Source organism: Electrophorus electricus, chromosome 18 (assembly GCF_041902795.1).
Source record: "Electrophorus electricus isolate QZ-2024a chromosome 18, ASM4190279v1, whole genome shotgun sequence".
In the NCBI taxonomy this organism is placed as follows: domain Eukaryota; kingdom Metazoa; phylum Chordata; class Actinopteri; order Gymnotiformes; family Gymnotidae; genus Electrophorus; species Electrophorus electricus.
The window spans coordinates 19,404,303-19,476,391 of NC_137514.1; the positions used below are offsets into that span (position 1 = coordinate 19,404,303).

The following is a 72,089-nucleotide window of genomic DNA, read 5'->3' on the forward strand; positions in this document are numbered from 1 at the left end:
TTCCTTATGTTATTGCTAAACGTATGCATGTTTATTGTGCTTGTTTCTTGTTAACCGTTTTATGTTCATGTTAATGTTTGTAACGCTTGTGAGTACCAATATCGTTTTGTGTTTATGTAAATAAATGTACGTCCCAGTCGCTGGATTCTGTGCGTCCTGCCCCTCGCCCTGCGGCACTCGGGCCACCACGCGTTATAAATGTATATGTCTCTGCATGTATTTCCAAATAATATGTCTCTCACTAAGATGTTAATGTAAAATTAGCTGCTTTCAGCTAGGTAGCTAATTAGCTAACTTGTTTATAAATGCAAAACAATTAGCTACAGTGGTGTGAAAAAGTGTCTGAAAAAAAAACACTTTTCACACCACTCTAGGTGGCTACCTAGCAAGATAACTTATCCAAATTAATGTGCGTTTCAAATAGATTTCTTACTAATATAATAATAATTTATTCTCTTTGTAAATTACTTTATTTTTCCTAAAAATAATTTAAAAGGAATCTAAGATACACATTTACACACCCATTCTCCTGCCACCGTCGCGAATTAACTCGTGTTCTTGTCTGGCTTTTTTTTCCCAGACCTGAGTAGCTCCCTTTCTGTTTCGCATTGCATTGTGGGTTGTTGTTGTCCATCCAAACCATACTCAAAAACCAACCAGTTCTATGTATGCTTTGTGGATTTTTGAGTTTACCCCACATTGACACTATTAACTCTACTGCATACTACATATTCAAATACTAGTTATCATCGGTAATTAGTACACAATTGGGATGCATCCTAACTTAAAAGCAGGGTAATGGAATGGCACAGAAAAACAAGCAAATCAGTTATATAGATAATATGCAGCAGTGTGTGTGTGTGTGTGTGTGTGTGTGTGTGTGTGTGTGTGTGTGTGTGTGTGTGTTTGTGTGTGTATGAAGGGGCCCCTTCATCCCTTTACACTGTGTGCTCAGGAGAGGGTGCCTGAACACAGTTGTTGAGCTGCATGGCTGCAGCTGCTCAATGCCTCTCTCTGCCCCAGTCCAAGGGCCTGCAAGCTGAACAGAGCCCCCAGTGCCACTGTGCCAGTGGGAGGCTGGGAACTCCTAGGTGACCCCACCCTGCTTCACCCACCATGTCCCCATCAGCACAGAATAGAAGCAGGAGGAGCATTTTGGATTTCCAGCAGGAGTGGGTGGGGTTTGTGTAGGACAGAGTGTGCTTTATTCATATTCATTTGTAAATCAAGGCCTCTGAGTTTAAAGTGTGAATATAGATTCAGTGGCGTTACTCTGAGTGTAAGTAGTAAATATGATTTGAGCATTACTGTTTATGTGGTTAAACAGATAATATGTTAATTCTCTCTGGGTTTTTTCATTAGTTCTTCAGCCAGTTTGTTGTGATTCATGTTCTTCAGGATGGCCGGTGTGATCTCCACTACAATATCTGGGCTGTAGTGCACCACCATCTTATACACAATATAATTTCTGCCTGCTTTCTTCAGCTGAGCATTTGAAATGCATTTGTAATCTTCCACACTGTTAATCAGATTCCACTGGAACTTCTACAGGACACTCCTCCACTGATCTTCTAGAGTTTCACCAGCTGTTCTGGAATGTTTATCAACCTGCATCACTGATCATGAAGAAAAACATTGATTTCAGTTTAATGCAAATCATACAACCATGTTTTATCTTTTATTGCCTGCAGGCTTCAAGGACTGTGAAGTTTTTGATGATCTGCAAATGTCTATCATATTTTACTTTAGACAACCAAACAAAAAATCCAATTTTTTGTCCCCATTCAATGGCTTACATTTTTTGGGGCTTACAGGTATCATTTGGAGATGTCATAAGTTTTTTTTTTTCCCCCCAACTTAAGTTCCGTTTGAATTGTGCAGCACTTTATTAACATTCAAAGCACAGCTTGGGTGCAGTGTTTGAGTGTTTACCACAGACCAGTCTCTTACTGCAGGAGGTGGGGTAGTGAGGAAGTGCTCTTTATTTTCCATAAGGGAATCACCAATAGAAGCACTGATGCAACGAAACAAAGTAATCCTCTCTGTGAGTGGTAGCACTGGAGCAGGTAGACTCTCAGTCTATGGTCGGCTAATGTGCAGAGCTATCATCTGAAGCCTGAGGGTTTATATAAGTGAAAGACAAGAAGGAACAGGTGAAACTAATCAGTAGTCAGGGGATTGGGAGCAGTGTGAGTGTTTGGTAAGATCCCTAGGAGGAGTGAGCATGTCCCTCCTGCTGGATGGTCAGCTAACCGTGACACTTACATGTCTGGCAGATTTAATACGTTTTGTTTCCTGAACATCTGCTGACATGACATTGTTTCCTTTTTGCAGGTGAGTAAGGGGTTTCTGGTAAAAGTCGCTTATGCACCTTGGCTGCTCTTGTTATTGCACTTTTCATTGCCTGAGATAGAGGTTATGCATGTTTTTCACTTCTAGGTATAAGCATTGATCCCTGTATTTCAACAGTATTTCAATGATATCTTGAACTCTAACCTACTGTACTGGCTAGGATACATTCTATTAGTAAATGACAAAGAACTTTTGTAAGTCATAAATACATAATACTAATTTACAATTGTATAAAATGGAAAGGAACAAAAGAAGACTTTCCAATTTGCACATCAACAAAAATCAAGCACTTTTACTTTAAATCATTAATTCTATGTAGGGCCTGTGCTTTGACAGATCATCCACGCTGAGCTGTAGTGGTCTGTGCTGGGTCACTCTGAGCTGTAGTGGTCTGTCCTGGGTCTCTGAATTACTGTCCTGAGTCACTCTGAATTATGGTGGTCTGTCCTAGGTCACTCTGAGCTGTGGTGGTGTGTCCTGGGTCACCCTGAACTGTGGTGGTGTGTCCTGGGTCACCCTGAACTGTGGTGGTGTGTTCTGGGTCACTCTGAACTGTGGTGATCTGTCCTGGGTCACTCTGATTTATGGTGGTCTGTCCTGGGTAACTGAGCTGTAGTGGTCTGTCCTGGGTCGCTCTGAGCTGTGGTCGTCTGTCCTGAGTCACTCTGAATTATGGTGGTCTGTCCTGGGTCACTCTGAGCTGTGATAGTGTGTCCTGGGTCACTCTGAACTGTGGTGGTCTGTCCAGAGTCACTCTGATTTATGGTGGTCTCTCCTGGGTCACTCTGAGCTGTGGTGGTCTTTCCCAGAACAGTCTGAGTTATGGTGGTCTGTGCTGGGTCACTGAGCTGTGGTGGTCAGAGCTACTCCAGACTGATCTATGTTTACATGAAAATTAAAAATTGTTAGCTTAGGCAGAAAGAAAAAGAACACGATCATTTGTTCAGTCAAACAAATAATAGAACCTCAGAAGCCTCAAAATATTTATTACAATTTTACATAAATATGTATAACATATGAATAGCTTATGATAAGAATTACAGAAAATAAATGCTACAATATTTCAAATGTATTTTGTTTTGGCTAATTAATATGGATTTGCTAACTCCAGTTACAAAACAAATGATGCAATTAAAAACAAAATTCTCAACATTAAAAAAAAGCTACCAGACAAAAGGAAGGGAAAAGCCTTGGACCTCTGCTATGAAGGAGATGAAAAGAAACAAGGATTCTTTGAGAGAGCGAAGGTCTGGAAAATGTACTTTAAACAAAAGGACGTTTTGACATAGCAGTTGTAAGCTGAAATGTCCGTGGACTTCAGTCTACTGCAAAAAGGAAATATTTTGATGGCCAAATTTGACATTTTATGCTTACAAGAAACAAGACTGTCTAGGGATGATCAAAATAGTTGCTTCTTTGTTTTTGATAGATGAAAATAAATTGGACCACATATTCATTTTATTCAGCCAAAGTTTTTTTAATCCTGTCAGATTCATTTTTGCAGTTGTTTTTATATTTGGTAAAGTAATTTGAATTACTTATTTAAAAATATAGGCCTTAATCCCATTGGCCATACTGCCATCTATTTATGTTTTTTTTTAAGTTTCTTGTCAGTACAACACTCTAACCCCTCATTTCGATCAATTTCTGTTATTAGCTTTAATTAGAGTTTACAACATAGCATTTGGAAAACCGACATGCTTCAATAACAGATAACCCATGGTTCTTTGATGCTATGAAGTCCCAAGCAGCCTAGTAAAAAATACATTAGCAGTGTGTATGTCATTTCCCTATTTTAAAACGGGAGTCCTCGATTTTTGGGGTTTTCAGCAACAGTTCTTCAACACCAGTTCTGAGGACTCATTAACCTGCAGTTTTAAACTTTGCTTGCATGATCAAATTTAAGAAGAGTTTCATAATTAGCTGATGAGCTGGAATTCTTGCTATTAGAATGACTGTGAAACAAACTAGTGGGCCCTGGTAATGAGTTAAAAAAAAAAAAAGCAATAGTTATAAAATAACCATAGTTTCAAGAAGAATAAGGACTGGAGGAGTATGGTATTTACCCGCGCCACCACCTGGTTGTCTCCAACCAGCTCCTTTAGAGGAAAATAATACAGGCATGTTGGAATTGCAGCTCCAGTGTTTCACTTTTATTCGACTAGCTATGTCAGGTAAAAGAAATCGCAGCAAAGGCGGAACTAAGCACAAGGTTCGCTGTGACGACATGCAGGTCATGTCTAATGCCATTATTCGCCATCTGGTCCGTCGTGGCGGCGTCAAGCGTAACTCCGGTCTGATCTACGAGGAGACCCGTGCTGTGCTGAAAGTGTTCCTAGAGAACGTTATCAGGGATGCAGTTACCTACTTCGAGCACGAGAAGAGGAACACCGTCACCTATTTGGATGTGATTTTTGCTCTGAAATGCCAGGCACCACTCTTTTGGGTTAAACTTCGATATCAAACAACACGAAACCACCGGCACTTATTAGAGCCAACCATATCATAAGTAAGAGTGTATCTCTTAGAAGAGGGCCATGGAGGGTTCCATGGAGAATCCTTATCATTTCAGTAGTGGAGCTGGCACTGACCTGAGGTAAAACACGAACACAAACATGTCTGCTATGGATAGTAGGTCCTCAGTTTTGAAATCATTAGTATTAAACAAACAATTGTTCAGGACATGCCTACAAGGCTTAAGGGCATTCCACTGGGGTGATGTCTTAGCCATTCAAAAACCTAGGTAGGTTTTCATAAACAGGAAATTAAATATAGTCACATGAATTTGTGTATGTGTACTGAATCAGTATGAGGAAGATTCCTGGGGAGGCTGACGTGTAGATGAACACTAGCTTAATCAGAGTTATTTTTATTACCTAACCAAACAGATAGTAATGTATATATCACAACAGGCTCATCCAGTAACTCTAATATGGTGTAATATGCTTAATGTGGTTGGCTATCATTATGGATGGAGTACTTATAATAGCAGTAGCATTTTTAGCAGCTTGTTGGACTTTTTAAGAGCTGAATGGTGCTCCAGAACTAACATTTTGTAAAATTAGGCTGTGAAAGTAAAGATTTAAAACAATCCTCCCAAAGACTTTGAATATCTATGTGAAATTATAGGAAAATACATGATTATTTTGGAAATGCTTGATGTCCCTGGATTAGGGAAACATTTTCTAAAATTAGATTTTAGAAAGTGTGCTGAATCTGCAAGGAAGGATGGATTCAGGGGACAGGAAAGGCTTGTCTTCATGAACATTTAAAACAAACAAATAAATAAATTTAAAAAATAAAATAAGAAAAAAACAGCCACGAAACAGACAGTCTTTAAATAAGTTCCTTATTTCAGCGGTTCTCAGCAGTACAGTTCTGTTTGTGAAGTCTCTTGCTCTGAGTATACTGAAACAAAAGTACCCGTTTAAGTAGGCTACTGTTAATGACATGCAGTGTAACATGTATGCTGTCTTTAAGAGGTCGCTAGTTCGTCTTTATGATCACGTGTATTTTGGGCGATCTCTTGTGAGAGAGGGGAGAGAGCTCATTTGGGAAAGAGAGCTGGACGCTGTCACTGTATTGTTTCTCTAGCCTTCTCAGCATTTTCAGTAATGCCGTTATGGTGCTTCATACTGTTTCCTTTATGTATATATAGAACATTAGTTGCCATGTGAGCTGGCTTGGTATGGTCAGTCTATAAAATAAACGAGCCTTTCATTGTACCCACACTAATGTCCTCGTTACTACATATGTGCTCCCTCTTAACTCCGTGCATCACTCTGAAGCAATTGTTCCTCACTCCGGGTAAGAACTGTTACAGCATTTTCGACCCATTTTAATCATTCGCTGGTTCATTGGTTGTGTTTCCGCACAGTAGACAATACTTGACCACACCACACTCCTACATAGGCATGATAACACATGACGGATTGGATTGATTATTTAAACCAGACATTTGACCGGGCACATCCTCCCTTGCCTCCTCTGATGAACCGCCTAATGTGTGTATTATTATCAAGTGTATTATTTTCAGTCCTCATGCTGCACTTCATCTGAATTATTTTCCATCTAATATCACCAGATGGGGGAACCAGAGAGCAGAATCTCCAGATCCCAGCTATATGTCTATGAAAAGTGACAGCTCCAAGCTTTTCCCTCTGAGGTTATAAAAAGCGTGTTTACAGGAAAAAAAGATTTAAACATTGAATTAGTCATGTTAATAACATAAAACATAAAGGAGTATAGAGATTCTGTGTCCTTTAAAAAAAAAAAAGTCTATTCTGATTAGTAGTCATTCATATCCCAGAGCATAAACGCTGATCCTGAGTGAGCAGTAGATATGCTGCCTGTAGAACTGGACATGTTATTAAGTGCTGTGTCCTGTGCGGTATATACTAAAACAGACACACCCACACACACACACACACACACACACACACACACACACACATGCAATGTCAGAGTGTATCACAATGTATATATGAAATAATGAATAAAATGCCTTGTGTTTCAGTCTGATTCATGTATTTATTTTATCCTCTCTCTTTCATCCTGACTCTTCCTCTTTGTTTCTATTAACAGGAGGGAAGATGATGAACTACAAGATCAGTCCAGGTGTGGAGTGTGTGAGCAGCTTCTGACAGATCCAGTCTCCATCAGCTGTGGACACAGGTTCTGCAGACAGTGTATCAGCAGCTACTGGGACCAGTCTTCTTCATCAGGAGGGTTTGGCTGTCCACAGTGCAGAAAGAGATCTAGAACCCGTCCTCTTCTACACCCACACAAAGACATGGAAGAGGCCATGCAGCACGACTGTCACACTCCAGTGCATGATGTACTGCATAGAGTCTTACACACCCACAAAACCAGCATGAAGAACAAGTATGAGAGCTTATTTGAGGGAATCAATACACAAGAGAATAAAACCCTCTTGAACCAGATTTACACACAGCTCTACATCATAGAGGGAGAGAGTGAAAGTGTGGATGAAGAACATGAGGTTTTACAGATGGAGAAAACACTCAGGAAACAACTGTTACAAGACATTCCAATCAACTGCTCTGACATCTTTAAAGCTGTACAAGATCCTAAAAAAGAAATGGAAGAAGAGAACATTAGAGCTGTGATGGCTGAAGGTGTCAGACACACAGAAGAAAAAGAAGATAAAGGACCAGAAATGCCAAAGCTCAGAACGGTTCTGACTAAAGGAATTGCAGGAATTGGGAAAACTGTCTCTGTGCAGAAATTCATTCTTGACTGGGCTGAGGGAAAATCCAATCAGGATGTAGATTTCATGTTTGTGCTTCCATTCAGGGAGCTGAACTTGATTAAAGATGAGCAGTACAGTCTTCATACACTTCTGTGTAACTTCCATCCTGAGATCAAAGATCTTGCCTTAAGGACATATGATACACACAAATGTGTGTTCGTTTTTGATGGTTTAAACGAAAGCACAATTCCACTGAACTTTCTATGGTGTGAAAATGTATTTGACATTACCACGATATCATCAGTGAATGTGTTGATCACAAACCTCTTCAAAGGAGAGTTGCTTTCCTCTGCTCTCATCTGGATAACCTCCCGACCAGCAGGAACCAGTCAAATCCCTCCTCAGTACATAAACTGTTTGACAGAAATTCAGGGATTCACTGATGCACAGAAGGAGGAGTACTTCAGGAAAATAATCGGTGATCAAGACCAAGCCAAGAAAATCATCTCACACATTAAGACAGTAAAGAGCCTCCACATCATGTGCCACATACCGGTCTTCTGTTGGATCTCAGCCACGGTGCTTCAGAAAATCATTAAGAAAAATAATGATACAGAAATCCCTAAAACTCTGACTGAGATGTGTATAAACTTTATGTGGACTCAGTTACACACGAAGAATGCAAAGTACAAAGAGAAAAATGAGAGAGATCTAAAAACCCTTCTGGAATCCAGCAGAACTTTGATTCTGAAACTAGCGGAACTGGCTTTTAAGCAGTTGATGAAGGGCAATGTACTATTCTATGAAGAAGACCTAAGAGAGTGTGGCATTGATGTCACTGAGGCCTCTGTGTACTCTGGGATTTGCACTGAGATATTTAGAGAGGAATCTGTGCTCTACCAGACAAAGGTCTACTGCTTTGTGCATCTGAGCTTTCAGGAGTTCCTGGCTACTTTCTATGTGTTTCAATGCTGTGTGAACAAGGACATTGAGGCACTGCAGTTTTTTATGCCTCAGCATTGGGGCTGGTACAGAAACCGGTCTGAGAATGTTCTACTGGAGGACCTGCTGGAAGGAGCAGTGGACAAAGCCTTGAAGAGTCAAAATGGACACCTGGATCTTTTCCTCCGGTTCCTGCTGGGCATAACACTGGAGACCAATCAGAGACTCCTACAAGGCCTACTGATACAATCACAGAACTGTTCAAAGAGCATCAACAAGGCAGTCCAGTACATCAAAAAACATAAAAACAGAAAGCATTCTTACTGAGAAATCCAACAATCTCTTCCTCTGTCTGACTGAAATACATCACCAGTCCCTCTCCAGGGAGATTCAGCAATATCTACAATCAGATAAAGAATCCCAAAGCAAGCTCTCTCCTGGACTGTGTTCAGCTATAGCTTTCTTAATGCAGATGTCAGAGGAAGTGCTGGATGAGGTGGACCTGAAGAAATTCAATACATCAGAGGAGGGTTACAGGAGACTGATACCAGCTGTGTACAACTGCAGAAAAGCTCTGTGAGTGTTATGTGAATGAGTATAATGTCATGAATATTTTTTAAAAATAGGATAAATGTGAACACTGGCCACATTTAAGTTAATTCATCATGCCTTGTGATGGTCTGGCACACTGCCCAGGGTTAGTTCCCATCTTGTGCTATCAGAATAGGCTCCACCCCCCATGACCCAGAATTAGATTGGTTTGGAATATGACTGGATGAATGTATGCTGTATACAATACTTAAAATATGTCTGTGGACCAAATGCAAATTTCATACTAAAATTAAATGTTTTTCCTTTACATACAATAAAGTAAATGTTTCAAAGGGTCTAAATGAAAAACAAGTGTATTGTTATACATGACATTAGTTATTATCATGTTTTATAATAACCAGTATATAATATATATATAATTCTATAGTCAATATGCAGTTGGACACACTCTTGGGGGAAAAAAAATGAAAGAAAGAAAAAAAAAACTATTCATACTAATGTTTCCCATTTAGTTTCTTGTTTCACATTGGGAAATGTTAAAGAATGTAGTCCAAAACCAGAAAGAAGTAGAGGACAGAGCTATAGCTATAGGAGAAACCATATTTTTATAATATGCAGTGTTGACAGTACAGCATTATTATGGGTAAATAATAGGTGAGGAGGAAGAAATTTGACTTTTCTTATACACTGTCATCCTTTTACCACCCCCTGGGGGGTCAATCATATCATTGGTTTTAAGTGCTTAACAGTTTTGTGATTTATCAAAATTTCTACTGCTTGTTTGTTTATACATAATTATGTGGTTTCCTCTTCAGCTTATCCAAGCAATTTCTGTGTTACCTGTTTCCATCAGCCTGTTTTAACTGTACTCTGCACTTAATTCTCACTGCCTTTGCAGACTAGATGGCTATAATCTCACCACAGACTGCATTGAAACTCTCTCCTACACTTTGATGTCTCCAAACTACCCCCTGCGAGAACTGCAACTGAGTAACAATAACCTAAAAAATTCAGAATTGGAGCTGCTCTGTTCTGGACTTAAGAGTTGCCACTGTAAACTGGAGATACTCAGGTAAGCCTTCTATCATTTAATACCTGAATTAAAACAAGTTCATTGTAATGTGTGAAGGCAAGGCCGTGATATTTTTATGAATATCCCTGGGTCTCAATATAGAAATTAAGCATTGACTTTGGGGCAAATTCTGCTCTTGAAGTTGCTGTTAAAGTAATGGAGTGGCCTTAAGATGGTTATGATTTTCCCCAAGGGAAATAATGATAGCAAGGGCATGATAAAGACATTTGTTTTCACAAGCAGATTTGCTATTATTAGATAAATATGTCATCCTTCTTGGATTCTGGCACTGATTGTGTTTCTTCAAACCATAATTTAACACCTGAAATGAATGGTCATTATAAAATAGGTGAGCAGGAGACAATAAAACCCGCAATGCAGGGCTACTCTAGAAGGATTAAAATATCTAACCAAACTTTAAGATAAGCAATAGATATCAGTAGAACCTACTAGGAATGGGATGAAGCTATGAGCTGAAATTATTTTACAGTTTTACTTAGTGTAATTTAACACAACTTTAAACTTGCTTGTTTACACTGATAGAGCTTATGGGTTATAAAAATTAACTAAAGTTAAATTGTCGCACCACAAGTGTCTTAGCACATTACTTAGTTTGAGATTTATAAATGCATTAATTCCCCACTGATGGGGATTGTGTTTATAAAATGTATGATTAAAGTGTGTTAACAATAAATATAAACCTAATCATGGACATGACTACATGCAGTAGAAGCTAATAATATCAAAGTGGCTGCTCACTCAATATCTGAACTGTCATCCTTTCTGTTCTCATTATTTTTGGAAGCATTAGCAGCAGTTATATAACAAACTACAAATGTCAAGGGTGTTTAGACCCATAATGCAGAACATATAATCAGTTTATATGCAGATGATATATTACTGTTCCTGCAAAATCATCTCTCATCAAACTATCCAAACTATAGAAATACATTCCAAAATCTCCAAATATATTAACTGGACCAAATCACTCAACATGAGCTCATGCCTCTAAGCACTCAGCACATCACATATTTGAGTATAAAAATCTCCAGATATCTTTCATAGTTGCCTAATCTTAATTTTAATCCATACTCACATCTAAAAATGATAACTGCCAACCCTCATTGACAGAATATCTTCTATCAAAATGATAGTATTACCAAAAGTAAACAATCAATCAATCAAAATGCATTTATATAGTGCTTTTTACAACAGGCACAAGCAGCTTTACAGATGTTTAGGTCCAAGCCTGCCAGTAAGCACCTTCTCACCTCTGATTGCCCCTGTTTTCTTGAAAAAAACCTTGTCTGCTTGACCATCACTTTTCTCCTGTGATTATTTATGATCCTGATTATGAGTTGTTGTTGTTTTTTATTATTTTATTTTAAAGTTAAATTTAGGCCCATGTCTAGACAGTAGACCTACTGCTTAAATTAGGCCCCAGCTCTAATAGTCCTGTTACGGAACGAGGCTTAAGCAGGATGTAGGGATGAGGCACGTTGAGACAAATGTTTTATTTAACACAAAACACCTACACTCACCACACATACTATATTACATCAAATACCAACAAACATATGACGACACAAGAGACACACACTCGACAATTACACACAAGGATCAGATCAGGTGGGTGACAAGAGACAGCGTGACACTACAGACTAACAAACACACACACAGATGTTTGAGGAGGAGGGAGGGGCTGTATTGTAACAGTCCTCCAGGCTTTGGACCTCTTTTTGTATTGTGTTTTAATGTATGTTCAGTCTGGGGCATTAAAATAGTGTAAACAAGCTATACCGTTCAAGGCTGCGTAAAATGTGTCCCATGAAAAGAAAAAAAAAAAAGTTATGTGATAGAATGGCTGGGTGGTTGTTCTCTGAAACATCCACAAGATGGAGACATTTGTTTGGTCTCCAAATGCATTTTTAAATGGGAAATGTTGGTCATTCATTTCTCTGTCATCCTGGGGTTAAATATACACAGATGAATGTGTTGAAAAGCTGGAGAGGGGTAGTATTTTATTTTTAAAGCTCCAGATGCCTGGATGGTTCCATGTCTGGACAGTGAATGATCAGATTTGGGGTGGTGTGTTTCTTTCTTACTGTTACCATACAAACACTCCCATCAATTCCATACTGTTGAACACTCCATTCCCATACTATCAGAAAGTAAAATAAATGACCATTATAAGCAAATCATAAATTTGTAGTTTTTGTAGTCACTCTGTTTTTTGTTTTTTTAAAATGTATTTTGTTCTCTTTAGGCAACAGTGCATTCCCTCTTTACTTTAATTGTACAGTCAGTTAAGTAGCTTGTACAAGGAGAAATAAAAGGCACCACTAGCATTTAGTAGTGATACACAAACACCGACTCTTGACCTTTTGACTTTAGTTTTCAGCCTAATACATTAAATAGATGTTTTTCCTATTGTACTAAGCAGATTACGTGTTACATACTTACACCTTCTTAATAAGCCTTCCTCATTTGTATGTTTTTTTATTACTTACTGGCTTTGTTTTGTTCTTTGATATGTTGTCTTATTTCATATATTTCAAGTGTTCACCTGGCATACGAGTGTTCTGTTTGGAATGTTATTTTTATGGCTGCACAGAAAAAGTCTGATATTTGCTTATTTATTAATGAATTGGTAATAAAGCTTTCACATATCACTCTTTCATACCAATTTTGGTCAACAGTTACTGTACAAATCACTTTGGACTAAAAATAAATATGCAGTCCTTAAGGTCATTTTACCACCTTTGTTTACCATCTGGCAAAATTATAATTCTGAGTCATTAAATATATTGTAAAATCTGTCATATTGATCTGCCTTTGTAGGCTACCTATCTGTAATCTTGGGGAAAAGACTTGTGAAAATTTGGGATCAGCTTTGCAACTGACAAACTCAATCTTGAGAGCACTGGACCTTACTAACAATGATCTGCATGATTCAGGAGTGACACTGCTCTCTGCTGGACTGAAGAGTTCACATTGTAAACTGGAGATACTCAGGTGAGCTAAAAATGTAAATATTAAGTATAAATATAAAATATAAGTATAAATATAGAATTATATTTTTTTTTTCCCCCTCACACCACATAAAAGTAACTACAGTGGTGTGAAAGTGTTTGCCCCCTTCCTGATATCTTATTTTATTTGTGCATGTTTGTCACAGTTAAATGTTTCAGATCATCAAACAAATTTAAATATTAGGCAAAGATAACACAAGTAAACACAAAATGGAGTTTTTAAATGAAGGTTTTTATTATTAAGGGGAAAAAAAAATCCAAACCTACATGGCCCTGTGTGAAAAAGTGATTGCCCCCTAAACCTAATAACTGGTTGGGACACCCTTAGCAGCAACAACTGCAATCAAGCGTTTGCGATAATTAGCAATGAGTCTTTTACAGCACTATGGAGGAATTTTGGCCCACTCATCTTTGCAGAATTGTTGTAATTCAGCCACATTGGAGGGTTTTCAAGCATGAACTGCCTTTTTAAGGTCATGCCACAGCATCTCAATCAGATTCAAGTCAGGACTTTGTCTAGGCCACTGCAAAGTCTTCATTTTGTTTTTCTTAAGCCATTCAGAGGTGGACTTGCTGGTGTGTTTTGGATCATTGTCTTGCTTCAGAACCCAAGTGCGCTTCAGCTTGAGGTGACGAAGAGATGGCCAGACATTTTCCTTCAGGATTTTTTGGTAGGCAGCAGAATTCATGGTTCCATTCACCACAGCAAGTCTTCCAGCTCCTGAAGTAGAAAAACAGCTCCAGACCATCACACTACCAGCACCATATTTGACTGTTGGTATGATGTTCCTTTTCTGAAACGCTGTGTTACTTTTACGCCAGATGTAATAGGACATGCACTTTCCAAAAAGTTCAACTTTTGTCTTGTCAGTCTACAAAGTGTTTTCCCAAAAGTCTTGGGGATCATCAAGATATTTTCTGGCAAAACTGAGATGGGCCTTTATGTTCTTTTTGCTCATCAGTGTTTTTTGTCTTGGAACTCTGCTATGCAGGCCATTTTTGCCCAGTCTCTTTCATTTTTGCCCAGTCTCTTTTTCATGGAGTCATGAACACTGACCTTAACTGAAGCAGGTGAGGCCTGGATTTCTTTGGATGTTGTTGTGGGGTCTTTTGTGACCTCTTGGATGTGTCATCACTGTGCTCTTGGGGTAATTTTGGTCGACCAGCCACTCCTGGGAAGGTTCACCACTGTTACATGTTTTTGCCATTTGTGGATAATGGCTCTCACTGTGGTTCGCTGGAGTCCCAAAGCTTTAGAAATGGTTTTATAACCTTTTCCAAACTGATACATCTCAATTACTTTGTATCTCATTTGTTCCTGAATTTCTTTGGATCACAGCATGCAGTCTAGCTTTTTAGGATCTTTTGGTCTATTTCTCCTTGTCAGCCAAATGCTATTTAAGTGATTTCTTGATTGAGAACAGGTGTGATAGTAATCAGGCCTGGGTGTGTCATTCACAAAGTGCCATGTAGGTTTGGATTTTTTTTCCATTTAATAATAAAAACCTTCATTTAAAAACTGCATTATGTGTTTACTTGTGTTATCTTTGTCTAATATTTAAATTTGTTTGATGTTCTGAAACATTTAAGTGTGATAAACATGCAAAAAAATAAGATATCAGGAAGGGGGAAAATACTTTTTCACACCACTGTATGTCTCATAATTATTAATCTCATTAATAAATCAGTCTTAATTTGTCAGTCAAATCATATTGATCACAATCCTTAATTTTTAACTAAAGAAAGTAACATACATTATTTCATTTCTGAAGGATTAAATAAGTGTGCTTTACTTTTGGCCACATTCACACAGCAGGTAAATATGGGACAAATCTGATCTTTTACTCTATATGTGATGCACAATTGTAATTTGGACAGCAGCACGAACAGCAAAAGCCACAGTTATTCTGTTATGTTCATTTCCAATTAGGGCCACTTTCATATGTGGTCATAAAATCGGATCAATATCTCAAATGTGGCAAAATTAATCAATTTGCATTAATCCAACTTGACATTCATCATATTTCTTGCAGCCAGGAAAAAAAGACAAATGAACAGTGAGGGAGTATTTCAGTGAAAGGCTAGCCAGACAACATTTTACAGTGTTTTCCATTTTTAACACTGTTGACTACAAAAATCTATATAATAATAACTATAGGAACAATAAGCTTGTTGCATTAGTGGACAACTTGGTGGAAATAAATTATACATTTAATAACACACAAGCTACTCAAAGTCAAAACCAATAGAATCAACAATCTGTTTATTTATAGTGTAAATTAGCTTGTGTGTGTGTTGTGAGAAAGAGGAAAACAAGGTTTGTGCATACTCATGTAAATGTACATGCATGATGTTAAAGGAGGTGGAGATTTGCTACTTTTGGTTCTCCATACAAGAACCAACAAAATAAAATGGCACCACGTGTAAATGGCAGAATGACATGGCTGTAGGTTATGTTCAGCTGGTTTTGTTCTATCTGATATATTCTAGGTTATTACTTATTTTTATTTATTTTTTTAAATTTCTGTTCATTCTCTGTCTCTGCTCTGCACTTAAGTTCTAACTCTTGAGCGAAGCTTGATTTGTAAAACATAGGGTAACCTGCACACCAGTGATGAGGTGCCCATACATTTCTGGAAGAGTTCGCCAAGTGCTCCACTTAGTACAGTAGCATTCAAAAAAGACTTAGTGATAATATGATGGCTGTAGTCCAAATCATAAAGTTTAACTGATTCTATGGGAAGACTGGAAGTATCAACTAAGCATACAGTGTGTTATGATGACACATGATATATGTTCAACCTCATAAGTCTTTTTTTCTCAGAACATGGTGTCCTACAAAACTATATAAATACATTATGCCTTTTAAAATACATAACATGGAAATAACAACAAAAATACCCATATTTGGTTAGACTTGGTTTTTAAGGTTACACACAAATAAGTGTTGAAAAAAAAAGTTTATTAATTTTAACATTTTATTTAATTTCATAACAAAAAATGTTTGCAGTTAGACAGTACAGCCTGAGAAGCATGTGAATTATGTCACTGAATTTGTCTCTATTTGTTTTCCTCTCCTTTTTTGCAGATTGTCTGGTTGTTTGGTCACAGGGGAAGGCTGTTCTTCTCTGGCTTCAGCCCTGAGTTTAAACCCCTCACATCTAAAAGAACTGGTTCTGACCTATAACCACCCAGGAGACTCAGGAATGAAGCTGCTCTCTGCTAGACTGGAAGATCCACTCTGCAAACTGGACACACTTAAGTATGTGAAACTATAGTGGTGTCCGTATAAATGTATAAGGGGGTATATTCAAATTGATACTAGTCTATTTAGGTTACTTTATGTAGTGTCAATGATATGCTTAAATTTGGGTTTGGCTTTTGGCTGGTCAGTGAATTGTCTGATTTATTGTACAATAATAGATACAAGATAACACAGTCTGAGTGAGCATCAGTGTAGCTGTGCTGTTAGATGAGATTGTCTTTGCATCCTGCCAAGCCTCCCAGCATTACAAGGATGAGGGTGGTGCACTGAACACTCTTAAAATAATTAATTGCCAGTTTATTGAAGTGTTCATGCTGCTACAAATGTTAAATTATTGTAAAATGAATACTTTAGCACAGTTCTTCTCAGGAGCTTCGTACTGAAGCTTATGCCAGCATTAATGACCAAAATCTAAAGTGTAATGGGAGTGAGGTGGGGGGCGAATACACATGCAAAGTACCAGCGACTTGGACTTGAGAATGAGCAGAATCCAAAACAGGGGAAGACATGTCGAGAATGATAAACAGGTCAATGTAAAGAAATGGACTAGTTTAATAACAGAAACACGAGGAACAAACCAAAAAGATAAGAGGCCAATTCAGGGTGAGGGTGAGCACTGGATAAATAAAGAGACTAAATATTGAAGGGGAACCTACGGGATAACAAGGAAGCATAAACAAACAGGGTAAACAAAAAGGAAGGGGAAAGAAACCTAAAGGGAGCAAAGCGACAAGGAAAGAGACTAGACTACAGCGTGGGATTATAGATCAGGAAAGAAACTTAGGAGAGTACACAGAAATAATTTATAGCGGACAGGAGATCAGAATCAACTTAATGAACATTAACCGGCAAGGCAATATCGACAAAGAAGGCAACATAAACTAGAATACCAAGAGAAAGCATGTAGGAACCAAACAAAAGATAACACTAACAGGAGAATAACAATAGTAAACAGAGAGAGTAACTTAACTTGAAACACCAAGAACGATTACAGCGTAACCATAAGCGAAGAAGAGTCAGAACATCAAAAATACTTAGAAATGAAATTATAAATGACCAACAACCCTAAGATTCAGTGACACAGTTTAAATATACAAAGATAAAAAGAATATAAACAAGGAGCAGGTGAAAGCAATGACGGGTGTTGAAAACAAACGAGGAGGTGGAGAAAACGAAACTAAGGACTGGAACACACGGAAGAGATCATGAAGCCAGGGAAACAGGAGAAGCTCCGGTCCGCAAACATGATATAAAGTCTGGTAAATGTGTAGGTTTATTTTTTATTTTTTCAATTTTCTTTCCACAAAATATTAGTTAGTTACATCTTGTTTATATAGGCTATTACTTAACATTATTATTGCTATGACCATGACAAAAATGAAATAAAAAAAGATTTATGTAAGACAGGATTATGATAAATCTTAACTATAAAGTACAGAAGTTCTTAATTTTATTAATTTAGCACAAAACAACACCAAACCTTTTGTTAATGCGAAACAATATTACAAACTTGGAGATAAGCAACAGAACGTGCAGGGGAGCAGGAGAGTGGGGATGCTGAAAAGCTCCACCATGCCTGCTGTATGTTTTATATAAGTTAAATAATGTAACAGTATTGACAAATTAATTTCCTCTGCAAACATGCAGTTTTACACAAACATATCAGCTGATTGATAATGACATGTTCCCACAAAGGAAAAAGAAAAAGAAAAAATAACACTGAAATAATAATTTAGAAATTACTGGCATGTGTTTAAATTATCATGGTAAATTATAATATTATTATACTATACTATTATAGTATTATAGTATACTGCTATTATAGACTAAAATGGTTGGAATGAAGGACATGTGTGTATGCCTCTACAATGTAACCTGAGTACTGAGGACTCTGTGGTTCTAATTCATACGTCCAACCCTATCTGTAATTAAACAGTTTCCCAGTGGAAAAGCTGAATTAATGTAGCCCTGTGTGTTTGTGTTAACCACAGTCTGAATGTAGACCTATACTGAATGAGTGCAGTAATAAATAGTTGAACTACACTGGGAGAAATGACAGATGGGTGAGAAGATCAATAAAAACTTGCTGTCAATGAAAATACTTTTCAAGAGATTAATCATTCTTACATATTATTATTAAACTGTATGTGTGTGTGTGTGTGTGTGTGTGTGTGTGTGTGTGTGTGTGTGTGTGTGTGTGTTTCTGTGTGTCTTTAGAATGGAACATGCAGGGATGATCAGAATCAAAGAAGGCTTTAAAAAATGTAGGTTCACTGTATGCACACACACACACACACACACACACACACACACACACACACACACACACACACACACACACACACACACACACACACTCAATTTGTGTCCTTGCCTTTAACCTTTCTTCTTGTGCACAGACGCATGTGTGCTCACACTGGATCCAAACACAGCACACCCCCATCACCATCTGTCTGAGGGAAACCGTAAGGTGACATGGATGGAGGAGCAGCAGTCATATCCTGATCATTCAGAGAGATTTGATGGCTGTGAGCAGGTGCTGTGTAGAGAGACTGTGTCTGGACGCTGTTACTGGGAAGCAGAGTGGAGGGGGAGTGGAGAGTCTGTTGTAGCAGTGGCATATAAAGGAATCAACTCAAAAGGAGGCAGTACTGACTGTGCATTTGGATACAATGACAAGTCCTGGTGTCTCATCTGCTCTAATGAGCGTTACATTGCCAGGCATAATAAGAATCACACTTTCTTACCTGTCCTTACCTCCAGGTCCAACAGAGTAGGAGTGTATCTGGACTGGCCGTCAGGCACTCTGTCCTTTTACAATGTCTCCTTGGACACACATACATTGACCCATTTATATACATTCCACTCCACATTCACTGAGCCCCTCTATGCAGGGTTTGGGTTTTGGGCTGTGTCTTCTGGTACCTCAGTGCGAGTGAGATAGAATATCTTGTGTTGTGCAGGGAAATATCAGACAAACCTTACTTTATATTGTGGACATCTTGTATCAGCAGGATTCAAAATTCAATATTTTTCAAGACTCAATTTTTCAGACTACTTAGTAGATATGTCAGACCATATTTCACACGCGCACACACACACACACACACACACACACCCTTTTGGTTTTCACAAAGTTTACTGCCTCAGTTGTTTTGTCCGATATTTATATGATATAGATAAGTTTTTTTATAAAAAAATTTTTATTGACAAATACATCTAGTTTAAGCAAAGACTTAATATTTACAGTGTTGACCCTTCTTTTTTTAAGACTTCTGCAATTCACCTTGGCATGCTGGATATCAGCTTCTGGGTAAAATCTTTACTGATGGCAACTAATTCTTTCCTAATCATTGCTTGGAGTTGATAGCAGTTTCTGTGTTTTTGTTTGCCCACCCTCTTTTTGAGGATTTACCACAGGTTCTCAATGGGATTGAGATCTGGGGATTGAGATCTGAGACATGGTGCTCCGTCATACTGGAAAAAAAATAAAAAATAAAAAATTGTTCATCACCAAATTGCTCCTGGATCGTTGGGAGAAGTTGCTCTTGGAGGATGTTTTGATACCATTCCTTGTTCATGGCAGTGTTCTTAAGCAAACATTTGAGCAAGCATTCAGCAAAAGGGCTGAAATGCAGTGGCTGGAATGGAGTAATTTTTGTGATGAAGTTGATTTTCATGGCCAAGAATGACTGACTTTTCAGTTAATTGCAATTCATCTGATCACTCTTCACACTCTAGAGATAATGCAAATTGCCACCATTGAAACTGAGCCAGCAAACTTTGTGAAAAGCTAAATTTGTGCTAGTCTCAACTTTTGGACATGACTGTACATCGTTAGCAAAATCTTGACTGCATACTTGATATTTCAAAACAGTAACAGGCCACCATCACAATTCAGTATGAGCACACAGATATACACAAAAAGTCAGTTATACATGAGTCATTTGTTGGTTTAAAGGGCAGCAAAAGACAATTGACAAGTTAAATGATCTGCAACAGGAAACTCTGGTCCAAATTAGAGTGTTTATGACAATGCCATTGCTAGTTGCATCTTTTCACAGATCATTCAGGAAGCTAAAATGTATCAAAACACACCTTCAGTCAAATGTGAACAATGACAGTTTGGACCAATTGGCAGTGATCCGAGCTGAACACAAATTGGCCTGGTCAACTGATGAAACAGATGCCTAAATTTATTGTATTGTTGCTAAATACTAGTGCATAGCCACAAAATGTAACTTAATCATTAAAATAGTTATTAATCTGAACTTCAAATAAGCTATTCTTGGCCTTTTGTACATATATAGCAATCCCTGTGATTCTCTTGAAATACTGAAATTTAGATAATCTTGATTTTGCATACCCCTCAACAAATGAGTGTTGGCAAACCTTTTTAGAAATAAACACAATGAAACTTTGGAGTAATGAACAAGTTACACATGGTTGTAATGTCCCCTTATTGAAATAAAGTGGTCCAAAATGTAAATTGAAATCCAAATGTTAAATAAGGTAAGATATAAATGTAATCATAATGTATGGGAGCTATATGAATGCATTATTTTCTGAATACAAGAACAACAACAGACCTCTGAAATGTACTCTGTTACAATCTAATGTATTGAAGAAACTGCATGAAATTATTGTCTGGCTTTGGATACATAAGGAATTTTTGCTGATGTAACAATTTTGCTAATACATGCAGGAGACAGCAATGACTACACAAAAGCCTTTGAAAAAAAATGTGTAATATATATTCAAATTCGGGGAGCAGCCTTCTAAGGTTGGAGTATCTACTTGTGGCATTAAGAAAGTTGATAATAAAGTGTAAAAGGACAGTCAAATAACATTTACAATATAGGCCATATATAAATGTTGGTAACACAATTATACATATTTTTTTTTTATTCTAGACATTTACATATATTTATGACATAGGCAATGCCACAGAAAAAAAAAAGAAACACTAAAATGAATATCATATCAATCTGTAATTTCCATCAAACCAGATGCCTGTAGAGTCTTATCAATGTTTGGTATGAGTTCTGAGGCAAAGTCCCACACCCTTTTATCAACAACCAGTTGATCTTTGGTAAGAGTCCCTTGTCGTGGTGATCTTACATGAACAATTCGACATACATCAAAAGGCACAAAAAAGACATCTCCATATTTTTGGGGTACGTAGTGCACTGATGTTTGCACTACAGTCCTTGGATTGATAATCATTTTCTGGGGTTGTCTAAGTCTTTTCTATCTGGTTCTCTATAAATATGTTCCATAATATTAACACCGGGTATATTTCTCCATTCTGGCCGACTGAATCGATCACTCTCTTCAAATTGTGTCTTGGGGAAAAAGTGACTCTCAATGAAAAACACACCCATGTGTTTGTGCTGCTGTTGAAGATCCTCCATCAGTAATGGAAGGTTAGCATGCTTATAAGGCATAATGATTTCATCAATGTCATTCAGAAGAACATATTTGGACTGATACATGTTTCTATAAATACACTCATTGAGGGTTACCAACTGACCATAATAGTGAAGGTCTCCACCATGCTCCACAAAGTTCCATCCTTTAGATGGGTTAAGGAAATGGTCAATAGGCCATGGAACAATCTCTAAAATTCCTTCCCTCTTATAATGCTGTAAGAGTTTCTCCAGGTCAGGTCCACAGCTCGTATTGTAGATAACTATATGTTGAACACCTAGAAGTTTGTATATCTCCACTGTTTGGGCAAATTGCAAAACATTATTGTAGCTATCAAAAAGGCTGGAGATACAGACAGTGAAATTGAACATAAATGATTCATGGGTCTTTTCATTCTTGATGGGCAAGAAATCTTCATTATGAATCTCTGAGATGTTTGCAGTGGTTGAAATGGCTACACGTGTTGCACTCTGAGTGTGTGCGCCATGACACAGGACATCTGAGGCTCCAAATGGAAAGCCAAAATGGTCAACGTGTATCTGGACTTCAGCCTCAGCAGTCTGGCAGTTATGGTCATTGTTACAGTAGATGCAGTAAAGAGGCTGCAGACTGTCCCTTCTGATTATGCTGATAACTCGAATGGCCTTATTGATTCTGTGATCGATGAATGCAGACACCATTAAATGTTTTGAGTGTTTAATGGGGGTTATGGAAAACAAATTGAATTTGTTTGTTTCAGAACCATTGAATCTAGATGGCAATATGTCCATAAATGTATATCCAGTAAACATTTGAGTAAGGATGACCCCTAATAACACAGAAACTACAATCAAAACAAAAAGAGGGACTTGCTTTTTTTCCATCTTAATCCACTATCCAGAAAAAAACACCTGCAGATTGAAACAAAATAATTGCATTAATACAACCACTACAAGCAGTTTCTGTTTATTTTCGGAATACACGTGTATACACATGTTCCACTATAATGGGAAAATTAGTGACCAAAAAAATTAAAGAATTAAAAAATAACAAGGACTAAAAAATGTTCTGCGATGTGAGCAGGCTTGTTATTGTCCTAGAATTAGAAGCTCAGCATGAACTAACCACTAAAATCTAAACAGGTTGTACTTGTAACAAACGTTCTACTATAAATGACATTATACTTACCCATTTATGGGTAAAGTATGTGCACTGAGTTGCCATTTCATAGATACACGTACTCAATAGCTGTACCAAAGTGTCTATCAGTGCTGGGTTGGGACCAGATATACAAGATATGCAATGCACACTCAACCTGTTTTTGATTGGCATGTGGAATCCAAGTAGTGTTGAAATGGATTTACAAGCTTGGGGGGTGGGGGTGGGGGGTGGGGGAGCGGATTTTGACTCTGTGATATACAGTGTTATGGAATACGTTTGTATTATAGTCATACCTATCATCTAATCGGTCTGGCGTTGTGGAGGGGACTGCTACCTACTTACCGAATTTCATGTCTGTTGGACCTTTGTTCTCGTCTGGGCGATTGGTTTTAGTAATGGATCTGAATAAGAATTCTTAAACAAATCTCTAACATATAATAGGGTTACAGCACTGGACCCCTAATAATAATGGCAATGATGCTGTTTACAGCGTCTCCCTTATTTCTTATTTTCTGTGCGTTTTGTAACGTGCATGCAATTAAGGTTTCTCGGTACTCTTTTTCAAGCCAGGCATTTGTAATGGTAGATCACGCGCGCAAGCAATATTTTTAATATTTATGAATTATGAATTAGCAGGAATTACTCATGAAGAATATTAAGTAATTATTAGAAGGAAATAATCTCTAGTTTATTAAAAGTAGAGATGCAAACTGGCAGAAAATTGTCGACAGACTAAATGCGTAAGCACGCTTTTTACCACATTTATGGGCGCTTTAAAATTTAAAATTGTTATTGGAAAGTATAATATAACATAATACAACTTAAACGGGCCAACACACTACGGTTTAGAGTAGGCAGTTCTGTTTTAAAAATGCGCCTCAAAGCCATACAGGACATTTGGTCTTTAGTAAGCGCTTTACTGCACCGAGTGATTTCGATGTAGGGTCCTAATACTTTGCCCAGATACTATGCATTCTGAGTATGTAGCGCTGGTAAAAGTCGTCATCCGAAAAATCAAGTGGATCTGTCCTGTCTTGAAACGACCTTGGTGGCCTGAACTTTCTGCGCGCTAAACGCGCTCCGTCATCCAATTCAATGGCTACGAATAGATACGCCATGTTCGATCATGCAACAGCCTTCACTGTAAGCTACTGTAGCCTACATTTTAGCGAATCTGTATCGCAGGCAGTTGTAGCCATTCACTTATGAACTAATGATAATCGACAATTTTCAGCTTTTATATTTAAAATGAATAAATATGAATTGCAATGTGCTGTTTACGTAAATACGTGTATTATTGTAATTTTGTACTCTGAAGGCCTAAATGAAAATGTACGCAATCACTTTTTAGCATGATTACCTATTCAGCATTAATAATGCCTGAGTAAACTGCAAATTGCCCAAAATTATATTTAAATACAGTACCTAAATACAGCCATACAGCTATTGTCCACCTTTGCAAAAATACATTATAGAAACGGGATATGCAAAAGGCACTGCAGTTAATCGGATAGTACTGCCGCGGAGAGTAGCTCCTGAGGAGAGTGTTTCAAGCCAGCGAAAATCTGTGAAATGGATTAGTTTTCGTCTAGTTGCTCGTTCGCATCTGGTCCACGGGTGCAGTAAACTAAGAAGTACTTTATACCCATTTATTAAATTTCGGACTACGAAGACCAGTGAGAAACTTGCAGAACTCGTTCGTTTTCTCACGCCATTCGTTAGTTTATTCTTTTCTCATTTGGTTAGTGGGGATTAGTGACAAATATAAAGGTATGTTGAAGTATAAGGGTAGTCTGAATGCAACGAGTCTTGGTTTGAACTTGGTCAAGACCAGATTATTAATGAAGACTAATACACAATACAAACAGTTTACAGGACTCTGGTACAGTCAGATGAGTTTAGAGTATAATAGCGGCACCAGCTGTGTTTCAAGCTACAGAAAAAAAAAAAAAAATCTAATTAAAAATCTAATTAGTTGCCTTGAAATAACTTACTATTCACTGTAAAATGTAAGGCAGCTCATTATGTACAGTTATAGTCTGTGCATAACAAATAAACTGAAGTCATTGTGTTGTTTGAGTGTACATATTGTACCTTATTATTTTGTAATAATAATAATAATAATAATAATAATAATAATAATAATAATAATAATAATAATAATAATGGAACTACCTTTAAGTTTTTACTTACTTATCACTGACGCGTATGTCTTTTTGCATGTATTCTTTACTCCCGTACAGACTAGTCTATTTACAAGAACCTGGTTTTTCCGCGAATTTAATGCACAGGTGAAACCGCAGGGTGTGGGTCTGTGTTGAAAAACAGTTCTTATTAGCCAAACGCAAATGATTCATAGATCTGCATATCTGAATAGTCTGTGAACTAAGGATAAGGGACCTCTCAAAAACAAGACAAAAGACAACCTATTCCTCTGTTATTATCTTAGATACAGGGTCTGTTTAAACGTGGGAAGTGTGTTCGTGTTTAACGTTGATATTGAATGAATGCCACCATTGTCTTTTATGCTAATTGTTAATAAATGTTTCATCAAGTCGAGGGAGTCTGTGCGTCCTGCCCTTGCGGCACTCGGGCAGCCGTTACAATGATCTGTAGGCAAATTGAACCATTACTAAATTATTTATAACAACTAAAAAGATAAAAACAGTATAAATATAAACATATAAATAAAATATAAAATTTATTTATTATTTCAAATAAATTTTAATACACACAGGGATATAAGAGAAAATAAATATAATTATACATGCTTCAAGAATAAACTTTCCAGTGAATATATAGTGTTATGCATTGCCCAACTTCACACCTGACCCCCACACCTGTCTCATACACTATCATACAATGTATCAAAGTAAGAGCAGTACTCATTGGGAGAGCATCGTTTTCTAGCACGAAATAGGTAATAGGCGGGGTGGTCATATTCCTATAAAAGGCTCATGTCAGGACCCCAGTTTCTTTCTCTGCTGAAACCAAGAGCACATGATACAATGGCCAACAGGACCTTGACCTGCTGACCTAATAAGATGTACAGGAGGAACAAAGTCATAATGGATGAGATAAAGAAGTGATATCTGATGATGATGATGATGATGATGATGATGATGAATATAACTGATCATGATGATTCAGCTTCATGTGAGGAAGAACTCCCTGAAGACCATCAAGCTGGGAGAAACATTTTTGTCAAAGAACAGGCTTTGCTGTGGTCCACATCACTCTTTGTTGATCAGCGCAGGCTGGCAGCACACAATCTAATGCAGATGACTCAAGGGCTTACAAGATTAGCTATGTCCAATGCCAAGGACTTTGCCTCAACCTTCTGCCTCTTTACTACACCAGACATTGAAAATATCATCCTTGAAATGACAAATATGTAGGGTTTCCGCAAGTATGGAGAAAACTGGAAGAAGATGGATGCCTACATAGGTGTACTATTCTTGGGTGGTGTATACAAATCCTGAGGGGAGGCCACATCCCGTCTTTAGGATGCTGAGAGTGGAAGGGCAATTTTCTGCATTTTTTGTGACCCTGATATTGAAATCTGTCTCTCTTTGTCAAAAGGTCATTGTCCTTTCAGACAGTACATGCCTAGCAAGCCAGCAAAGTATGGAATCAAGATCTGGGCTTCCCTGTGATACTCAATGCCGCTTTGCTTAGAAAATGCAAGTGTACACAGGGAAGCCAAGGGGTGGAGCCCCCGAGATGAATCAAGGGATTTGTGTTGTTCTTGATAAGACTGAAGGTCTGACATCTGTTACGTGTGACATTTTTTTTTTACATCATATGAACTTGACAAGTACTTAATGAAGAAGAAGATAAGCATGGTAGGCACAGTTAGAAAGAACAAGCCTGAACTCCCTGCTGCACTCCTTACAACAAAGCAGAGAGACATATTTTCTTCCAAGTTTGCCTTCACCCCAATACCATGCTTGTTTCTTATTGCCCAAAGACAAACAAAAACATCATCCTCATGAGTACATTGCACAAGGATGCTAAGATCCGACATTGTGAAGACAGGAAGCTGGTTATGATCCTGGACTACAGCAAAAACAAAAGTGTAGACAACCTGGACAAAGTGATTGGAGCATATAGTTGTCATCATCATCATTGCTTTTCTGTGCACTCCAGCCGTGTGTTAGATTACCCCCAGCACCCCTTAGCCTCTGTTTGTTTTACCATTCATGTTTCCTCATTTAATAAACCACCTCCTGCATTTTGCATTCTACCTCTTGCCTTGTTCCTGTCGGAAGCGTAACATAAGCCAATTGTGATAGACCTAGAAGATTTAAAGAAATAAAAGCACCTTTATTGCGCACTTATTAAACTAGTAGACTAGCTGTCCCATACTAATGCTAAAAAAATTGATCTGAAGATAAATAAATAAACATTGAGAATCTGAGGATCAGTAGTCACCTGACTATTCTCTGCTAAATGTAATACATTTACACCCCACCCCACCACCACAATACACTTCTGCACAGAAACAGTATACAATTTAGGTACCATACACACACAGAAAACCATAGATACCACCTATAACACTATAGGCAACAATCATACACTGAGTACCACAAATGCACACACACACAGACTGTCCTCACCATAAGCAACACCTAGTTGTTAGCAGCAGATCAGGAGGAATGACTGTAGTTTTATTTGTTTTAGAACCACTTTAGAACACATGAGTGACCTGAGGAAATATGAATATGAATGAAGCACACTCTGTCCTACACAAACCCCACCCACTCCTGCTGGAAATCCAACATGCTCCTCCTGCTTCTATTCTGTGCTGATGGGGACATGGTGGGTGAAGCAGGGTGGGGTCACCTAGGAGTTCCCAGCCTCCCACTGGCACAGAGGCACTGGGGGCTCTGTTCAGCTTGCAGGCCCTTGGACCGGCGCAGAGAGAAGCATTGAGCAGCTGCAGCCATGCAGCTCAACAACTGTGTTCAGGCGCCCCTCTCCTGAGCACACAGTGTAAAGGGATGAAGGGGCCCCTTCACACACACACACACACACACACACACACACACACACACACACACACACACACACACACACACACACACACACACACACACACACTGCTGCATATTATCTATATAACTGATTTGCTTGTTTTTCTGTGCCATTCCATTACCCTGCTTTTAAGTTAGGATGCATCCCAATTGTGTACTAATTACCGATGATAACTAGTATTTGAATATGTAGTATGCAGTAGAGTTAATAGTGTCAATGTGGGATAAACTCAAAAATCCACAAAGCATACATAGAACTGGTTGGTTTTTGAGTATGGTTTTGATGGACAACAACAACCCACAATGCAATGCGAAACAGAAAGGGAGCTACTCAGGTCTGGGAAAAAAAAGCCAGACAAGAACACGAGTTAAGTCACGATGGTGGCAGGAGAATGGGTGTGTAAATGTGTATCTTAGATTCCTTTTAAATTCTTTTTAGGAAAAATAAAGTAATTTACAAAGAGAATAAATTATTAATATATTAGTAAGAAATCTATTTGAAACGCACGTTAATTTGGATAAGTTATCTTGCTAGCTAGCCACCTAGAGTGGTTTGAAAAGTGTTTTTTTTTCAGACACTTTTTCCCACCACTGTAGCTAATTGTTTTGCATTTATAAACAAGTTAGCTAATTAGCTACCTAGCTGAAAGCAGCTAATTTTAAATTAACATCTTATTGAGAGACATATTATTTGGAAATACATGCAGAGACATATACATTTATAACGCGTGGTGGACCGAGTGCCGCAGGGCGAGGGGCAGGACGCACAGAATCCAGCGACTGGGAAGTACATTTATTTACATAAACACAAAACGATATTGCTACTCACAAGCGTTACAAACATTAACATGAACATGAAATGGTTTACAAGAAACAAGCACAATAAACATGCATACGTTTAGCAATAACATAAGGAACACTACATCAAAACGTTACATCCACAATAACCAACAATCCTGCACACTACAACGAGGGTTAAATACATAAACAAAACAAGGTGCAGATGTGTGCAGGTGTGGTCACAAACAACGACCCTCCCACTGCTCGTGGCGGGCCAACCCACGTGACTCGCGGGAGGCGAGCGTTCCGTGACAACATCACCAACAATTACCATAGCAATAAGAAAACTCCCACTGTATGCAGCGGGCTGTACCACGTGACAGTGAAAGTGGAGCGTTCACGTTATTGGCGCTGATGGGCCCAGAGACTAGTAGCTCCCCCAGGCAGTCAATATTCCATCAGAGACAGTTCAGGAGTATCTACTTGTGGCAATAAGAAAGTTGATAATAAAGTGTAAAAGGACAGTCAAATAACATTTACAATATAGGCTATATATAAATTTTGGTAACACAATTGTACTTTTTTTTTTTATTCTAGACATTTACATACATTTATGACATAGGCAATGCCACAGAAAAAAAAAGAAACACTAAAATGAACATCATATCAATCTGTAATTTCCATCAAACCAGATGCCTGTAAAGTCTTATCAATGTTTGGTATGAGTTCTGAGGCAAAGTCCCACACCCTTTTATCAACAACCAGTTGATCTTTGGTAAGAGTCCCTTGTCGTGGTGATCTTACATGAACAATTCGACACACATCAAAAGGCACAAAAAAGACATCTCCATATTTTTGGGGTACGTAGTGCACTGATGTTTGCACTACAGTCCTTGGATTGATAATCATTTTTCTGGGGTTGTCTAAGTCTTTTCTATCTGGTTCTCTATAAATATGTTCCATAATATTAACACCGGGTATATTTCTCCATTCTGGCCGACTGAATCGACCACTCTCTTCAAATTGTGTCTTGGGGAAAAAGTGACTCTCAAAGAAAAACACACCCATGTCTTTGTGCTGCTGTTGAAGATCCTCCATCAGTAATGGAAGGTTAGCATGCTTATAAGGCATAATGATTTCATCAATGTCATTCAGAAGAACATATTTGGACTGATACGTGTTTCTATAGATGCACTCATTGAGGGTTACCAACTGGCCATAATACTGGATTTCTCCACCATGGTACATAAAGTCCCATCCTTTAGATGGGTTAAGGAAATGGTCAATAGGCCATGGAACAATCTCTAAAATTCCTTCCCTCTTATAATGCTGTAAGAGTTTCTCCAGGTCAGGACCACAGCTTGTGTTGTAGATCACTACATGTTGTACACCCAAAAGCTTGTACATTTCCATGGTTTGTACAAATTGCAGAACATTATTATAGCTTCCAAAGAGGTTTGAGATACATACACTGAAGTTGAACTTAAATGATTCCCTGGTCACTGTGTTCTTTATTGGTAAGAGATCTTCAGAATAAATGGCAGAGATGTTTCTACTAGTTGAAATGGATACAAATGCTGCATCTTGAGTGTGTGCACCATCACACAGAACATCTGAAGCTGCATATGGAAAACCAAAATGGTCACTGTGTATCTGGACTTCAGCCTCAGCAGTCTGGCAGTTATGGTCATTGTTACAGTAGATGCAGTAAAGAGGCTGCAGACTGTCCCTTCTGATTATGCTGATAACTCGAATGGCCTTATTGATTCTGTGATCGATGAATGCAGACACCATTAAATGTTTTGAGTGTTTAATGGGGGTTATGGAAAACAAACTGAATTTGTTTGTTTCAGAACCATTGAAACTAGAGGGCAATATGTCCATAAATGTATATCCAGTAAACATTTGGGTAAGGATGACCCCTAATAACACAGAAACTACAATCAAAACAAAAAGAGGGAATTGCTTTTTTTCCATCTTAATCCACTATGCAGAAAAAAAACACCTGCAGATTGAAACAAAATAATTGCATTAATACAACCACTACAAGCAGTTTCTGTTCATTTTCGGAATACACGTGTATACACATGTCCCACTGTAATGGGAAAATTAGTGACCAAAAAAATTAAAGAATTAAAAAATAACAAGGACTAACAAATGTTCTGTGATGTGAGCAGGCTTGTTATTGTCCTATAATTAGAAGCTGAGCATGAACTAACCACTAAAATCTAAACAGGTTGTACTTGTAACAAACGTTCTACTAAAATTGACGTTATACTTACCCATTCATGGGTAAAGTATGTGCACTGAGTTGCCATTTCATAGATACACGTACTGAATAGCTGTAGTGAAGTCTCTATCAGTGCTGGGTTGGGACCAGATATACAAGATATGCAATGCACACTCAAACTGTTTTTGATTGGCATGTGGAATCCAAGTAGTGTTGAAATGGATTTACAAGCTTGGGGGGTGGGGGGTGGGGGGGGGGGCGTATTTTGACTCTGTGATTTACAGTGTTATGGAATAAGTTTGTATTATAGTCATACCTATCATCTAATCGGTCTGGCGTTGTGGAGGGGACTGCTACCTACTTACCGAATTTCATGTCTGTTGGACCTTTGTTCTCGTCTGGGCGATTGGTTTTAGTAATGGATCTGAATAAGAATTCTTAAACAAATCTCTAACATATAATAGGGTTACAGCACTGGACCCCTAATAATAATGGCAATGATGCTGTTTACAGCGTCTCCCTTATTTCTTATTTTCTGTGCGTTTTGTAACGTGCATGCAATTAAGGTTTCTCCGTACTCTTTTTCAAGCCAGGCATTTGTAATGGTAGATCACGCGCGCAAGCAATATTTTTAATATTTATGAATTATGAATTAGCAGGAATTACTCATGAAGAATATTAAGTAATTATTAGTAGGAAATAAACTATCGCTAGTGTTATTAAATGTAGAGAGGCAAACTGGCAGAAAATTGTCGACAGACTAAATGCGTAAGCACGCTTTTTACCACATTTATGGGCGCTTTAACATTAAAAAATTGTTATTGGAAAGTACAATACAACATAATACAACTTAAACGGGCCAACACACTACGTTTTAGGGTAGGCAGTTCTGTTTTAAAAATGTGCCTCAAAGCCATACAGGACATTTGGTCTTTAGTAAGCGCTTTACTGCACCGAGTGATTTCGATGTAGGGTCCTAATACTTTGCCCAGATACTATGCATTCGGAGTATGTAGCGCTGGTAAAAGTCGTCATCCGAAAAATCAAGTTGCTCTGTCCTGTCTTGAAACGACCTTGGTGGCCTGAACTTTCTGCGCGCTAAACGCGCTCCGTCATCCAATTCAATGGCTACGAATAGATACGCCATGTTCGATCATGCAACAGCCTTCTCTGTAAGCTACTGTAGCCTACATTTTAGCGAATCTGTATCGCAGGCAGTTGTATCCATTCACTTATGAACTAATGATAATCGACAATTTTCAGCTTTTATATTTAAAATGAATAAATATGAATTGCAATGTGCTGTTTACGTAAATACGTGTATTATTGTAATTTTGTACTCTGAAGGCCTAAATGAGAATGTACGCAATCACTTTTTAGCATGATTACCTATTCAGCATTAATAATGCCTGAGTAAACTGCAAATTGCCCAAAATTATATTTAAATACAGTACCTAAATACAGCCATACAGCTATTGTCCACCTTTGCAAAAATACATTATAGAAACGGGATATGCAAAAGGCACTGCAGTTAATCGGATAGTACTGCCGCGGAGAGTAGCTCCTGAAGAGAGTGTTTCAAGCCAGCGAAAATCTGTGAAATGGATTAGTTTTCGTCTAGTTGATCGTTCCCATCTGGTCCACGGGTGCAGTAAACTAAGAAGTACTTTATACCCATTTATTAAATTTCGGACTACGAAGACCAGTGAGAAACTTGCAGAACTCGTTCGTTTTCTCACGCCATTCGTTAGTTTATTCTTTTCTCATTTGGTTAGTGGGGATTAGTGACAAATATAAAGGTATGTTGAAGTATAAGGGTAATCTGAATGCAACGAGTCTTGGTTTGAACTTGGTCAAGACCAGATTATTAATGAAGACTAATACACAATACAAACAGTTTACAGGACTCTGGTACAGTCAGATGAGTTTAGAGTATAATAGCGGCAGCAGCTGTGTTTCAAGCCACAGAAAAAAAAAAAAAATCTAATTAAAAATCTAATTAGTTGCCTTGAAATAACTTACTATTCACTGTAAAATGTAAGGCAGCTCATTATGTACAGTTATATTCTGTGCATAACAAATAAACTGAAGTCATTGTGTTGTTTGAGTGTACATATTGTACCTTATTATTTTGTAATAATAATAATAATAATAATAATAATAATAATAATAATAATAATAATAATAATGGAACTACCTTTAAGTTTTTACTTACTTATCACTGACGCGTATGTCTTTTTGCATGTATTCTTTACTCCCGTACAGACTAGTCTATTTACAAGAACCTGGTTTTTCCGCGAATTTAATGCACAGGTGAAACCGCAGGGGGTGGGTCTGTGTTGAAAAACAGTTCTTATTAGCCAAACGCAAATGATTCATAGATCTGCATATCTGAATAGTCTGTGAACTAAGGATAAGGGACCTCTCAAAAACAAGACAAAAGACAACCTATTCCTCTGTTATTATCTTAGATACAGGGTCTGTTTAAACGTGTGAAGTGTGTTCGTGTTTAACGTTGATATTGAATGAATGCCACCATTGTCTTTTATGGTAATTGTTAATAAATGTTTCATCAAGTCGAGGGAGTCTGTGCGTCCTGCCCTTGCGGCACTCGGGCAGCCGTTACAATGATCTGTAGGCAAATTGAACCATTACTAAATTATTTATAACAACTAAAAAGATAAAAACAGTATAAATATAAACATATAAATAAAATATAAAATTTATTTATTATTTCAAATAAATTTTAATACACACAGGGATATAAGAGAAAATAAATATAATTATACATGCTTCAAGAATAAACTTTCCAGTGAATATATAGTGTTATGCATTGCCCAACTTCACACCTGACCCCCACACCTGTCTCATACACTATCATACAATGTATCAAAGTAAGAGCAGTACTCATTGGGAGAGCATCGTTTTCTAGCACGAAATAGGTAATAGGCGCGGTGGTCATATTCCTATAAAAGGCTCATGTCAGGACTCCAGTTTCTTTCTCTGCTGAAACCAAGAGCACATGTTACAATGGCCAACAGGACCTTGACCTGCTGACCTAATAAGATGTACAGGAGGAACAAAGTCATAATGGATGAGATAAAGAAGTGATATCTGATGATGATAATGATGATGATGATGATGATGATGATGATGATGATGATGATGATGATGATGATGATGATGAAGAATATAACTGATCATGATGATTCAGCTTCATGTGAGGAAGATCTCCCTGAAGACCATCAAGCTGGGAGAGACATTTTTGTCAAAGAACAGGCTTTGCTGTGGTCCACATCACTCTTTGTTGATCAGGGCAGGCTGGCAGCACACAATCTAATGCAGATGACTCAAGGGCTTACAAGATTAGCTATGTCCAATGCCAAGGACTTTGCCTCAACCTTCTGCCTCTTTACTACACCAGACATTGAAAAGATCATCCTTGAAATGACAAATATGTAGGGTTTCCGCAAGTATGGAGAAAACTGGAAGAAGATGGATGCCATTGACCTGCGTGCCTACATAGGTGTACTATTCTTGGGTGGTGTATACAAATCCTGAGGGGAGGCCACATCCCGTCTTTAGGATGCTGACAGTGGAAGGGCAATTTTCTGCATTTTTTGTGACCCTGATATTGAAATCTGTCTCTCTTTGTCAAAAGGTCATTGTCCTTTCAGACAGTACATGCCTAGCAAGCCAGCAAAGTATGGAATCAAGATCTGGGCTTCCCTGTGATACACAATGCCGCTACACTTAGAAAATGCAAGTGTACACAGGGAAGCCAAGGGGTGGAGCCCCCGAGATGAATCAAGGGATTTGTGTTGTTCTTGATAAGACTGAAGGTCTGACATCTGTTACGTGTGACATTTTTTTTTTACATCATATGAACTTGACAAGTACTTAATGAAGAAGAAGATAAGCATGGTAGGCACAGTTAGAAAGAACAAGCCTGAACTCCCTGCTGCACTCCTTACAACAAAGCAGAGAGACATATTTTCTTCCAAGTTTGCCTTCACCCCAATACCATGCTTGTTTCTTATTGCCCAAAGACAAACAAAAACATCATCCTCATGAGTACATTGCACAAGGATGCTAAGATCCGACATTGTGAAGACAGGAAGCTGGTTATGATCCTGGACTACAGCAAAAACAAAAGTGTAGACAACCTGGACAAAGTGATTGGAGCATATAGTTGTCATCATCATCATTGCTTCTCTGTGCACTCCAGCCGTGTGTTAGATTACCCCCAGCACCCCTTAGCCTCTGTTTATTTTACCATTCATGTTTCCTCATTTAATAAACCACCTCCTGCATTTTGCATTCTACCTCTTGCCTTGTTCCTGTCGGAAGCGTAACATAAGCCAATTGTGATAGACCTAGAAGATTTAAAGAAATAAAAGCACCTTTATTGCGCACTTATTAAACTAGTAGACTAGCTGTCCCATAATAATGCTAAAAAAATTGATCTGAAGATAAATAAATAAACATTGAGAATCTGAGGATCAGTAGTCACCTGACTATTCTCTGCTAAATGTAATACATTTACACCCCACCCCACCACCACAATACACTTCTGCACAGAAACAGTATACAATTTAGGTACCATACACACACAGAAGACCATAGATACCACCTATAACACTATAGGCAACAATCATACACTGAGTACCACAAATGCACACACACACACAGACTGTCCTCACCATAAGCAACACCTAGTTGTTAGCAGCAGATCAGGAGGAATGACTGTAGTTTTATTTGTTTTAGAACCACTGTAGAACACATGAGTGACCTGAGGAAATATGAATATGAATGAAGCACACTCTGTCCTACACAAACCCCACCCACTCCTGCTGGAAATCCAACATGCTCCTCCTGCTTCTATTCTGTGCTGATGGGGACATGGTGGGTGAAGCAGGGTGGGGTCACCTAGGAGTTCCCAGCCTCCCACTGGCACAGAGGCACTGGGGGCTCTGTTCAGCTTGCAGGCCCTTGGACCGGCGCAGAGAGAAGCATTGAGCAGCTGCAGCCATGCAGCTCAACAACTGTGTTCAGGCGCCCCTCTCCTGAGCACACAGTGTAAAGGGATGAAGGGGCCCCTTCACACACACACACACACACACACACACACACACACACACACACACACACACACACACACACACTGCTGCATATTATCTATATAACTGATTTGCTTGTTTTTCTGTGCCATTCCATTACCCTGCTTTTAAGTTAGGATGCATCCCAATTGTGTACTAATTACCGATGATAACTAGTATTTGAATATGTAGTATGCAGTAGAGTTAATAGTGTCAATGTGGGATAAACTCAAAAATCCACAAAGCATACATAGAACTGGTTGGTTTTTGAGTATGGTTTTGATGGACAACAACAACCCACAATGCAATGCGAAACAGAAAGGGAGCTACTCAGGTCTGGGAAAAAAAAGCCAGACAAGAACACGAGTTAAGTCACGATGGTGGCAGGAGAATGGGTGTGTAAATGTGTATCTTAGATTCCTTTTAAATTCTTTTTAGGAAAAATAAAGTAATTTACAAAGAGAATAAATTATTAATATATTAGTAAGAAATCTATTTGAAACGCACGTTAATTTGGATAAGTTATCTTGCTAGGTAGCCACCTAGAGTGGTGTGAAAAGTGTTTTTTTTTCAGACACTTTTTCCCACCACTGTAGCTAATTGTTTTGCATTTATAAACAAGTTAGCTAATTAGCTACCTAGCTGAAAGCAGCTAATTTTAAATTAACATCTTAGTGAGAGACATATTATTTGGAAATACATGCAGAGACATATACATTTATAACGCGTGGTGGCCCGAGTGCCGCAGGGCGAGGGGCAGGACGCACAGAATCCAGCGACTGGGACGTACATTTATTTACATAAACACAAAACGATATTGCTACTCACAAGCGTTACAAACATTAACATGAACATGAAACGGTTAACAAGAAACAAGCACAATAAACATGCATACGTTTAGCAATGACAAAAGTAACATTACATCAAAACGTTACATCCACAATAACCAACAATCCTGCACACTACAACGAGGGTTAAATACATAAACAAAACAAGGTGCAGATGTGTGCAGGTGTGGTCACAAACAACGACCCTCCCACTGCTCGTGGCGGGCCAACCCACGTGACTCGCGGGAGGCGAGCGTTCCGTGACAACATTACCAACAATTACCATAGCAATAAGAAAACTCCCACTGTATGCAGCGGGCTGTACCACGTGACAGTGAAAGTGGAGCGTTCGCGTTATTGGCGCTGATGGGCCCAGAGACTAGTAGCTCCCCCAGGCAGTCAATATTCCATCAGAGACAGTTCAGGAGTATCTACTTGTGGCAATAAGAAAGTTGATAATAAAGTGTAAAAGGACAGTCAAATAACATTTACAAAATGGGCCATAAATAAATTTTGGTAACACAATTGTACTTTTTTTTTTTATTCTAGACATTTACATACATTTATGACATAGGCAATGCCACAGAAAAAAAAAGAAACACTAAAATGAATACCATATCAATCTGTAATTTCCATCAAACCAGATGCCTGTAGAGTCTTATCAATGTTTGGTATGAGTTCTGAGGCAAAGTCCCACACCCTTTTATCAACAACCAGTTGATCTTTGGTAAGAGTCCCTTGTCGTGGTGATCTTATATGAACAATTCGACATACATCAAAAGGCACAAAAAAAACATCTCCATATTTTTGGGGTACGTAGTGCACTGATGTTTGCACTACAGTCCTTGGATTGATAATCATTTTTCTGGGGTTGTCTAAGTCTTTTCTATCTGGTTCTCTATAAATATGTTCCATAATATTAACACCGGGTATATTCCTCCATTCTGGCCGACTGAATCGATCACTCTCTTCAAATTGTGTCTTGGGGAAAAAGTGACTCTCAATGAAAAACACACCCATGTCTTTGTGCTGCTGTTGAAGATCCTCCATCAGTAATGGAAGGTTAGCATGCTTATAAGGCATAATGATTTCATCAATGTCATTCAGAAGAACATATTTGGACTGATACATGTTTCTATAAATACACTCATTGAGGGTTACCAACTGACCATAATAGTGGAGGTCTCCACCATGCTCCACAAAGTTCCATCCTTTAGATGGGTTAAGGAAATGGTCAATAGGCCATGGAACAATCTCTAAAATTCCTTCCCTCTTATAATGCTGTAAGAGTTTCTCCAGGTCAGGACCACAGCTTGTGTTGTAGATCACTACATGTTGTACACCCAAAAGCTTGTACATTTCCATGGTTTGTACAAATTGCAGAACATTATTATAGCTTCCAAAGAGGTTTGAGATACATACACTGAAGTTGAACTTAAATGATTCCCTGGTCACTGTGTTCTTTATTGGTAAGAGATCTTCAGAATAAATGGCAGAGATGTTTCTACTAGTTGAAATGGATACAAATGCTGCATCTTGAGTGTGTGCACCATCACACAGAACATCTGAAGCTGCATATGGAAAACCAAAATGGTCACTGTGTATCTGGACTTCAGCCTCAGCAGTCTGGCAGTTATGGTCATTGTTACAGTAGATGCAGTAAAGAGGCTGCAGACTGTCCCTTCTGATTATGCTGATAACTCGAATGGCCTTATTGATTCTGTGATCGATGAATGCAGACACCATTAAATGTTTTGAGTGTTTAATGGGGGTTATGGAAAACAAACTGAATTTGTTTGTTTCAGAACCATTGAAACTAGATGGCAATATGTCCATAAATGTATATCCAGTAAACATTTGGGTAAGGATGACCCCTAATAACACAGAAACTACAATCAAAACAAAAAGAGGGAATTGCTTTTTTTCCATCTTAATCCACTATCCAGAAAAAAACACCTGCAGATTGAAACAAAATAATTGCATTAATACAACCACTACAAGCAGTTTCTGTTCATTTTCGGAATACACGTGTATACACATGTCCCACTGTAATGGGAAAATTTGTGACCAAAAAAATTAAAGAATTAAAAAATAACAAGGACTAACAAATGTTCTGTGATGTGAGCAGGCTTGTTATTGTCCTATAATTAGAAGCTGAGCATGAACTAACCACTAAAATCTAAACAGGTTGTACTTGTAACAAACGTTCTACTATAATTGACGTTATACTTACCCATTCATGGGTAAAGTATGTGCACTGAGTTGCCATTTCATAGATACACGTACTGAATAGCTGTAGTGAAGTCTCTATCAGTGCTGGGTTGGGACCAGATATACAAGATATGCAATGCACACTCAAACTGTTTTTGATTGGCATGTGGAATCCAAGTAGTGTTGAAATGGATTTACAAGCTTGGGGGGTGGGGGTGGGGGGTGGGGGAGCGGATTTTGACTCTGTGATATACAGTGTTATGGAATACGTTTGTATTATAGTCATACCTATCATCTAATCGGTCTGGCGTTGTGGAGGGGACTGCTACCTACTTACCGAATTTCATGTCTGTTGGACCTTTGTTCTCGTCTGGGCGATTGGTTTTAGTAATGGATCTGAATAAGAATTCTTAAACAAATCTCTAACATATAATAGGGTTACAGCACTGGACCCCTAATAATAATGGCAATGATGCTGTTTACAGCGTCTCCCTTATTTCTCATTCGCTGGGCGTTTTGTAACGTGCATGCAATTAAGGTTTCTCCGTACTCTTTTTCAAGCCAGGCATTTGTAATGGTAGATCACGCGCGCAAGCAATATTTTTAATATTTATGAATTATGAATTAGCAGGAATTACTCATGAAGAATATTAAGTAATTATTAGTAGGAAATAAACTATCGCTAGTGTTATTAAATGTAGAGAGGCAAACTGGCAGAAAATTGTCGACAGACTAAATGTGTAAGCACGCTTTTTACCACATTTATGGGCGCTTTAACATTAAAAAATTGTTATTGGAAAGTACAATACAACATAATACAACTTAAACGGGCCAACACACTACGTTTTAGGGTAGGCAGTTCTGTTTTAAAAATGTGCCTCAAAGCCATACAGGACATTTGGTCTTTAGTAAGCGCTTTACTGCACCGAGTGATTTCGATGTAGGGTCCTAATACTTTGCCCAGATACTATGCATTCGGAGTATGTAGCGCTGGTAAAAGTCGTAGCGCTGCTGCATATTATCTATATAACTGATTTGCTTGTTTTTCTGTGCCATTCCATTACCCTGCTTTTAAGTTAGGATGCATCCCAATTGTGTACTAATTACCGATGATAACTAGTATTTGAATATGTAGTATGCAGTAGAGTTAATAGTGTCAATGTGGGGTAAACTCAAAAATCCACAAAGCATACATAGAACTGGTTGGTTTTTGAGTATGGTTTGGGTGGACAACAACAACCCACAATGCAATGCGAAACAGAAAGGGAGCTACTCAGGTCTGGGAAAAAAAAGCCAGACAAGAACACGAGTTAATTCGCGACGGTGGCAGGAGAATGGGTGTGTAAATGTGTATCTTAGATTCCTTTTAAATTATTTTTAGGAAAAATAAAGTAATTTACAAAGAGAATAAATTATTAATATATTAGTAAGAAATCTATTTGAAACGCACGTTAATTTGGATAAGTTATCTTGCTAGGTAGCCACCTAGAGTGGTGTGAAAAGTGTTTTTTTTTCAGACACTTTTTCCCACCACTGTAGCTAATTGTTTTGCATTTATAAACAAGTTAGCTAATTAGCTACCTAGCTGAAAGCAGCTAATTTTAAATTAGCATCTTAGTGAGAGACATACTATTTGGAAATACATGCAGAGACATATACATTTATAACGCGTGGTGGCCCGAGTGCCGCAGGGCGAGGGGCAGGACGCACAGAATCCAGCGACTGGGACGTACATTTATTTACATAAACACAAAACGATATTGGTACTCACAAGCGTTACAAACATTAACATGAACATAAAACGGTTAACAAGAAACAAGCACAATAAACATGCATACGTTTAGCAATAACATAAGGAACACTACATCAAAACGTTACATCCACAATAACCAACAATCCTGCACACTACAATGAGGGTTAAATGCATAAACAAAACAAGGTGCAGGTGTGGTCACAAACAACGACCCTCCCACTGCTCGTGGCGGGCCAACCCACGTGACTCGCGGGAGGCGAGCGTTCCGTGACAACATTACCAACAGTTACCATAGCAATAAGAAACTTCAATGGAACTGTGATGATTGCCCCCTCTCCCTGGCGTTGCGATTTTCACCGCTATGAGTTCTATTTTGTTTTCTGCCTGGTCTTTGTTACATGTGCTTCTTTGTTTTGGTTTCATTTTTTTCTCTGTCCCCTATTTAGTTCTCTGCCTGTTATCTGTTTCTCCTGTGTCTTGTTGTTACGTTATTAGTTAGTGTATTTAAGCCCTGCGTTCTGTCACCCAAGTTGTCGGTTATTTTGCACGTTTGGTTTCTTATGCAGTTTGTGCTCTTCATTGATGTTTGTATGTTATTTATTCACCCGACTCTTATTTATGTATATGCTTAGGTTTTATAGTCTATTTTCCAAGTGTTTCATATTGCCTCATGTTTGGTTTACATTCTTTGGTTTTGTTTGTATTTGCTTTTATTTATTAAAGTTCCCTCTTCGAACCTGCAACCTGCCTCTTGCCTTGTCAATATACAGGAACACTTTGGGTTTAAAAGATATTTATCAACGGTCATGTATATTTGTTCATCCTCAGTGTGGATTAAACTGAAGTGGTCCAATGTAGGAAATTGCAGACCATACTATTTTGATAAATGGAGATATTTAATATTGGTAACAATTGTATCATGGATAACCTAATGAACATTTTGAAGATTCATTTGATGGCATTGTAAACACATATCTCAAACCCAAGATTTACATTTTAATCATTAGCCTCTGGCCTAAAGTTACCATCATAAAACTAGTTTTCTGTGACATCTATAACTGTAGTGTAATGGCCCAAGTGTCGCAGGGTTTACAAGGTAAACGATGAACACAAACAAGGGCATTGACATTGTGAAAACGGACACGAACAAAGGCAGTGTGAACAAAGGCAATGGCCGACATTGATGCACATACCAACAAGAGGTTTAAATCCATAAACACAGAACAACGCTAACTAGGTGCAGGTGTGTGCAGACATGTAGGCATGTTTACAATCAAAGTAGAAACTCCCACTGTATGCAGCGGGCTGTACCACGTGACAGTGAGAGTGGAGCGTTCGCGTTATTGGCGCTGATGGGCCCAGAGACTAGTAGCTCCCCCAGTCAGTCCTCATTCCATCAGAGACAGTTCAGGACAAAAGCTCAAGTAAGACAAAACAAGAAGCGACCATGCCTGGCATGGATATCATATGTGGGATCCCTGGACGACCCCGGGGACAACAATGGGTTGGGCCCTACTACCTGGCGGCAGCATCGCTGCTAAATTGCAAAAAATAAATAGGATGGCAAGGCAGACAAATTTTAGAAAACAAACTTGAAGTGGCTTTAGGAACAATAGACAGGGAGTTGTTCTCCATTCACACTGCTGTCCTTCAACACAGGTTTGTTCTAGCAAAGGAAGGGGGAGTGTGCAAGGTGTTGTTGTTTTTATATTCCAGATGCTCACCACAACTTAACCGATTTAATTACAGCCATGAAGGACGGTATACCTCCCCCTCCAGAAGTAGAATCTTGGGTATCTCAACTTCAGCAGCAGTGAGACCCATGGGGCCAGCTGTTACTCCAAATTTTCCTCCCTGTTATCTGTGTGGTATTATTGCTCTTGTGTGTTGCTCCATGTGTGCTGTCCTGTTGTTCCAGGGTTATAGCCCGATTAGTCGCTCCGTAACTGCTGTCATTTCCCTACAATAATGAGAAATACGTGTGATCTAAAAATCAGGAGTTCTAAATAAAATTCTTACCTGTCTAATTACTAATGGAAGCTAAAGATAAACACCTGTTTAATCAAATTGAAAATAGACTCCATGCTATTCATTTTACTGTAAAACTAGCCATCTTGAAAACATGGCTAATCACTTCAGGATTAGCATTGGCCAGGATCTAAAAATTAGGTGTTCAACATAAAATGCCCACTGATCTGTTTAGCAATTGGAAATCAAATAAAAAACCTACCTACTCAACTAAAATAAATTCCCAACAAACTCCAACATTCAAACATCTTACAGAAATACTCACTGCCTTGAAAACATGGCTAATCAATTCAGAATGAGCATTGTGTGTGATCTAAAAATCTAAATAAAATACTTACATGTCTATACTGTGTGCACAATTATTAGGCAAGAGAGTATTTTGACCATATCATCATTTTTGTGCATATTTTCCAACTCCAAGCTGTATAAACTTGAATGCTTATTAGATTCAAGCATATCATGCAATGTGTATTTGTGTAATGAGGGAGGGGGTGGCCTAAAGAGATTAATACCCTATAACAAGGTGTGCATAATAATTAAGCAGTGTCTCTTCCCCAAGCAAAAATGGGCCAGCAAGATATCAAGACTGGCCTAAGAACTACCCAAAACCCAAAAACCTTCTTCTGTATTGCTCTAAATACTGAGGAGGAGCGGATAAGAAACCCTTTTGTGCTGTGCATTCTTAGACATGGCAGTTGAACCCTTTGAAGCTGCTTCCGTTTCCTTCTTCAGCTTTTTTTCTGCATTGAGAGCTGCTTCTATCCCAAGTGCACCAATAAGAGCTGTTATGATACAGATTTTGTGACAGAGATCACAATGGTCGCACACAAAATCCCAAACTTCTGTCTGGTTGTCGTATTTGGCATATCCTTCTTCAAAGACATCATTCTCTGGAAACATGTTGCCCATGTTTAGCACATATATGCTTAAATTACGTTCTCATTTACAATAACAAAATGAATAATATAGACTTGAACATCAGGTAATGATCATACTCATCGCTAACATTGACGGCCATGTCCAGGATGTCTTTGAAGTACATGATCTTCTCTCTGGTTGCAGACTGCTGGGTCTTCTGAGCAGTTTCTCCCAAAGGGTCTTGTGCTCACAGATAACTTCATGTTACGTTTTCCTTTTATCTGCATTAATTAGCTCACTAGCTAAGTTTTAGCTTGGGCTGCTTGTCAGCATAAAATCCTGTGTGTTTTGGATGATAAAGTGGCAGTTTATAGTTCGGTAGGTTAGTCCTTAATCTGGCCTTTCATTCTACCAACCTAATTTCTGGGAAGATTGAGTAATTCGGCTAGCTAGCTAACTGAGACGAGTAACTTCAACTACCATTGTTCTCAGATCCCACATCAAGCTAGCTAGCTAAAGGCGTGTGGTAACGTGTTTCATTTGCTAGCTCGAACTAACAAGTTAGCTAACAGTGTCTCTGCTGTTAACATTTGCCAACACACCACCTAACAGAGTTAGCTAAGACAACTAGCAACATCTGCTAACTAGCTATATTGGGTACGACATAAAGAAAGTTTTCCTGTGTCCTCTTTAACACATTGGGGGACAATGTTTGTTTATTTTTGAATATTTTTTTATCAAATTCCAGTTGTGTATGGTGGTGGGTAGAATTCAGATAGTATAGGGGCAGTATGAAATGTGCATAAATAACTATTTTTATTATAACCATTATTATTAAATGATACTTGAATGTCTGAGTCTTTACACAAATACAAAATATTATTATATCTACTGTTGTTAAGTTATATGTTGGGGCCTGTGAATATCGAGGCCCTAGTGGGTCATCCTTTTACATGCATATCTGAGAGTAAGGAAACCAGGCACATCAGTTGAAAATATATGTATTTCTTTTTAAACTTCCTGTAATCATCCACTTGTATGCATGCAGTACACAGAAACTATGGCATTTTTGGAAGGCAGCAGAGTAAGGATGCAGAAAAATAAAACAGGTTGAGCAAAGAAACAGAACAAGGCGAGAAACACAAAATGATAATCAGGCAGGAAAAATGCAAGTTAGGCAGAAACAATAGAACAGAACCAGATATCAAACAACAATGACCAGCAAAACACTGAGAATTATTTAGGAACATAGCCTATTCAACTTAATAAAGATTCAATTACTTCAGGTAGGATTTTCTTAAGAAATTGTGTGGGCAGTGAATATAGAAAGCAAGTGGAGGATTTTGGAGCACGTGATCAGAGATGCAATTTCTGGCTCTTGGATAATAGTCATTTTTGGCTTGTTCTGATCTCTAAGTAGCTGCCTTATGTCGTGTTAAGACTCTTAATGTTATCTTTAATGTGGTTAATTTTCTCATTCAAGAAATTCATAAACTCATTACTACTGTATGATGTAATCTGAGCATTGGTATCAGTTTCATTTCTAGTTGGATTGTACTAAAAATAAATCTAGGATTTTTTTTCTATTAGTGGTGAGAGAGAAGCGGTTCGAGTGGTAATAATTGCTTTTCTATACTCGAGAAGTACAGTACAAGCTGGAAGACTACAATGTTAGTGTGGCACCATTTATGTTCTATTTTTTGAGTGTTTTGTTTTAAATTGTGAATGTGATCATTATACCCAGGTATTTATTTATTTTTTTTATTCTTAAGTGGAGCAGCATCATTGAATGTGCAGCAGACTATTGATTCTAAGAGTTCAGTTATATGATCAAGTTCCGTGTGGTTTGGGGGTATCCTAGTCGCAAATTATCAGCAAAGATAACTGGCTGTATATTAATTTGCCACACCACAGTAGGATGGGACCAAAGCATCGCATATCGCCTTTGCGAACCATCACAACTTTTCAATATTACTGTTTGTAATCTGATTGGCAAAGGTGTATATTGCCGTTATGTGAATACCCATCTTGGAGAACCTCTGCTTGCCTAAAACCTTGAGATTACCTGCAATGTCTGGTGCTCTGCCCCCTGGTATACAGCTAACTACTGCTGCTGGTCTCCCTAAGGCCTAGCTCATTTCACGCATCACAAAACAGTCCTCTATATCCAGAGCTCTTTTAACAGGCTTCTCAACTGGTGCCTCGTTGAGTCTGGCAAATGCCAGATAAGTACATAAAGGTGTTTATAAACTGGGCAATTGTGTGTGTGTGTGTGTGTGTGTGTGTGTGTGTGTGTGTGTGTGTGTGTTTGGGTGGGCTACTCGCTGTCCCTTCTGTTATGGCAGACAGATATGTATCACCCACCTAAAGTGTTATTTTCTCCCACTAGGATGGGCAGTTGGTCAGTGTTGGTGACAAAGTTGGTGTGGATCATCTCAAATTTTATGAAGTAATTTTGACAAATTTCATTGTTTCACATTGTTAGAAAGTGCACCTCTGTCTCGCCAGTGTCTTTGTTGCAATGCTGGCAGAGTCTCTGCTCTCTGGGAAGCCATGATTTCATATATCGGTGTTCACTGAGTCTGTACTTTGTCAGCGTGGTTCTGTGTTTAATATCAGTCACTGTGAGCAGTGCACACTCCTGCCAAAAGGAGCAACCCAATGTAGGTATGCAAGTCTTTCCAACTGTCCCCATACACGTGCCTCCCCTCTAAATTTGTCATCTCATGTATATCCTTTTCAACTGATGGTGTTATGAAAAGCTCAAAAGCTGATTTTGTCTTGGACATAGCTGACAGCGTATCTGGTGGGGCCTGGAATCATTTTGACGATATTAGCAGCTTTCAGTCTACCATGTTGTTCAAGTGGGGAGAGGGACAATAATAACTTTCCATTTTTAGAAGGTAGTGTATTTGCTGGTGGTTGGGAGACAAAAGGAGGGTCAACACTGAGGATGCCTCATAATCAGGGTCTGTGACAAAACCTCATTGACAGAAAACCTTTCCTTAGAAGTCATTTTTGGTTGAAAGAGAGCAGAAAGAAAGAGCACACAGAGCGCCAACAGAAATGACTTATAAGGGTGCTGTGCAAACCTTTTATATGTTTGCTCCACACCTATGTTGTGTGAACTATCAATATCTTTGCAGGAAAAATATTTTCCCACCCCCACAGCATGGGGAATATCAAAGTTCTCGCGAGAATAATGTTTTCCCCTCCCCATGTGGTGTAAACTATCAGTGGTTCTCATACTACTACAGATATGGTTATGTTAGGCTAGGGCTCTAAAGTCCTAGGGCCCTAAAGTCAGCTAAAACAGCCTGGGGTCAAATTGACCCCAAAGAACACCCATGCGTACAACATGTGTACAGGATAATGAAAACATGTTAATTTTATGTTTACCCAATTGTCTCCATTAAATTAGGAAAAGTCATAAAATACGAAGCTAAAAAATTGTCAATCATTTATTTAAAGACATGAAACATTGAATGGGGTCAAATTGACCCCAAAGATAATAGGAGGGTTAACAAACATCTCAAATGAATCAGTCTTTCTCTCCCTAGCTTCTTCCTCCTTTTATTACTCCTCGGGGTAGGCAGAGTCTCATCTCCTGATTTCTTGCAAACATTAAACTCTGTAATGGAATCTGGAACTGGAAACGAAACACACACATACGGGTTTCTATGCTGGATGTGGACCAAATTTTTGATCATCACCTGTGGGGACCACCCTTTCTAAAGGTTCTAGAGTTATATAAAAAAACATAATGTAGACTAACTAGCACGTTGTTGGCTTATACAGGATTTCAAACTTTGGAATTGATCAAGTAATTACTGCTAAATGGGGACTTATGAAGAAACTAGTTAACTTGGTTGATGAGGACCTCATTTACATATTTGTTTGCATAATTCACACACTTAGATTTGATTAGTGGGGACCTTACAATAAGTGTATTTCTAATGACAAGCATTTATATGAAGAATTAACATACAGAAGGAGTACATTTTTAAACTTTAGCTAAGCTTAGTTGTTCTTAAATAATGTAGAAATGTAGAGTGAAGTCTGCAAATGGTGCCATCAGTTGCATAGTACAACTAGTCCTGTGCATGTAGGTTTGATTGGAATATTAGTGATTAAAGTGAATATTAATAGATGAAGTAGTGAAATATATTAACTCATGTACAAAGGGATCAGAGTAGAATTTTTACAATCCATAACATACCCACAAACCTTCAAATGCTTCCATTTTTCATTGTTTTCTCAGTCACTTTAAAAAAATAAAAACATTTTTTTTAGAATTTTACCAGCAGTTAAATACTATTGTACTGAAATGAACTACTAATTGAACATCAAGACAAACTCAATTTATAGTATTCAACTTTAGAACAGAACTTCAAAATGAACATAACAAATGGAAGTCAAATGGACTTCAACTGAACACACACATGTAAGTAAAAAATTGCATACCAGAGTAAACTTCACACTATTTACATTGCAGTTTTCTTTTATAAGCTGTAATATGCAGTTATAGACACAAGCTCAGGTTCTGCCAATCCCGATTTTTATTTATTTATTTTTTAAGACCTTCTGGTTCAGCTCTTAAACACTTCTCAGTGTCACTCTTTGCTGGTACAATACAAGATGTGATGAATCGATTCATGTGCCTTTCCATCACCTGCACATCAGTGTGCTGCCAGGGGGTTTCCTTCTTCTGGGCAGCTTTACCTTAAAATGGCCAGAAAAACAAAATTTGTAATTGAAAGGATAAGGAAGAGAGTATGCTGAATCAGTCATCCCTTGACAATGTTGTTCAGATCCAAACAACATTCAACCCTAATCAATTACTTTCCTTTGGTTCCACAATTTTCCTCTTTACTAAAAATGTGTATTATATAACTGTCCATACACATTAATAACCTTATACACTGAAAAATAAGTCTCTGAACAGTTCTAAGCCATTTAGATTACCATTTACAGGCCATTTACTTCACGTTTAGATAAATAAACCAAACTATATTTAACATTTATCTCTTTGCACACTTTTTGCATTGAGCTTTTGTCTTTTTATCTCTCTCTCTGCGCTCTCATCTCCAGTTACCTGTTTTTTTTTTATCAAGCCATGTTTTTTTTTCTATAACTTTTCACTTTTATAGCATGTTTTCAGTTTTCATTTCACTTTATTTTCTTTTTTTTTTGTATACCAGCTGTTTTTCTAGCCATTACTTATTTTTTAATGTTTCTAACGTTTAACAGTCTATTCTCACTCACCAACACTCAGCCTGCCTCAAGCACCACACAACTCGGTGAACAAAGGTCTGAAATTTCCAACTATGCAGAACTTTTAAAAGGCGTCTGCTTACCTTCCAAATGTGCGCTTTTGGAAATGTCAGCCCTCAGAACAATGCAGTTTTTAGGTCATCCGTCCCGTATTGCTGGTAAGTTTACTTTTATGCCGCTTTTGCCTCCCAGGAACAGCGTTGAAAGCGCCGCTTTATAGAAAGATAATGAGCTCCACCTACAGGGTTTGATGGTCAACATAGTCTTGCACTTTCTTCACCCAGTCGCTCACGAACAAGGTCAGACCAGACCAGATAACTACAGGTCTTATCGGCTGATAAACCAGTGCTCAAGTTTGTTTATTTTTTTAGGATTCATATATTTGTTAATTTGCTCAATAATTTATGTATTACTTCATGCACTTGATAGCTAGCTAGTTATCAGTTTATGACGCCTAACATAGAGACAATGGTTAGGTACTTCGGACTTCATACTTTAAATGGACAAGGACTTTAAGTAGGCAATTGGCTAACTAGGTTAGCCAAGTAGGTTCGCTAGCTACCTAGAAGTTTAGTTAGTGAGTTAGCACCATTGCCATCTTCCAGCTGTAGGTAAAGAGGAACTTCATTTTGCGTTGTCGACGGACACGACGAGTGATGGCTGCACTCGACTACTATTAACTCACAATCCTGGAGCTGATGTACTTCAGTCCTTAATGAGGTTAGGGCCATTTTAAACGAGTTAATCGCCGAGTCCGATAAACTGGTAAAGCACTATACAGAGACAACTAACTGATAATTGGCTGCAAAACAAAGCTCACCCAAAGGTAGCCAGCTAGCTATGGTTATTTGGCCGGACGTGACATATTTCTAGCGATAAATTAATGAAAACAAGTTCCTCATATTGCAGAAACAAATACATAAATAACGTTTGCATCAAACATGATAAGTAGGAGCCAGCTAACTGGATTTGTTAGTGTAGCTGTAAGAGGAACGGGCCTGTGCTTTAGTGTTATGGCGATGGCTAACTTCAGACTTTTGTCAAGATTCAAATAAAAGGAGGTAAATACCCAGACATTAACTAATGGCACTATTTCTAGGGGAAATAAATTCACATAAATTGCTTTTTTTTTTTTTTTTATTTTTTATCAGTTTCATATCATAGGTATTCATTTTATAGGCAGCAAGTATAAACATGCTTTTAAAAAAAGTGTAAGTGTTTATAACTCAGAAAAAGAGCAGACAAGCCAAACTAGAATGAATGAGTTAAGGACATTTTTATATAGATTCTCTCAACAAACATCACAAGGTCTGTACCACTAATTTAATTTTAAATGATGATTGTCATATAGATTACAATGTATTTTTCCTTTTAAAAATATATTATTTTGTTATTTATTACTCATCTTCTGAGATGAAAATACTGAGTAGCTCACATTTGAAGACAGACATAGCTCAAGCTTGAATAAATAACCAAGTGACCAGGCAGTTCTTGAAACTTTAGGAGACGGGGATCCTGGCTGCCCAGTGCTAGTCTTGGAGCAAGAACAAAAGTGTACAAAACAGGGATACTTCAAAACCAATAGTGCTGTTATCCATATTCATTGTTTTGGCATCCCTCTTGAGGTTGTTACATAACCCCTTGCCCTTTCATTCAGTTTTAACTATAACAAAAGTCTGAAGTGAGCAGTTGCTATAACACCACTACCCCCCTGTACATCTGTTAGCCATCAAGTTCGACACAAATGTGCAGTTGTTCCTACAATATGAGATATTGCTTTCAGTCTAGTGATAGAAACAATTCATGACCAACCAACACGCTTTGGTGTGGAATAGGGTCAGAATGTGTCACGTCCCTTTCAGCTGCACCTCGTAACCCTCCTGAGGACGCAGCAGTCACGGATAACGGAGCACCCAGGTTGAGGTGCCACTCCTGCCCAAGCAGGATGACCGTGAAGATCTTCGTGTCCATCCTCCTCTTCGGTGCTCTGGTCCGCCATCTTGATGCTGGATCTTAGGTCTGGACGTCTCCTCTCACTGTGCTCACTCATTTACTTTGCTCTTCTCAAATGAACTTAGCCTCACATCTGATTTTGATATTTGTGTTCTTTTCTACTCAAAGCTGCTAGACATGCCACTTGATGCCAGCCGTGCTGGACAAATCTTGAAGATGAGGATTTGAACCTTGTAGTCATGATGGGAGTGAACTCAGGACTCACTACCAGAGGTCAGACAGGTGTGAGCCTTCTTTGAGGCTGGTTTTTCAGGCTTTAAGTCTACCTAAAAAAAGCATTGGCTAGCCAGGCCTAGGGATAATAATAGGACCAGAGGACCGCCACCTCACGAGGTTTCCTGAAAATGGATCAAGAAGAAACAAACATTGCATTTTACAACACAAAGAAATGGTGCTAATTTTTTAAGTTGAGTACAAGTGCGATTGCCTCTGGAAGAAATGATCTCTTTTACTATTCTTTGCTACAGTGGAGCTGAATAAGTCTGTTGCTGAAAGTGCTTCACTGAGCAGTAGGTCATGGAGGGGGTGTGAGGTGTTATTCAGAATAGTTGTGAGTTTAAGAGCTCTCCTTTCTACCACCACCTCAAAGCCATCCTCAGAACAGTCCAGGACTGAGCACAGCTATTGGTGAATTTACCACTTGATAACCACCAAATTTAGAAATTCTTTGAAAAAGAACACAAATCTCAGTTAAGGTATTCGAGGCTTTCTAAATGCTCCTCAAGGTTACTTGGAGTTCCTGGCCACTTGGCGCTATGGAACTCAGATATGTTGTTTTGGGAGCAAAAACCCAGTTGAATTTTGGTAGAAATTAGAAAGGCAAAAGGGTTTGGTTAAGGCAAACAAATTGCAAGGAGGTGTTGGACTTGAATAACAGGTTTGATTCCCAGGCATTCCCAGGATGACCTGAATCCTCTCTTTGTGGAGTTTGTATGTTCTCCTCGTGGGAGGGTAATGTAACCATTGTTTAAAACATGATAATTTATCAATAAAATAAATGAATAAAAATAATACTTTAAAAATGCATTTTATTATTCCCACACCTTAAAACATATTTTATATGTTGCAATTATTATACTTTTCTTTCCATTCCACTTCACATAAAAATAAAAATTCTCAAATTTCCAGGTATAAAAATAATTAAAATAAAAAAGAATGATCAGATCACTTTTGTTGGAATTATTTTATCCCTAGAGCTTCTTTGGAAAGGTTACAAAAATCAGCAAAAAAAAATAAATTCTAATTTGAAAATATATCAAACTGAAAATAAGAAAAGCATTGTTTCCGGATACTTCGTCGCAGATCTATGCACTGGTGACACTGCTGGGCACAGATTGTCATGCCTGGTTTCCTGACGGACTTTGTTAATATTACTGTTCCTTATTCCCTCTTTACTTGAACTGCTTTCTGCTGATCTAAGTCCAATGTGCTCACCATTGGAGGTTCTGGATATGTGCATCCGAGCTCTTTTTTTAAGCCTTCTTCAGCACAAGTTTTTGTTGTGATTTCTGGAAAGACAGTATGTAACAATACGCTAATAATTTGGAATATTGGTAGCCCAGTTGGTTTGGTTGATTCTGGGTTGTTCATCGACCTTGGCAATTGGATTGCAAATGTTTCATCACCAATTGAGTAGACATCAGTGCACTTAGAGGTGTTGTTTCTTTTGACCACTTGCATTTATATAGGGTATTGGTGGTGTTGGATGTTATGATTCGACAGTTGATTGGTTCAATTTTTAAGTTATGGTGTCGTGGTCAGAAATAGCCAGTCAGGAATGGTTCAAAAGAATGTGCTGCACTGTGGTCTGGTTTCCTGAATTTCAATTGGTCCACGTTCAGGTTACTAAATTTAGTAACCGAGTAGCGTAGGCGAAATCGATTGATATGTGGTTTCTTAGGGTTTTACCAAGGCTTTTTACATTTCTCTGAGTCTAAGAGGTTGGTAGATTGGCTCGATACTAATATGTTTGTTTATTGACTTTTTGGTGGAGAACAAGCTTCAAGGAATTATTTCTTTCCTTGTCCTTGCTCCCGTTATGATTTTTGCTGTATCCCAGTTGAACTTGTGTCCTTCTTGGTCCTCGTGTACTGAGATTAGGGAAAGTGGATCATGTCTTCTAGTGGCCAATTGATGTTCATGCAGTCTCGTTGATAATTTTCTCCCTGCTTGACCCATGTAGTTTTTGTCACAGTTGTTGCATTGGATTTTGCAGACATTTGTTTTTTCCTCTTTTGCTAGCAGTTCTTTTGGTTTTGACAGCATTGTTCTTATGACAACACTATTATCATGCAGTCACAATCTGTTTGCACAGTCAAAAAACACTAACCTGAAGATCATGGTGAACATTTTGTAGATGTTTGTCCAGAACTGAATTAATTTAGTTATATAGTGCTTTTAACAAAAGACATTGTCACCTAGGTTCTTAACAAAAGTTTGAGTCTAATCAGCAGTAGGTATAACTCAGACTTGTTTGTGACATCGTGAAATGTTCTCAAATGCTGCCTTACACAAGAGACAGGTGACACCGCATGAAACACCATTTTTCCTGTGTGAATGGCTAACATTCCTCCTACAATTTACATGAATTTCTACAATGGCTTCCAATAGAACATTTTAAAAGCATATGGTCTTATATATATATATATATATAATTTATTTATTTATTTTTTGGTTGGTTTTTTTTAAGACATGGAAGACATTAAGACCTAATAGTCTCCTAATATGGGTACATATTCCTGAAATGTAAAAAAAAAAAAAAAAAAAGTTATGGCTAGTAAATAATGAGACTTTGTAATGTAATTGTAGTTTGTAATTAAAACATGAAATAAATTTCTTTAATATCCACAATTCATATTCGTGGGGGAAGGACAATTTTCCTCTATTACCTCAGTTCCAGCAGTCTTTTTTGTACAAATCATGGACATAGAAACAGAGTTTCTGAAGCTTTGTGCAGATATTTTCAGTTGTCAAATAAAGATCCTTGGCTGCATGCACCAACTCTGGTGACTTTTTGGGCATGTATGTAATCTCTGGGCAAACTGGTTAAAATTAATTACACAAATATATGTAAGCTTTATCCAGTGTTCTGATTCACTTGGGTTATACAGTTGTACATTTAGCAGATGTTTTAGGCTTTTTATGCAGCAGCACTGTTATAAAAATGAAATGACATTACAAAAGGAGAACTACAAAAAGGACACTAAGAAACAGAAGCACAACAAAGAATGAAAAACTATCCTCAGATGTATTTTGTTTATTTCAGAGATCTTTCCTAAAGTTTTCTCAAGAGATTGTCAAATTTGGGAGGGTAGGTTAAACTACTGGAGCTGAAAACAGCAGACAGATGCAGAAGACCAAAAACAAAGAACAGTGTGTTAGAGCAGAAGACCTAACTGGAGATATCAGTTAGAAAAGTCCTGCTAGTGGGGTGAAAAAGAACAAGAAATTTCAAAGCCCTTTAAATATAACAATCAGGGTTCCGTGGAAATTTAACATGATACAGAGACACAAAAAATCAAAGGTTGTAAAGCAGTAGTTCAGCCCTAAAAAGCTTTGTAACAGAATGGGCTTTAAAGGTAAAAAAAAAAAAAAAAAAAAAAAAAAAAAAACTAAAGAAAACAAACACTGAAACATAAAGAAAGTTAAAGACTAGTTCTATTTCTAGTTCTAGTTCTCGTTCTAGTTCTAGTAGATTAATAAACCAAACTTGAACTTGATTTAACACCTCATCTGGTCTGTTTTCATCTGTGTTTTGGTTAAAGCAATGTCTGTGAGATTGCAGTCCATGTTTGTCTCTATGTTGGTATAAAAATCATTTATAGAGAATAGTAGGATTTTCTGTTCTAAGGTCGTGTTCCTGACCTTTTGTTTGAAGTCCTGTGTCTGTGTGTGTGTGTGTGTGTGTGTGTGTATAGAGGTTTGTGTATTTTTTGAAGAAGGTAAAACCGTCTTGGCCTTGGTGTGCCATTTCCCCTTAGGTATTTAGCCTGTTTGGAGTAAATTAATTTGATCATTAATTATTTCTAATGAGCCCGAGTAAATCAGTTTGTCCAGTCGTCTGTAGAATTCTGCAATTTAAAAATAAATAAATGAATAAATAGACAAACAAACAAATAAATAAATATCCCTGTTTATATACAACGCCAGGGAGAGGGGGCAATCATCACAGTTCCATTGAAGTTTCTTATTGCTATGGTAACTCTTGGTAATGTTGTCACGGAACGCTCGCCTCCCGCGAGTCACGTGGGTTGGCCCGCCACGAGCAGTGGGAGGGTCGTTGTTTGTGACCACACCTGCACACACCTGCACCTTGTTTTGTTTATGCATTTAACCCTCGTTGTAGTGTGCAGCATTGTTGGTTATTGTGGATGTAACGTTTTGATGTAGTGTTCCTTATGTTATTGCTAAACGTATGCATGTTTATTGTGCTTGTTTCTTGTTAACCGTTTTATGTTCATGTTAATGTTTGTAACGCTTGTGAGTACCAATATCGTTTTGTGTTTATGTAAATAAATGTACGTCCCAGTCGCTGGATTCTGTGCGTCCTGCCCCTCGCCCTGCGGCACTCGGGCCACCACGCGTTATAAATGTATATGTCTCTGCATGTATTTCCAAATAATATGTCTCTCACTAAGATGTTAATGTAAAATTAGCTGCTTTCAGCTAGGTAGCTAATTAGCTAACTTGTTTATAAATGCAAAACAATTAGCTACAGTGGTGTGAAAAAGTGTCTGAAAAAAAAACACTTTTCACACCACTCTAGGTGGCTACCTAGCAAGATAACTTATCCAAATTAATGTGCGTTTCAAATAGATTTCTTACTAATATAATAATTTATTCTCTTTGTAAATTACTTTATTTTTCCTAAAAATAATTTAAAAGGAATCTAAGATACACATTTACACACCCATTCTCCTGCCACCGTCGCGAATTAACTCGTGTTGTTGTCTGGCTTTTTTTTCCCAGACCTGAGTAGCTCCCTTTCTGTTTCGCATTGCATTGTGGGTTGTTGTTGTCCATCCAAACCATACTCAAAAACCAACCAGTTCTATGTATGCTTTGTGGATTTTTGAGTTTACCCCACATTGACACTACTAACTCTACTGCATACTACATATTCAAATACTAGTTATCATCGGTAATTAGTACACAATTGGGATGCATCCTAACTTAAAAGCAGGGTAATGGAATGGCACAGAAAAACAAGCAAATCAGTTATATAGATAATATGCAGCAGTGTGTGTGTGTGTGTGTGTGTGTGTGTGTGTGTGTGTGTGTTTGTGTGTGTATGAAGGGGCCCCTTCATCCCTTTACACTGTGTGCTCAGGAGAGGGTGCCTGAACACAGTTGTTGAGCTGCATGGCTGCAGCTGCTCAATGCCTCTCTCTGCCCCAGTCCAAGGGCCTGCAAGCTGAACAGAACCCCCAGTGCCACTGTGCCAGTGGGAGGCTGGGAACTCCTAGGTGACCCCACCCTGCTTCACCCACCATGTCCCCATCAGCACAGAATAGAAGCAGGAGGAGCATTTTGGATTTCCAGCAGGAGTGGGTGGGGTTTGTGTAGGACAGAGTGTGCTTTATTCATATTCATTTGTAAATCAAGGCCTCTGAGTTTAAAGTGTGAATATAGATTCAGTGGCGTTACTCTGAGTGTAAGTAGTAAATATGATTTGAGCATTACTGTTTATGTGGTTAAACAGATAATATGTTAATTCTCTCTGGGTTTTTTCATTAGTTCTTCAGCCAGTTTGTTGTGATTCATGTTCTTCAGGATGGCCGGTGTGATCTCCACTACAATATCTGGGCTGTAGTGCACCACCATCTTATACACAATATAATTTCTGCCTGCTTTCTTCAGCTGAGCATTTGAAATGCATTTGTAATCTTCCACACTGTTAATCAGATTCCACTGGAACTTCTACAGGACACTCCTCCACTGATCTTCTAGAGTTTCACCAGCTGTTCTGGAATGTTTATCAACCTGCATCACTGATCATGAAGAAAAACATTGATTTCAGTTTAATGCAAATCATACAACCATGTTTTATCTTTTATTGCCTGCAGGCTTCAAGGACTGTGAAGTTTTTGATGATCTGCAAATGTCTATCATATTTTACTTTAGACAACCAAACAAAAAATCCAATTTTTTGTCCCCATTCAATGGCTTACATTTTTTGGGGCTTACAGGTGTCATTTGGAGATGTCATAAGTTTTTTTTTTTCCCCCCAACTTAAGTTCCGTTTGAATTGTGCAGCACTTTATTAACATTCAAAGCACAGCTTGGGTGCAGTGTTTGAGTGTTTACCACAGACCAGTCTCTTACTGCAGGAGGTGGGGTAGTGAGGAAGTGCTCTTTATTTTCCATAAGGGAATCACCAATAGAAGCACTGATGCAACGAAACAAAGTAATCCTCTCTGTGAGTGGTAGCACTGGAGCAGGTAGACTCTCAGTCTATGGTCGGCTAATGTGCAGAGCTATCATCTGAAGCCTGAGGGTTTATATAAGTGAAAGACAAGAAGGAACAGGTGAAACTAATCAGTAGTCAGGGGATTGGGAGCAGTGTGGGTGTTTGGTAAGATCCCTAGGAGGAGTGAGCATGTCCCTCCTGCTGGATGGCCAGCTAACCGTGACACTTACATGTCTGGCAGATTTAATACGTTTTGTTTCCTGAACATCTGCTGACATGACATTGTTTCCTTTTTGCAGGTGAGTAAGGGGTTTCTGGTAAAAGTCGCTTATGCACCTTGGCTGCTCTTGTTATTGCACTTTTCATTGCCTGAGATAGAGGTTATGCATGTTTTTCACTTCTAGGTATAAGCATTGATCCCTGTATTTCAACAGTATTTCAATGATATCTTGAACTCTAACCTACTGTACTGGCTAGGATACATTCTATTAGTAAATGACAAAGAACTTTTGTAAGTCATAAATACATAATACTAATTTACAATTGTATAAAATGGAAAGGAACAAAAGAAGACTTTCCAATTTGCACATCAACAAAAATCAAGCACTTTTACTTTAAATCATTAATTCTATGTAGGGCCTGTGCTTTGACAGATCATCCACGCTGAGCTGTAGTGGTCTGTGCTGGGTCACTCTGAGCTGTAGTGGTCTGTCCTGGGTCTCTGAATTACTGTCCTGAGTCACTCTGAATTATGGTGGTCTGTCCTAGGTCACTCTGAGCTGTGGTGGTGTGTCCTGGGTCACCCTGAACTGTGGTGGTGTGTCCTGGGTCACCCTGAACTGTGGTGGTGTGTTCTGGGTCACTCTGAACTGTGGTGATCTGTCCTGGGTCACTCTGATTTATGGTGGTCTGTCCTGGGTAACTGAGCTGTAGTGGTCTGTCCTGGGTCGCTCTGAGCTGTGGTCGTCTGTCCTGAGTCACTCTGAATTATGGTGGTCTGTCCTGGGTCACTCTGAGCTGTGATAGTGTGTCCTGGGTCACTCTGAACTGTGGTGGTCTGTCCAGAGTCACTCTGATTTATGGTGGTCTCTCCTGGGTCACTCTGAGCTGTGGTGGTCTTTCCCAGAACAGTCTGAGTTATGGTGGTCTGTGCTGGGTCACTGAGCTGTGGTGGTCAGAGCTACTCCAGACTGATCTATGTTTACATGAAAATTAAAAATTGTTAGCTTAGGCAGAAAGAAAAAGAACACGATCATTTGTTCAGTCAAACAAATAATAGAACCTCAGAAGCCTCAAAATATTTATTACAATTTTACATAAATATGTATAACATATGAATAGCTTATGATAAGAATTACAGAAAATAAATGCTACAATATTTCAAATGTATTTTGTTTTGGCTAATTAATATGGATTTGCTAACTCCAGTTACAAAACAAATGATGCAATTAAAAACAAAATTCTCAACATTAAAAAAAAGCTACCAGACAAAAGGAAGGGAAAAGCCTTGGACCTCTGCTATGAAGGAGATGAAAAGAAACAAGGATTCTTTGAGAGAGCGAAGGTCTGGAAAATGTACTTTAAACAAAAGGACGTTTTGACATAGCAGTTGTAAGCTGAAATGTCCGTGGACTTCAGTCTACTGCAAAAAGGAAATATTTTGATGGCCAAATTTGACATTTTATGCTTACAAGAAACAAGACTGTCTAGGGATGATCAAAATAGTTGCTTCTTTGTTTTTGATAGATGAAAATAAATTGGACCACATATTCATTTTATTCATCCAAAGTTTTTTTAATCCTGTCAGATTCATTTTTGCAGTTGTTTTTATATTTGGTAAAGTAATTTGAATTACTTATTTAAAAATATAGGCCTTAATCCCATTGGCCATACTGCCATCTATTTATGTTTTTTTTTAAGTTTCTTGTCAGTACAACACTCTAACCCCTCATTTCGATCAATTTCTGTTATTAGCTTTAATTAGAGTTTACAACATAGCATTTGGAAAACCGACATGCTTCAATAACAGATAACCCATGGTTCTTTGATGCTATGAAGTCCCAAGCAGCCTAGTAAAAAATACATTAGCAGTGTGTATGTCATTTCCCTATTTTAAAACGGGAGTCCTCGATTTTTGGGGTTTTCAGCAACAGTTCTTCAACACCAGTTCTGAGGACTCATTAACCTGCAGTTTTAAACTTTGCTTGCATGATCAAATTTAAGAAGAGTTTCATAATTAGCTGATGAGCTGGAATTCTTGCTATTAGAATGACTGTGAAACAAACTAGTGGGCCCCGGTAATGAGTTAAAAAAAAAAAAAGCAATAGTTATAAAATAATCATAGTTTCAAGAAGAATAAGAACTGGAGGAGTATGGTATTTACCCGCGCCACCACCTGGTTGTCTCCAACCAGCTCCTTTAGAGGAAAATAATACAGGCATGTTGGAATTGCAGCTCCAGTGTTTCACTTTTATTCGACTAGCTATGTCAGGTAAAAGAAATCGCAGCAAAGGCGGAACTAAGCACAAGGTTCGCTGTGACGACATGCAGGTCATGTCTAATGCCATTATTCGCCATCTGGTCCGTCGTGGCGGCGTCAAGCGTAACTCCGGTCTGATCTACGAGGAGACCCGTGCTGTGCTGAAAGTGTTCCTAGAGAACGTTATCAGGGATGCAGTTACCTACATCGAGCACGAGAAGAGGAACACCGTCACCTATTTGGATGTGATTTTTGCTCTGAAATGCCAGGCACCACTCTTTTGGGTTAAACTTCGATATCAAACAACACGAAACCACCGGCACTTATTAGAGCCAACCATATCATAAGTAAGAGTGTATCTCTTAGAAGAGGGCCATGGAGGGTTCCATGGAGAATCCTTATCATTTCAGTAGTGGAGCTGGCACTGACCTGAGGTAAAACACGAACACAAACATGTCTGCTATGGATAGTAGGTCCTCAGTTTTGAAATCATTAGTATTAAACAAACAGTTGTTCAGGACATGCCTACAAGGCTTAAGGGCATTCCACTGGGGTGATCTCTTAGCCATTCAAAAACCTAGGTAGGCTTTCATAAACAGGAAATTAAATATAGTCACATGAATTTGTGTATGTGTACTGAATCAGTATGAGGAAGATTCCTGGGGAGGCTGACGTGTAGATGAACACTAGCTTAATCAGAGTTATTTTTATTACCTAACCAAACATAGTAATGTATATATCACAACAGGCTCATCCAGTAACTCTAATATGGTGTAATATGCTTAATGTGGTTGGCTATCATTATGGATGGAGTACTTATAATAGCAGTAGCATTTTTAGCAGCTTGTTGGACTTTTTAAGAGCTGAATGGTGCTCCAGAACTAACATTTTGTAAAATTAGGCTGTGAAAGTAAAGATTTAAAACAATCCTCCCAAAGACTTTGAATATCTATGTGAAATTATAGAAAAATACATGATTATTTTGGAAATGCTTGATGTCCCTGGATTAGGGAAACATTTTCTAAAATTAGATTTTAGAAAGTGTGCTGAATCTGCAAGGAAGGATGGATTCAGGGGACAGGAAAGGCTTGTCTTCATGAACATTTAAAACAAACAAATAAATAAATTTAAAAAATAAAATAAGAAAAAAACAGCCACGAAACAGACAGTCTTTAAATAAGTTCCTTATTTCAGCGGTTCTCAGCAGTACAGTTCTGTTTGTGAAGTCTCTTGCTCTGAGTATACTGAAACAAAAGTACCCGTTTAAGTAGGCTACTGTTAATGACATGCAGTGTAACATGTATGCTGTCTTTAAGAGGTCGCTAGTTCGTCTTTATGATCACGTGTATTTTGGGCGATCTCTTGTGAGAGAGGGGAGAGAGCTCATTTGGGAAAGAGAGCTGGACGCTGTCACTGTATTGTTTCTCTAGCCTTCTCAGCATTTTCAGTAATGCCGTTATGGTGCTTCATACTGTTTCCTTTATGTATATATAGAACATTAGTTGCCATGTGAGCTGGCTTGGTATGGTCAGTCTATAAAATAAACGAGCCTTTCATTGTACCCACACTAATGTCCTCGTTACTACATATGTGCTCCCTCTTAACTCCGTGCATCACTCTGAAGCAATTGTTCCTCACTCCGGGTAAGAACTGTTACAGCATTTTCGACCCATTTTAATCATTCGCTGGTTCATTGGTTGTGTTTCCGCACAGTAGACAATACTTGACCACACCACACTCCTACATAGGCATGATAACACATGACGGATTGGATTGATTATTTAAACCAGACATTTGACCGGGCACATCCTCCCTTGCCTCCTCTGATGAACCGCCTAATGTGTGTATTATTATCAAGTGTATTATTTTCAGTCCTCATGCTGCACTTCATCTGAATTATTTTCCATCTAATATCACCAGATGGGGGAACCAGAGAGCAGAATCTCCAGATCCCAGCTATATGTCTATGAAAAGTGACAGCTCCAAGCTTTTCCCTCTGAGGTTATAAAAAGCGTGTTTACAGGAAAAAAAGATTTAAACATTGAATTAGTCATGTTAATAACATAAAACATAAAGGAGTATAGAGATTCTGTGTCCTTTAAAAAAAAAAAAGTCTATTCTGATTAGTAGTCATTCATATCCCAGAGCATAAACGCTGATCCTGAGTGAGCAGTAGATATGCTGCCTGTAGAACTGGACATGTTATTAAGTGCTGTGTCCTGTGCGGTATATACTAAAACAGACACACCCACACCCACACACACACACACACACACACACACACACACACACACACACACACACACACACACACATGCAATGTCAGAGTGTATCACAATGTATATATGAAATAATGAATAAAATGCCTTGTGTTTCAGTCTGATTCATGTATTTATTTTATCCTCTCTCTTTCATCCTGACTCTTCCTCTTTGTTTCTATTAACAGGAGGGAAGATGATGAACTACAAGATCAGTCCAGGTGTGGAGTGTGTGAGCAGCTTCTGACAGATCCAGTCTCCATCAGCTGTGGACACAGGTTCTGCAGACAGTGTATCAGCAGCTACTGGGACCAGTCTTCTTCATCAGGAGGGTTTGGCTGTCCACAGTGCAGAAAGAGATCTAGAACCCGTCCTCTTCTACACCCACACAAAGACATGGAAGAGGCCATGCAGCACGACTGTCACACTCCAGTGCATGATGTACTGCATAGAGTCTTACACACCCACAAAACCAGCATGAAGAACAAGTATGAGAGCTTATTTGAGGGAATCAATACACAAGAGAATAAAACCCTCTTGAACCAGATTTACACACAGCTCTACATCATAGAGGGAGAGAGTGAAAGTGTGGATGAAGAACATGAGGTTTTACAGATGGAGAAAACACTCAGGAAACAACTGTTACAAGACATTCCAATCAACTGCTCTGACATCTTTAAAGCTGTACAAGATCCTAAAAAAGAAATGGAAGAAGAGAACATTAGAGCTGTGATGGCTGAAGGTGTCAGACACACAGAAGAAAAAGAAGATAAAGGACCAGAAATGCCAAAGCTCAGAACGGTTCTGACTAAAGGAATTGCAGGAATTGGGAAAACTGTCTCTGTGCAGAAATTCATTCTTGACTGGGCTGAGGGAAAATCCAATCAGGATGTAGATTTCATGTTTGTGCTTCCATTCAGGGAGCTGAACTTGATTAAAGATGAGCAGTACAGTCTTCATACACTTCTGTGTAACTTCCATCCTGAGATCAAAGATCTTGCCTTAAGGACATATGATACACACAAATGTGTGTTCGTTTTTGATGGTTTAAACGAAAGCACAATTCCACTGAACTTTCTATGGTGTGAAAATGTATTTGACATTACCACGATATCATCAGTGAATGTGTTGATCACAAACCTCTTCAAAGGAGAGTTGCTTTCCTCTGCTCTCATCTGGATAACCTCCCGACCAGCAGGAACCAGTCAAATCCCTCCTCAGTACATAAACTGTTTGACAGAAATTCAGGGATTCACTGATGCACAGAAGGAGGAGTACTTCAGGAAAATAATCGGTGATCAAGACCAAGCCAAGAAAATCATCTCACACATTAAGACAGTAAAGAGCCTCCACATCATGTGCCACATACCGGTCTTCTGTTGGATCTCAGCCACGGTGCTTCAGAAAATCATTAAGAAAAATAATGATACAGAAATCCCTAAAACTCTGACTGAGATGTGTATAAACTTTATGTGGACTCAGTTACACACGAAGAATGCAAAGTACAAAGAGAAAAATGAGAGAGATCTAAAAACCCTTCTGGAATCCAGCAGAACTTTGATTCTGAAACTAGCGGAACTGGCTTTTAAGCAGTTGATGAAGGGCAATGTACTATTCTATGAAGAAGACCTAAGAGAGTGTGGCATTGATGTCACTGAGGCCTCTGTGTACTCTGGGATTTGCACTGAGATATTTAGAGAGGAATCTGTGCTCTACCAGACAAAGGTCTACTGCTTTGTGCATCTGAGCTTTCAGGAGTTCCTGGCTACTTTCTATGTGTTTCAATGCTGTGTGAACAAGGACATTGAGGCACTGCAGTTTTTTATGCCTCAGCATTGGGGCTGGTACAGAAACCGGTCTGAGAATGTTCTACTGGAGGACCTGCTGGAAGGAGCAGTGGACAAAGCCTTGAAGAGTCAAAATGGACACCTGGATCTTTTCCTCCGGTTCCTGCTGGGCATAACACTGGAGACCAATCAGAGACTCCTACAAGGCCTACTGATACAATCACAGAACTGTTCAAAGAGCATCAACAAGGCAGTCCAGTACATCAAAAAACATAAAAACAGAAAGCATTCTTACTGAGAAATCCAACAATCTCTTCCTCTGTCTGACTGAAATACATGACCAGTCCCTCTCCAGGGAGATTCAGCAATATCTACAATCAGATAAAGAATCCCAAAGCAAGCTCTCTCCTGGACTGTGTTCAGCTATAGCTTTCTTAATGCAGATGTCAGAGGAAGTGCTGGATGAGGTGGACCTGAAGAAATTCAATACATCAGAGGAGGGTTACAGGAGACTGATACCAGCTGTGTACAACTGCAGAAAAGCTCTGTGAGTGTTATGTGAATGAGTATAATGTCATGAATATTTTTTTAAAATAGGATAAATGTGAACACTGGCCACATTTAAGTTAATTCATCATGCCTTGTGATGGTCTGGCACACTGCCCAGGGTTAGTTCCCATCTTGTGCTATCAGAATAGGCTCCACCCCCCATGACCCAGAATTAGATTGGTTTGGAATATGACTGGATGAATGTATGCTGTATACAATACTTAAAATATGTCTGTGGACCAAATGCAAATTTCATACTAAAATTAAATGTTTTTCCTTTACATACAATAAAGTAAATGTTTCAAAGGGTCTAAATGAAAAACAAGTGTATTGTTATACATGACATTAGTTATTATCATGTTTTATAATAACCAGTATATAATATATATATAATTCTATAGTCAATATGCAGTTGGACACACTCTTGGGGGAAAAAAAATGAAAGAAAGAAAAAAAAAACTATTCATACTAATGTTTCCCATTTAGTTTCTTGTTTCACATTGGGAAATGTTAAAGAATGTAGTCCAAAACCAGAAAGAAGTAGAGGACAGAGCTATAGCTATAGGAGAAACCATATTTTTATAATATGCAGTGTTGACAGTACAGCATTATTATGGGTAAATAATAGGTGAGGAGGAAGAAATTTGACTTTTCTTATACACTGTCATCCTTTTACCACCCCCTGGGGGGTCAATCATATCATTGGTTTTAAGTGCTTAACAGTTTTGTGATTTATCAAAATTTCTACTGCTTGTTTGTTTATACATAATTATGTGGTTTCCTCTTCAGCTTATCCAAGCAATTTCTGTGTTACCTGTTTCCATCAGCCTGTTTTAACTGTACTCTGCACTTAATTCTCACTGCCTTTGCAGACTAGATGGCTATAATCTCACCACAGACTGCATTGAAACTCTCTCCTACACTTTGATGTCTCCAAACTACCCCCTGCGAGAACTGCAACTGAGTAACAATAACCTAAAAAATTCAGAATTGGAGCTGCTCTGTTCTGGACTTAAGAGTTGCCACTGTAAACTGGAGATACTCAGGTAAGCCTTCTATCATTTAATACCTGAATTAAAACAAGTTCATTGTAATGTGTGAAGGCAAGGCCGTGATATTTTTATGAATATCCCTGGGTCTCAATATAGAAATTAAGCATTGACTTTGGGGCAAATTCTGCTCTTGAAGTTGCTGTTAAAGTAATGGAGTGGCCTTAAGATGGTTATGATTTTCCCCAAGGGAAATAATGATAGCAAGGGCATGATAAAGACATTTGTTTTCACAAGCAGATTTGCTATTATTAGATAAATATGTCATCCTTCTTGGATTCTGGCACTGATTGTGTTTCTTCAAACCATAATTTAACACCTGAAATGAATGGTCATTATAAAATAGGTGAGCAGGAGACAATAAAACCCGCAATGCAGGGCTACTCTAGAAGGATTAAAATATCTAACCAAACTTTAAGATAAGCAATAGATATCAGTAGAACCTACTAGGAATGGGATGAAGCTATGAGCTGAAATTATTTTACAGTTTTACTTAGTGTAATTTAACACAACTTTAAACTTGCTTGTTTACACTGATAGAGCTTATGGGTTATAAAAATTAACTAAAGTTAAATTGTCGCACAAGTGTCTTAGCACATTACTTAGTTTGAGATTTATAAATGCATTAATTCCCCACTGATGGGGATTGTGTTTATAAAATGTATGATTAAAGTGTGTTAACAATAAATATAAACCTAATCATGGACATGACTACATGCAGTAGAAGCTAATAATATCAAAGTGGCTGCTCACTCAATATCTGAACTGTCATCCTTTCTGTTCTCATTATTTTTGGAAGCATTAGCAGCAGTTATATAACAAACTACAAATGTCAAGGGTGTTTAGACCCATAATGCAGAACATATAATCAGTTTATATGCAGATGATATATTACTGTTCCTGCAAAATCATCTCTCATCAAACTATCCAAACTATAGAAATACATTCCAAAATCTCCAAATATATTAACTGGACCAAATCACTCAACATGAGCTCATGCCTCTAAGCACTCAGCACATCACATATTTGAGTATAAAAATCTCCAGATATCTTTCATAGTTGCCTAATCTTAATTTTAATCCATACTCACATCTAAAAATGATAACTGCCAACCCTCATTGACAGAATATCTTCTATCAAAATGATAGTATTACCAAAAGTAAACAATCAATCAATCAAAATGCATTTATATAGTGCTTTTTACAACAGGCACAAGCAGCTTTACAGATGTTTAGGTCCAAGCCTGCCAGTAAGCACCTTCTCACCTCTGATTGTTTTCTTGAAAAAAACCTTGTCTGCTTGACCATCACTTTTCTCCTGTGATTATTTATGATCCTGATTATGAGTTGTTGTTGTTTTTTATTATTTTATTTTAAAGTTAAATTTAGGCCCATGTCTAGACAGTAGACCTACTGCTTAAATTAGGCCCCAGCTCTAATAGTCCTGTTACGGAACGAGGCTTAAGCAGGATGTAGGGATGAGGCACGTTGAGACAAATGTTTTATTTAACACAAAACACCTACACTCACCACACATACTATATTACATCAAATACCAACAAACATATGACGACACAAGAGACACACACTCGACAATTACACACAAGGATCAGATCAGGTGGGTGACAAGAGACAGCGTGACACTACAGACTAACAAACACACACACAGATGTTTGAGGAGGAGGGAGGGGCTGTATTGTAACAGTCCTCCAGGCTTTGGACCTCTTTTTGTATTGTGTTTTAATGTATGTTCAGTCTGGGGCATTAAAATAGTGTAAACAAGCTATACCGTTCAAGGCTGCGTAAAATGTGTCCCATGAAAAGAAAAAAAAAAAAAGTTATGTGATAGAATGGCTGGGTGGTTGTTCTCTGAAACATCCACAAGATGGAGACATTTGTTTGGTCTCCAAATGCATTTTTAAATGGGAAATGTTGGTCATTCATTTCTCTGTCATCCTGGGGTTAAATATACACAGATGAATGTGTTGAAAAGCTGGAGAGGGGTAGTATTTTATTTTTAAAGCTCCAGATGCCTGGATGGTTCCATGTCTGGACAGTGAATGATCAGATTTGGGGTGGTGTGTTTCTTTCTTACTGTTACCATACAAACACTCCCATCAATTCCATACTGTTGAACACTCCATTCCCATTCTATCAGAAAGTAAAATAAATGACCATTATAAGCAAATCATAAATTTGTAGTTTTTGTAGTCACTCTGTTTTTTGTTTTTTTAAAATGTATTTTGTTCTCTTTAGGCAACAGTGCATTCCCTCTTTACTTTAATTGTACAGTCAGTTAAGTAGCTTGTACAAGGAGAAATAAAAGGCACCACTAGCATTCAGTAGTGATACACAAACACCGACTCTTGACCTTTTGACTTTAGCTTTCAGCCTAATACATTAAATAGATGCTTTTCCTATTGTACTAAGCAGATTACGTGTTACATACTTACACCTTCTTAATAAGCCTTCCTCATTTGTATGTTTTTTTATTACTTACTGGCTTTGTTTTGTTCTTTGATATGTTGTCTTATTTCATATATTTCAAGTGTTCACCTGGCATACGAGTGTTCTGTTTGGAATGTTATTTTTATGGCTGCACAGAAAAAGTCTGATATTTGCTTATTTATTAATGAATTGGTAATAAAGCTTTCACATATCACTCTTTCATATCAATTTTGGTCAACAGTTACTGTACAAATCACTTTGGACTAAAAATAAATATGCAGTCCTTAAGGTCATTTTACCACCTTTGTTTACCATCTGGCAAAATTATAATTCTGAGTCATTAAATATATTGTAAAATCTGTCATATTGATCTGCCTTTGTAGGCTACCTATCTGTAATCTTGGGGAAAAGACTTGTGAAAATTTGGGATCAGCTTTGCAACTGACAAACTCAATCTTGAGAGCACTGGACCTTACTAACAATGATCTGCATGATTCAGGAGTGACACTGCTCTCTGCTGGACTGAAGAGTTCACATTGTAAACTGGAGATACTCAGGTGAGCTAAAAATGTAAATATTAAGTATAAATATAAAATATAAGTATAAATATAGAATTATATATTTTTTTTCCCCCTCACACCACATAAAAGTAACTACAGTGGTGTGAAAGTGTTTGCCCCCTTCCTGATATCTTATTTTATTTGTGCATGTTTGTCACAGTTAAATGTTTCAGATCATCAAACAAATTTAAATATTAGGCAAAGATAACACAAGTAAACACAAAATGGAGTTTTTAAATGAAGGTTTTTATTATTAAGGGGAAAAAAAAATCCAAACCTACATGGCCCTGTGTGAAAAAGTGATTGCCCCCTAAACCTAATAACTGGTTGGGACACCCTTAGCAGCAACAACTGCAATCAAGCGTTTGCGATAATTAGCAATGAGTCTTTTACAGCACTGTGGAGGAATTTTGGCCCACTCATCTTTGCAGAATTGTTGTAATTCAGCCACATTGGAGGGTTTTCAAGCATGAACTGCCTTTTTAAGGTCATGCCACAGCATCTCAATCAGATTCAAGTCAGGACTTTGTCTAGGCCACTGCAAAGTCTTCATTTTGTTTTTCTTAAGCCATTCAGAGGTGGACTTGCTGGTGTGTTTTGGATCATTGTCTTGCTTCAGAACCCAAGTGCGCTTCAGCTTGAGGTGACGAAGAGATGGCCAGACATTTTCCTTCAGGATTTTTTGGTAGGCAGCAGAATTCATGGTTCCATTCACCACAGCAAGTCTTCCAGCTCCTGAAGTAGAAAAACAGCTCCAGACCATCACACTGCCAGCACCATATTTGACTGTTGGTATGATGTTCCTTTTCTGAAACGCTGTGTTACTTTTACGCCAGATGTAATAGGACATGCACTTTCCAAAAAGTTCAACTTTTGTCTTGTCAGTCTACAAAGTGTTTTCCCAAAAGTCTTGGGGATCATCAAGATATTTTCTGGCAAAACTGAGATGGGCCTTTATGTTCTTTTTGCTCATCAGTGTTTTTTGTCTTGGAACTCTGCTATGCAGGCCATTTTTGCCCAGTCTCTTTCATTTTTGCCCAGTCTCTTTTTCATGGAGTCATGAACACTGACCTTAACTGAAGCAGGTGAGGCCTGGATTTCTTTGGATGTTGTTGTGGGGTCTTTTGTGACCTCTTGGATGTGTCATCACTGTGCTCTTGGGGTAATTTTGGTCGACCAGCCACTCCTGGGAAGGTTCACCACTGTTACATGTTTTTGCCATTTGTGGATAATGGCTCTCACTGTGGTTTGCTGGAGTCCCAAAGCTTTAGAAATGGTTTTATAACCTTTTCCAAACTGATACATCTCAATTACTTTGTATCTCATTTGTTCCTGAATTTCTTTGGATCACAGCATGCAGTCTAGCTTTTTAGGATCTTTTGGTCTATTTCTCCTTGTCAGCCAAATGCTATTTAAGTGATTTCTTGATTGAGAACAGGTGTGATAGTAATCAGGCCTGGGTGTGTCATTCACAAAGTGCCATGTAGGTTTGGATTTTTTTTCCATTTAATAATAAAAACCTTCATTTAAAAACTGCATTATGTGTTTACTTGTGTTATCTTTGTCTAATATTTAAATTTGTTTGATGTTCTGAAACATTTAAGTGTGATAAACATGCAAAAAAATAAGATATCAGGAAGGGGGAAAATACTTTTTCACACCACTGTATGTCTCATAATTATTAATCTCATTAATAAATCAGTCTTAATTTGTCAGTCAAATCATATTGATCACAATCCTTAATTTTTAACTAAAGAAAGTAACATACATTATTTCATTTCTGAAGGATTAAATAAGTGTGCTTTACTTTTGGCCACATTCACACAGCAGGTAAATATGGGACAAATCTGATCTTTTACTCTATATGTGATGCACAATTGTAATTTGGACAGCAGCACGAACAGCAAAAGCCACAGTTATTCTGTTATGTTCATTTCCAATTAGGGCCACTTTCATATGTGGTCATAAAATCGGATCAATATCTCAAATGTGGCAAAATTAATCAATTTGCATTAATCCAACTTGACATTCATCATATTTCTTGCAGCCAGGAAAAAAAGACAAATGAACAGTGAGGGAGTATTTCAGTGAAAGGCTAGCCAGACAACATTTTACAGTGTTTTCCATTTTTAACACTGTTGACTACAAAAATCTATATAATAATAACTATAGGAACAATAAGCTTGTTGCATTAGTGGACAACTTGGTGGAAATAAATTATACATTTAATAACACACAAGCTACTCAAAGTCAAAACCAATAGAATCAACAATCTGTTTATTTATAGTGTAAATTAGCTTGTGTGTGTGTTGTGAGAAAGAGGAAAACAAGGTTTGTGCATACTCATGTAAATGTACATGCATGATGTTAAAGGAGGTGGAGATTTGCTACTTTTGGTTCTCCATACAAGAACCAACAAAATAAAATGGCACCACGTGTAAATGGCAGAATGACATGGCTGTAGGTTATGTTCAGCTGGTTTTGTTCTATCTGATATATTCTAGGTTATTACTTATTTTTATTTATTTTTTTAAATTTCTGTTCATTCTCTGTCTCTGCTCTGCACTTAAGTTCTAACTCTTGAGCGAAGCTTGATTTGTAAAACATAGGGTAACCTGCACACCAGTGATGAGGTGCCCAGTGTGTGGGCAGGTAGGGATACATTTCTGGAAGAGTTCGCCAAGTGCTCCACTTAGTACAGTAGCATTCAAAAAAGACTTAGTGATAATATGACGGCTGTAGTCCAAATCATAAAGTTTAACTGATTCTATGGGAAGACTGGAAGTATCAACTAAGCATACAGTGTGTTATGATGACACATGATATATGTTCAACCTCATAAGCCTTTTTTTCTCAGAACATGGTGTCCTACAAAACTATATAAATACATTATGCCTTTTAAAATACATAACATGGAAATAACAACAAAAATACCCATATTTGGTTAGACTTGGTTTTTAAGGTTACACACAAATAAGTGTTGAAAAAAAAAGTTTATTAATTTTAACATTTTATTTAATTTCATAACAAAAAATGTTTGCAGTTAGACAGTACAGCCTGAGAAGCATGTGAATTATGTCACTGAATTTGTCTCTATTTGTTTTCCTCTCCTTTTTTGCAGATTGTCTGGTTGTTTGGTCACAGGGGAAGGCTGTTATTCTCTGGCTTCAGCCCTGAGTTTAAACCCCTCACATCTAAAAGAACTGGTTCTGACCTATAACCACCCAGGAGACTCAGGAATGAAGCTGCTCTCTGCTAGACTGGAAGATCCACTCTGCAAACTGGACACACTTAAGTATGTGAAACTATAGTGGTGTCCGTATAAATGTATAAGGGGGTATATTCAAATTGATACTAGTCTATTTAGGTTACTTTATGTAGTGTCAATGATATGCTTAAATTTGGGTTTGGCTTTTGGCTGGTCAGTGAATTGTCTGATTTA

General features: G+C 38.1%; 2 protein-coding genes and 3 pseudogenes across 2 annotated transcripts; 2 read left to right on the forward strand and 3 right to left on the reverse strand.

Moving 5' to 3' along the window:
• The first annotated feature begins 6,940 nt into the window (after window positions 1–6,940).
• Window positions 6,941–19,882, forward strand: LOC145652120 (NACHT, LRR and PYD domains-containing protein 3-like; annotated as a pseudogene).
• Window positions 19,883–21,410: 1,528 nt separating this feature from the next.
• Window positions 21,411–22,627, reverse strand: LOC145651984 (uncharacterized; annotated as a pseudogene).
• A 6,855-nt stretch (window positions 22,628–29,482) lies between these two features.
• Window positions 29,483–32,193, reverse strand: LOC145651985 (uncharacterized). The gene is made up of 3 exons (XM_081700878.1): window positions 32,030–32,193; window positions 31,412–31,470; window positions 29,483–30,738 (listed from the first exon to the last, which is right to left on the reverse strand). The coding sequence occupies exons 1-3, from the start codon at window positions 32,191–32,193 to the stop codon at window positions 29,483–29,485; spliced, it is 1,479 nt and encodes a 492-aa protein (XP_081557004.1).
• A 5,397-nt stretch (window positions 32,194–37,590) lies between these two features.
• On the reverse strand, window positions 37,591–38,829 carry LOC145651986 (uncharacterized). Its single transcript, XM_081700880.1, has one exon. It carries the CDS (start codon window positions 38,827–38,829, stop codon window positions 37,591–37,593), a length of 1,239 nt encoding a protein of 412 aa, XP_081557006.1.
• Window positions 38,830–62,257: 23,428 nt separating this feature from the next.
• LOC118242700 (NACHT, LRR and PYD domains-containing protein 3-like) overlaps window positions 62,258–72,089 on the forward strand; it is a 12,828-nt pseudogene continuing 2,996 nt past the window's right edge.

What these genes read in the sequence shown, in the direction of transcription:
- LOC145651985 (XM_081700878.1), bottom strand. Translation starts at nt 32,193, where the DNA reads ATGGCGTATCTATTCGTAGCCATTGAATTGGATGACGGAGCGCGTTTA. An exon ending in ATGCATAGTATCTGGGCAAA is followed by an intron (nt 31,471 to 32,029) that starts GTATTAGGACCC and finishes ATTCTTATTCAG; the next exon opens with ATCCATTACTAAAACCAATC. An exon ending in TCCAACAGACATGAAATTCG is followed by an intron (nt 30,739 to 31,411) that starts GTAAGTAGGTAG and finishes CTGTGTTATTAG; the next exon opens with GGGTCATCCTTACCCAAATG.
- LOC145651986 (XM_081700880.1), bottom strand. Translation starts at nt 38,829, where the DNA reads ATGTTTACTGGATATACATTTATGGACATATTGCCATCTAGTTTCAAT.